This window comes from Myotis yumanensis, unplaced genomic scaffold, assembly GCF_028538775.1.
Source record: "Myotis yumanensis isolate MYYU_CA2020_CCGP unplaced genomic scaffold, mMyoYum1.0.hap1 SCAF_2, whole genome shotgun sequence".
NCBI classification, from domain to species: Eukaryota; Metazoa; Chordata; class Mammalia; order Chiroptera; family Vespertilionidae; genus Myotis; species Myotis yumanensis.
Genome location: NW_027223753.1, coordinates 171487301 through 171558698, shown reverse-complemented (window position 1 = coordinate 171558698; position 71398 = coordinate 171487301). Strand labels below are relative to the sequence as shown.

At 44.8% G+C, this 71398-nt stretch overlaps 2 protein-coding genes and 1 long non-coding RNA gene across 4 annotated transcripts; 1 reads left to right on the top strand and 2 right to left on the bottom strand.

Annotated features, from left to right (window-relative positions):
* Positions 1 to 11679: 11679 nt before the first annotated feature.
* On the bottom strand, positions 11680 to 15007 carry RTP2 (receptor transporter protein 2). Its single transcript, XM_070403776.1, has 2 exons — positions 14829 to 15007; positions 11680 to 12190 (listed from the first exon to the last, which is right to left on the bottom strand). Exons 1-2 carry the CDS (start codon positions 14990 to 14992, stop codon positions 11680 to 11682), a joined length of 675 nt encoding a protein of 224 aa, XP_070259877.1. The 5' UTR covers positions 14993 to 15007.
* A 14236-nt stretch (positions 15008 to 29243) lies between these two features.
* On the bottom strand, positions 29244 to 52753 carry BCL6 (BCL6 transcription repressor). Of its 2 annotated transcripts, none has more exons than XM_070406595.1 (10): positions 52690 to 52753; positions 42019 to 42057; positions 41028 to 41199; positions 39257 to 39478; positions 36821 to 37792; positions 36359 to 36549; positions 34504 to 34671; positions 33304 to 33434; positions 33060 to 33197; positions 29244 to 30459 (listed from the first exon to the last, which is right to left on the bottom strand). In XM_070406595.1, exons 3-10 carry the CDS (start codon positions 41186 to 41188, stop codon positions 30316 to 30318), a joined length of 2127 nt encoding a protein of 708 aa, XP_070262696.1. In that variant the 5' UTR covers positions 41189 to 41199; positions 42019 to 42057; positions 52690 to 52753; the 3' UTR covers positions 29244 to 30315. The 2 variants fall into 2 exon arrangements, with proteins under 2 accessions (XP_070262696.1, XP_070262697.1); XM_070406596.1 differs by lacking the exon at positions 52690 to 52753 and adding an exon at positions 43236 to 44298.
* Positions 52754 to 53091: 338 nt separating this feature from the next.
* LOC139004002 (uncharacterized) lies at positions 53092 to 57908 on the top strand. Its single transcript, XR_011470316.1, has 2 exons — positions 53092 to 53351; positions 57716 to 57908. It is a non-coding gene; the product is annotated as an uncharacterized lncRNA (long non-coding RNA).
* The last annotated feature ends 13490 nt before the right edge of the window (positions 57909 to 71398 follow it).

Sequence of the window (71398 nt, the reverse complement as noted above, 5' to 3'; positions counted from 1 at the left end):
GAAGCACTCAGTTGAGTCCTTCCCATATTTCTGATCCACAGCAACGATGAGAGATCATAAAGTGGTTACTCTTGTATTATGCCATGAGGTTTTTTGTTAAACAGCAATAGATAACTAAAATACTATTTTTTTAGGAAGTTTCCCCCCAAAATTTCACATATAACTTCTGTGTAATGTATCTTTTGGCCAGAACTTAGTCCTATAGCCATACCTAACAGCAAAGGGGTATGAGCTAAAACCCTATCACTATGGGAAAAGGGGAAAACAAATTTTAAGAGATAACTGGTTTGCCACCGCTAGGAAAGAAACTGCTTAAAGACTAGAGATATATGAATACAATATACTAACTTTTTAAAAAAAGACTTATTTAAAGATCACCTAATATGCATCTACATCTATATCAGGTATCCTATCTAATAAAAGAGAAACATGGTAATTAGCCATACATCCGCTACCCTTCCCATTGGCTAATCAGGGCGATATGCAAATTAACTGCCAGCCAAGATGGTGGCCGGCAGCCATGCACTGAAGCGAATAGGAGGCTTGCTTGCTCCAGTGACTGGGGACTCCAACGTTCCCCGCCTGACTTGCCGGCCTCTCAGCTGCAACTCTAAGCAACTATGTTGCAAATATAGAGGCAAAAAAAAAACCCCAGAAGCCTGCTTTACTCAGCCGGGCTTCAGCCAGCCGGACCGCAACATTGTATCAAATACAGAAGGTAAACAAAGGCCAGAAACCTGCTTTCAGCAGCCTAGGCCTCAGAGATAAAGCTGGCCCAGAATTAAAAAAAAAGAAAAGAAAAAAAGGAGCGGTTGGGAGCTTCAGTCACCCGCCAGCCTGAAAATGATCCTCAGCCCCTCAGCCAGACTGGCCAGGCACCCCAGTGGGGACCCCCACCCTGATCCAGGACACCCTTCAGGGCAAACCAGCCAGCCCCCACCCATGCACCAGGCCTCTATTCTATATAGTAAAAGGGTAATATGCCTCCCAGCACCGGGATCAGCAGAGCTGCGAGGCCTCCCGGCACCGGAATCAGCATGACAGGGGGCAGCGCACAAACCCCCTGATCGCCCTGCAGCTCTGTGTGTGACGGGGGGTGGGGCCACAACCTCCTTATCCGCCCTGCTCTGTTCGTGACAGGGGAAGGCGCCCCAAGCCCCTGATCAGCCCTGCTCTGTGCCTGATAGGGGGGAGCTCCCCGACCCCCTGATCTCCCTGCAGCTCTGTGTGTGACAGGGGGGAATGCCCCAACCCCCTGATCGGCCCTGCTCTGTGGGTGATAGAGGGTGGCGCCCCAACCCCTCCCCCGCCCACGGGCCCGGCTCTGTGTGTGACGGGGTAGAGCTATAACCTCCCCATTGGCCCTGCCCTGAGTGTGACAGTGGCGGTGCCCCAACCCCCTGATCAGCCCTGCTGTATGTGTGATAGAGGGTGGCGCCCCAACCCCCTGATCTGCCCTGCTCTGTGTGTGACAGGGGGCGGTGCCCCCAACTCCCCTATTGGCCCTACTCTATGAGTGACAGGGGGGAGCTCCCCAACACCCTGATCGGCCCTGCTCTGTGTGTGACAGGGTATGGAGCCCCAACCCACCTGATGGGCCCTGCTCTGTGCATGACAGGGGGCAATGCCCCAACCCCCTGATTGGCCCTGCTCTGTGCATGACAGGGGGTGGTGCCACAACTTCCCTATCGACCCTGCCTTGAGTGTGACAGGGGGCGGTGCCCCAACCCCACAATCGGCCGTACCCTGAGCGTGACTAGGGGTGGCATTGCAACCTCCCGATCTGCCCTGCTCTGTGCATGACAGGGGGCAGCGCCCCAACTCCCCAATCGGCCCTGCTCTGAGCCCGACCAGGGGCTGCACCTAGGGATTGGGCCTGCCCTCTGCCACCCGGGAGCAGGCCTAAGCTAGCAGGTCGTTATCTCCTGAGGGGTCCCAGACTGCGAGAGGGCACAGGATGGGCTGAGGGACCCCCTCTCCCCCCTGAGTGCACAAATTTTTGTGCACCGGGCCTCTAGTCTATAATAATAAAAAGCATAATATGCAAATCGACCAAATTGCCAAACAGCTGAACGACAATCCAGACAACCTTCTGGACGAAGCCGGGATTGCAAGGGTGGCCCAGGCAGCCAGGGCTGTGAGGGCAGCCATGAAGGCCTACTCTTGCATGAATTTCATGCATCGGGCCTCTAGTTTATTTATAATCATCTTGTTTTAGTAAAGATTCAAATTAATTTATGGGAGTTGATTTTTTTAAATGCAAGTGAGAAGTAGTAACTTTAGGTTTAAGGTGGTAAACTCAGCCCATGTACTTACTTCCCAAACCTTCCAAACTTTACAAATTCTACCATGAGCATTATCAAATGCAAAGCATCTTTCTTGCAAAGAGATTTGTATGTACTAGAAATCACAGATGCTGCATTCCTTCCGAAAGCACTAAGAAACATATGTATATGTAGTGGCAGTCATGACAAGGCTGAATGTGGACCAACCTGTGGATTGCCACAGGCAAACAGAAAGTTGACCTCAAGAGTAAGAGGAAAAGACCACTTTCCTGACCAGAGAAGAACACTAACATTCTGAAGCTTGGAGTGGAAGGGTATGGAGATGAGGGCAAGTGAAAGGACAGTCAATGGGAGCAAATCAATCCCACCTATGAAATTGTAGCAGGTCCCCAGACAGAGAGCATCTGGTCACTGCACTAACTTCCTGATTAAGTTTGCATGAAATATAAGGCAAGGGTATCCTGCCTCCTAAAGTCAACACCTAATAAGGTATTCATGTTAGTCAGTGAGAGAAATAGTACTCTTACAACCTGATCTACAACAAAACACAGCAAAGAAATTTTTTTCCTGTGCTCCCTGGGCCATGCAGGGTGGACACATCTGAGTGAGCTCACTCCCCCCCCCCCCCCCCCCCCCCGCCCCCGCAACAAGATCCCTCTTCAAGTGAAGAAAACTTTGGTAAAATAGGGATTTTCTTTCTTCCTTTGTTTGAGACCACATAATTGGAAGAGGCATGACATAATCTCTAATAGAACATTCCCCACTTACCTGGCTGTAAACAACAGCAAAAAATAGTCATTAAGCAAGTAAAAAATTATAGTTCAAACACATGAAAACAATCTAAAGAATCAGAGTAAATGCCTCCATCTCCCCTATGGATAAAATGACTATAAGAAACAATAAAACAAACAAATAAACAAAACCTTACCAACTCTAGCTTGAATTTTTTTACCAGATTTGTGAAGTATTGCACCAATAATTTATACATTAGATTAGACAATATAAAAGAAAATATACATTATTATGTTGATAGCATAATTTTCTCTATATAATTGCCTCAATAAATTCCAGAAAACATTGAAATAATGCCTATCAGCTTTTGAGAAGAAATCAAAGTAAAAGACTGTGATCAGAAAATCTAATACTCAGCCAAGTTAATTCTGGGGGGAGTGGGGGTGGTAGATGAGAACAAGAGAAAGGCATTCTGAGTCAGGCAGACCAATTGCATACCCTTTCTGAAAATATTACTCACAAAAGTACCTCACATGAGCCCTAACCAGTTTGACTCAGTGAATAGAGCATCGGCCTACAGACTCAAGGGTCCCAGGTTCGATTCCAGTCAAAGGCATGTACCTTGGTTGTGGGCACATACCCAGTAGGGAGTGTGCAGAAGGCAGCTGATCGACATTTCTCTCTCATCAATGTTTCTCGATCTCTATCCCTCTCCCTTCCTCTCTGTAAAAAATCAATAAAATATATATTTTTTAAAAAGTACCTCACATAAAAGAAAGTCAAAATAAATAACTCAAAGTGGAGTGAACTGGTTAAAGATGGTGAGAAGACATCCTATATAATAAAGGCTAATATGCAAATTGTCCGCTTTAGAGTTTGACCAACCAGTTCAACCATTTGCTATGACATGTGCTGACCACCAGGGGGCAATGTGAAACAAAGGACTGGGTGGGGGGTGGCACAGGACGAAGGAAGGCTCCAGCTAGCAGCTGGCAGCCAGCAGCAGGGAGAAGGAAGGCCCCGATCGGCCCTGATTGCTGACCAGGCCTAGGGGCCCTACCCATGCACAAATTTCATGCACTGGGCCTCTAGTAAACCTATAAAATGTAAGAGTTGATTCCTAAATTAATATTATGAAACATAATGCATATATCTAAAATAACTCTTGAAAGAGAATGTATGAGTTATAAAGTCCTTTGTTCATTTAATTATAAAATATTAGATTTTTCTAACAAAACTGGAAGTTGAAAGCTGGCAGGGAAGAAGATGTATGAAATTCCTCCCCATCTACCAAAATAATTAATAGCTTATATAATTTTCATGAAATGCATACAAGAATATGGGTAAAAATATATTTTCTAAAAATGCAAAGATAATCAATAGTGGAATAAACATTTGTTGCATAACTTTCTATGGAAAAATTATTTTTAAAAATTTAACTAGTGTAAAATAATTTTTCAAGATTAATAAACATTAAAACAGAAATAATTTTTATATGTAGTGGTTTCCTCCTTAATTTCTAAATAAACTACATATGTACATATTTTATCCTGTGATTTGGAAACACCCTTTATAAATTTCCAAAAACTTGAATTTTATTTTATTTTGGTTAACCATTTGGTTTTCACAATTAAATATCTCACATTCAAGGGAAAAAACCTTTTGGCATATTTTTGTTTTATTTTTTACATTTATTGAGACATTGAATAAGAGATATATCATTTGTCAATGCCCTGCAGCCAAAGATCACCAAAAATATGTGTTCTGTAATCAATTGGGTTTTTGACTCATTGCAATGAGTGAGGATGCACCCTGGAAGAATGAAGCACCTCAGAAGAGGATGTTAGAAAGAGCACACTGTAGCTCTGGGGCCTGTATTAGGAAGAGATTCTTATAAGTGGGCTTTGTTCTGGTTTGGGTGACATCAGAAAGTAGAGATAATTCTATGTAGATATCTTGATAATTCTTTTCTAGAAGGTGAGAAGACAAGAATAAAAAGTTATTATGGGTAAAGAAGTAGCAGTCACTAATATTGGCCAGGACAGGGGGTTGTGTAGTCATTTTTGTGGTTTGGACCATGTTCATGCTTCTATCTGTATGCTTCTATCTGGGTTATGGAGTGGTCTTACTCTTCCCTTGATCTAGCATCATCCCAGGGTAGTGTTATCTGAGGTTGGTGTTCTATGGAATTGTTTATGTTTAGCAGGAGAGCACCATGACCTCATACCTCCAGATGTTTGGGGCTGCTTTTCCCTTTCTCATCTTTTATAAAAACATTTTCATATATGAATGCACACACATACATAATAAAAAGTTAATGCATTTTAACTAGGAACATTTATTCTTGTTTAATTAATTTACTGTATATAACAGATAGTGACATAGTATATTTAAAACTTTAAGGGAGTAATTCATTCTTATTGTGGAAACAAACAACAAGGAGCAAATATACAAAAATGAAAATCATCTATATAATAACTGTTCTCAATTAAATTCAACATGCATGAACAATTGGAACCAGAAACAAATTGCCTGCTTGCACTGGTTAATAAATTGGTTAGTTGACCTAATTTTGAACATTGAATAAACAAAACTTTCTGTGTTGTTTGACTTAAGTTAGTTTTTTTGATCTGCAGCTCAAATTCTCATTGTCCACAGAACACTTGAAGAGATCCTTCACTTCTACCATATATCTAAAGTGAGAACTAAGACTATTCTTAGCTACTTGAATGTGAAAGAGAGATGGATGGGAAAAGATCAGAATGAGAAGGGAAAAACTGAGTGCTTCTCTTAATATATACATAGTGCCTATTACAATATATATAGTCATTCAGATGTTCATAGAAGGCCTGAAGGTAGTGTTTCTGTTCAGCACTACCCTTTTTAATTTTTTTTAATGATTATAAAGTCAGTGTTTATTGATATAAAGTTCATTTTCAAAATTTAGAAATGAATATTTTTGTCAATGCCTGTTTTCTTTTTTTTCCTTTTTTTCCCTTTATTGATTAAGATATTACAAATGTGTCCTTATCCCCCCAATGTCCCTGCATCCCCCCAAATTAAATTTTGTTTTTAAAGACAAGTTCTAAAAAGTGGCTATAAAATTATTATGCTCCCTCCACACTCCTTATTTGAGCCCAAAAAATGTTGTCTTCACCCACCTCCAGCCTACCTGGTTTTCCTGCCCTATTTCTAGCCAGTGCTCCCAGGTTCCTCTGGTGTTCTGTGTTCCATCCCCTGCCTCTTCCTGTACTTGTTTGCTTCCACTTCCTAAACATAAAGCATCTTCTTTTTTTCTTCATGCAGCCTGGAATGCAGTTAGGCTCTTGCCAGCCCCAGTCTTGACCTCCTGACCACTTCTGCAAAACATCTCCCTACATGATTTCTCTCCTAAGAGGCCGTTCCTAACCCCTCAGCCCCAAGGTATGATGAGGACACAGTATGAGCACTCCAAGTCAGGGACTATGTCTGATTATCTCTGTGATTGTGGAATCTAGGACAGGCCAGGAATAAAATAGAGCACCTTAGATATATGTTGACTTGTGGATGAAAATGAAGGAATATAGCTGTATAATCATAGAATCTATTCCATGCCATGTTTAGGGGTGGTATTGGGTTTATAATGACTCATTCTACTATACCACTGAACTGGTACCCAGATCTCAGGGGTCTCAGTTCAGCATTCCTTTGCATGCCTTACTGTCCCCTTCATCTGGTACTCTGCAAACAACTCCCACCAGCAATCCCTGCAAGCCACATTTGCTTTCTCAACAGTGTAAAATCAGCATAAAGATACACACAGGGTTAGAGCGCACTGCCTTCTTGTAATACCCACAACAGAGATGTGGTTACAGGACAGATACAGAAACAAAAGACTTAATAGTAAGGGACCTCTCATGACAAGTCAGGCAAGCCTCATGAGGGGTGGGGAACAAACACTCATTCCACGTGACAGCAACAAACTTTGTGAGCACATGGTTCATTTCTACCCAAATACCTACAAGAACTCTCTCCTGAACCTCTATCCACATGCTAGCAGACAATTTTTGCGCATTTTTCAGACATCTGTTTTCAGGTTTCTATATAGAAGCCCAACTTCCCTCTCTGTTTCCAGGTACTGGCCTGGAGTCCACCTGTCACCTAGATATTAGCGGGTGACTCTGCCTTCTGGGCAAAGTACTGTGTCCTTGTCCAGGATCTGACCTGAGTCTCAATATATATAATGTGTTGAGCCCAAACAGGCTTATTTATTTTATTTTATTTTCTCAAATTTACTGGGGCAACATTGGTTAATAAGATTATATAGGTTTCAAGTGTACAAGTCTGTAACACATCATCTGTATATTGCATTGCCTGCTCACCACCCAAAGTCAAGTGTCCTTTCATCACTATATATTTGACCCCCTTCACCAAATTCAACTGCTGCCCCTCCCTCTCTGGTAACCACTATGCTGTTGTTTGAGTCTATGAGGTTTTGTTTGTTTGTTTTTCCCAAACAGGGTTATTTAATTCTTCATTTCTTGGCAGGCTGGACTCCCATACCAGATCAAAACTAACCAGCTCACAAACCTTACAAACTGGACACCTCACTAAACCCCAGTTTCCCCTCAGTAAGTTTGGATAATAAGAGTACCTGTTGCATAGGTTATTACTAAAGGGAAGTTATACATCATAGCTGGCACAAAGTCAGTATTTTCTTCACTTCCATCTTGGGGATACCACAGCACATGAAATATACACAGGATGATTCTTGCTGGGGGGCAGGTGTGGTAGAGAATATGGCATACAAGACAAGAATTTAGTCAGTCAACACTTCTGGGGACAGACGATGAAAAATAACTGACAATGGTATACAGACACACATGCACACAGCGTGACAATACAATATGATAAGGGCAATAGCAGAGGTAGCCTCAAGGTGGTGCTATTCTAATGCTGCCTGGGGCTGTGAAAGAGGCTTCACATGGGACGAGTGCTCCAACTGACACTGAAGATAAAACAGTTGAAAGCCGGATGGGATATGTTGTTCCAGGAGAGTTGGCATCAGGATTAGATGAGCACGGGCTTAGCCCAAGTCGCAGGATCACGTAGTGATTGAAAACTTAAGTTCTGGAATCAGAGAAACCCTGAATTCCAGCCTCAGCACTGTGCCATAATAACTGGGTCATCATGCACCAGTTTCTAAACCTCTGTAAGTCTCAGCCATAAAATGGAGATAATATAATAATACCTGCCTCAAAGGGTGGTTTTTAGAACTAATTGAGACAATGCACAAAAAGCTCTTAGCACAGCACTTCACACACAGTAAATTATTTTAATAGCAAATGTTTATTGAGCACCTTCTCAATAAATCTTCTATATTATCATTTCTAGGAAATGAGATGTGCCTGGCTAATGAGACTTAGGTGTTACCATTAGCAGGAAAAAGCTCTGGAAGAGTTTAGGAGGGGAGTGGGCTGTTCATATCTGATTATTAGAAAACCACCCCAGGATAGTGGAAGGTGGGCTATAAGAGAGGAACCTACAGGAATGAGAACCATTAAGAAGGCTACAGAGGCAAGGCACATCAATGATGCATTTGGGCAGCAGTAAACAGGAAGGAAAGAAAGGAAACCAATCCTAGAGGTCCTTGGGAAGAACAATCAAGAGGACAGGGCAACTGATTCATCATGGTGGTATAGGGTGGGGAGAGAAGGTCAGAAAATAACTCCCAGATTTCTGAGAAGTAGGAGGAGCAAGTTTGGATGGAAAAATAATGAGAACAGCTCTGGTCATGCTGAGGGTGCTCCCAGGGGGAGGTCAATTGGTCTGGGGGCCTAAAGCTCATCAGACATGCTTAGAGGAAGTATAACAACCCAGAATTCATATGCAGTGAAAACATAAGCCATGAATGGGTATATGTTACTGAGGGAAAACCAGCAGAGTAAGAGACTCCCCGGAAACACCAGTGTATAAGGGATGGTGAGCGAAAGATTATCACAGTGGAGAAAAAACAGAAGTGGAAGAGCAAGTGTTGTCATGGCATTTTCAAGGAGATGATGCAAAATGCAGCAGCAAAACCAAGTGAGATACAGACAGAAAAGTGGCCGGCGGTTGGGCAATGAGGTAGGGGTGAGTTTCAGGGACCTGGAAGTGATACTTCCATGAATTAAGGAAAAAATAAGAGGTAGAGAGAAATGTAATCTTCTTTTGAAAAAGTTGGCTTTGAAGGAATAAAACATTACATGGCAATAGTTAGAGAGGATGTGGAGTCAGGGGAGGGTCATTTTAGTTCAATAGGTAGAGGTATGAAAAGAATGAGCTGATGAAAAAGGAGAATATGTTTATCTTCTGGACTTTTTCTTGGGCCTCATCTCATTTCACCTACTTATTGTCACTTCCATTTTCAGTGGCTCTTCATCCGTCAACTCCTAGGCCTCACCTCAGAAGCCTCAGCTTTCTGACCCACTTGATGCCTGCCCCTCCCCCTTGACACAATCTTAGCAGCCTACCCCTAGTCCCACACACAATGTCAGTACCAGATGTTGTCACTGCATCTCATTCCTGTCCCTTCATGTCCCTTTCAGACTCCCAGGGTGGACCAGAGCAGGGCGAAGACAGTCCTCTGGAGACCACTTGATCCCTGAGCTCCTGATGTTTATCTTCTCAGAAGCCACCAGGTGTCTGAAGTTGAGCAACGCCCCACAGGCACATACTCTGTACAGGCCCACCTGAGCATTTTCTGTAACTGACAGAGGGGAACACACCTCACATGCCTGCTCATTCACAAATGCTCCAGCCTGATGCTCTTCTGTATCTCTATTCCGTCCACCCAGACAAAGGTAGATTCTTCCAGATTGCCCCGCTCCCTGTAGGTCCACAGAGGATACTGGATAAGCCACCAGAAACCCCCTGCCACAACGGGGGAAGAGTAAAGCTAGGATGCACACCTAGTGGGAAAGTGTGACACAGTGCCCAGAGCATTTCATCTCTGGGAACACATCTAGCCAGACACATCAGCCTTGACTCTCATCTTCAGTTCTCAGACCCCACTTGGGGCTGAGGCTCTAACGGTGGGCTACAGAAGATGTGACTATCAGGGAACAATGTGGGGTGCGAATAAGAGAGTTTTCTTTTTCCTCTTCCAGACAATAATAAATGCCAGGTCCTATGACACCAGACCATGAGTCAAACTGCCCAAGTCACAGCCGTGCCTGAGGGAATGAGCACAGCAAATGCATTTCCCCTAATGGGGTGGTCTCATAAACTGGGCAAAGGAAAAGGGGTTGGGGACAAGTGTTGTCTTTACTGCTCATGCTTCCCCTTAGTCATCACCTCCCCTGAATGGAGACACTGTCACCTGGAAGTTCCTCATTCACAGATCTGCCCCTTCCCTCACTGTCCCCAGGATCTAGGACAGCTGTAGGATCTGCTACAAGGTATTTTCACACAGGACGGCAGAGTCACACACTATATCCTGTTTAAGCAGTGGTGCCCACAGCTCACACATTTCTGCAGAGCACAGGAATATATTCTCCAAGTCCCAAACCAAGAGCACACACACACACACACACAGTCATCATCTTGCATTGAATTTCAATTTCTCCCCAGGAAATAAGTTCAAGAAATGTTGAGACCCACAGATTCCAATCAATTATCAGCCAGAAGCACAGACATTACATACTAGTATTTATTTGTGTATCTCTACTGGACCCCACCATGGCTGTCCCTGCACCCAGAAGGCTTCATATGCACTTTTAAACCTCTGTACCTACCTCTCATTTTAGGAATCCACCTACATTTAAGTGGGAATTTAAAGTTCTAAACCAGTGCTGTCCAATAGAAATATATGTGAATATGTTCTATACCTGCACAGTACAATATGGTAACCACTGGCCACATATGGCTACTAAGCACTTGGTATGTGGCTGCTGCAACGGAGGAACTAAATTTTACATTTTATTTTATTTTAATTAATTTAAACAGTCACATATGGCTAGTGACTAACACACTGCACAGTGCAGCTCTAAATAATTCCAACCAAGCAAATGTTAGTACCAGAGTAAAAAATTAAGCCTTTGCAGGCTCTCCGGGGAGGGTTCTGGGAGAGAGGCACTGTCTTTATTGCTTCCCTGTAACCATGGCCTCCCCTGAATGAAGACACTCAGCCACACTGTCACCTGAAGATCCCTAGGCTGGGCAAAGACACACTGACTATTGATTGAAGATGCATTGGGTGGGGCCACTGACTTCTCCAAGGGGAACATGGCAAGATGGTCCGAAACAGCTGAAGACAAGCTTGAGAGTGAGGTAGGGACAAGACAGGACATAAAGGGGTCCTCATGGGGTGTGGAATATGGACATAAATTAGAAGGCAGGGTAGAAGATGGGGCTGGAGAGAGACGATCCCTCCCTGTAGGTTTAGTACTCTTCTCTCCTTTCCCCATCACTGTACATTTTAATAAAAGGACCATTAAGCATCTCCTAGACTAGAGCAAACCTCTCCTTCTGCAAACCTCCTAGCGGCAGCTTGCCATAATAAACGGAGGTCCAGAAAAGTAACTGAGATGTCCAGCGTCATATATTGAATCTGTAGCAGAATCAGGACCAGGACCGTGTCTCCCCCACTTCCCCCCACCCCCCACCCCCTGCAAGCACCATCCTCCTGCCCCAGCCAGCTTCACTAAAGGAAGACAGAGCCGTGCAAGGAGACCTGCAGGTAGACAATGAGCAGGCAGAGAGAGGCCCAGAAAAGGCACCAGCGGAGAGAGAAGAAGCTGTAGCCCGAGCCCTCCTGGAGCATGGGCTTAGAGGCACCAGAGGTGTAGGTCGCCTCCTCCTCCAGCAGCTTCTGGCTGGGCTTCCAGTGCACGATGCCCTCCTGGCAGGCCTCGCAGAACTCACTGCGGTGCGGCCCGCTGTCCGGGCGGCTGGCCACGTGGATGCGGTACTGGCCACCGTCCTCGTCGTAGCACTGCTCGCGCAGGCTGGTGATGAGGTTGTCCACCAGGCTCTCGATGTTCTCCTCCAGCATGCTGGACTCCTCCTGCCGCGCCATGCCACACTCATAGCAGAGCTGCTTGAAGACGCGCATGCGCACTGAGCCCATCCGCTGGGCGCGGTCCAGGTGCATGTGGAAGAGGATGACCACGTGGGGCGACTGCCAGGTATGCCAGCACCAGGAGCAGTGGAACCTGCCGGGGTGGGAGAGAGGGATGAAGATGGGTCTCTCTCCTGGCGGCAGCTTGCCCTGGACAAGTCCGGAAAGGAAGGGCCCTGTGTGCCTGGGCCTGTAGGTAGAAGCAGAGTGTTTACAGCCCCCTGGGTTCCTCAGTGCTCCAGGTAGGCTCCCCGGGAGACTGGAGCAGAACAGCTCCTCTGGAGTCTGGCTTCCCGCTATGCTCTCCAGCCTGCCTCCTGCGCGCCCTCTGGTGGACCCAGCTTCCCCCAAACTTGATGCACTCAGGACATGCACCTGGATGCTGCACAGTGGTTATACTCCCCTAATCTGGGCCTTATTTCTCATTTGTAAAATTCAGGTGACGGTGTCCAATAAGGAGGGTCAGACCTCCCGTGACTCTGATAGGGAGATGACCAGCACGTCTCACTCACGCAGCCTGCCTGCTCCAGGGAGAAGAGGAGACTCCTCTAACCTTGTCAAGCATAGACCACCAAGAATCCACCGGATGGATGGGTGGAGGGGTGATAGGCCAGCAGGAAGAGCACTGCAGAGTTTGGTCCCTGCTCCTTCACAAAGAACACTCTCTGTCTCTTGACAAATCACCCCTAGGTCCCACTCTGCCCTGCAGTAGAGAGTAGGAAAGTGGATCCTGCTCTGTCTCCTCCCCACATAAATGCATACATGAACACTCACCATGTTGTCTACCCTGGGCTCCCTGGAGTCCCAGCCCCAGGAAACATGAAGAGAAGTGGCCTGGGCCTCATCTAGCCGAGCCCAACTCCATCAACCCCCGCCCAATGCACTCATCACCTCCAGGAAAGTTCCTTCTACCCCTGGGATGAATCTTTACCAGGCCCCTGATCCAAAGGCTTTACAGGCAGGAAAGAGTCTATTGGGCTGAATCTTCCCTCATTATTGGCTCTCTCTGGGCCCCCTGTATGTTGGCCCTGAAGGACCTCTGATGAGGGACTCAATTCAATCCAACAGATACCACCAAGCATCACATAGCCCAGGCTGTGGAGTAGAGGTGATGCCAAGCCTGCTCCTGACCCCTTTGGCCCACGGACCACAAAGCACAGATCAGTACCTATCACCGCCCAAGCAGGATTGGCAGGGAGAGCAGCCTAAGTGGTCCTGAGCCAAAGGGCCCTTACCTCCATGCTGGCCAGAGCTATGGGACATCAGGACTCATGTGTCCCAAGGCTTAGAGATAGAGTGAGCCCATGCACAGAATAGGACAGAGCAGCAGTTCTCCAGCCCTGCCTGAGGCCAGCTGGGAGACACAGGCCACTAGCTTGGAATAGGACCAGCTGATCCCTGAGGCAAGGAGCTCAGCCCTTAAACTCCTGGGTCATAGTGTCCAAGTTTCCCGTCCTTTGTACCCCTTCCATCAGCCAGCTCAGAGGCTTCATGTTCTCAGCCTCCTCCTTCCAACTTTCTTAAATCAAGCCAATCTAGAGTTGTTTCCTCTCCCTCAAGCCAGACCTCAGATCTTAATCCCAAAATACTAGACCTAGCAGAAGGGGACCTTAAGGATCATCAGCCTTTCATTTTTTCTGAAATGAAACAGAAGCACTGAGAGAAAGAAAAACACAGTCAGGACCCAGCATATAACAGGTGTCCAATAAATGTCAAAGACAGGTTCACTCTGACATTTACAGGTCTTGAAGCAAGAATATAAATGCAAGCTCCCAACCCACAGCCTGCCTCCTGTCCCCACCCTTAGCATCATGCTGCTTCTGAGGGGCTTCATATATAAACATGTCTGAACATCCAGCCCATGTGTCCAATCCCTAGAACACAGCCACCTGTTGGCCTCCTGTCTTTGAATCGATGGACCCAAGGAAGAAGCTTGCTAAGACCCCTGAGATGAGCTTCAGGCGGCTTGGGCAGGAAATTCTGTGGTCCCAATCTCAAATCACGATATAGAAGAGGGAGAGGCATGTGGGCTTCAGATGAACATGTCTCCTTGGCCTATGGGAGAAACAGGGCTCCTATAAAGTATGCAATGCTAGGCCCTAAAAACCTAATGGAAGTCCTACCCAAAGCTAAGTCTTTTTGTGACAGACCCATAAATAATAGAGTCAGAAGGCACTTAATTGGTCATTAAGGCCAACCCCCTGCTTTTGCAAATATGAACACTGAGACCCAGATAGGGAAAGTGACCTGCCCAAGTCTACAGTTTCTAGAACATAGCAAGTGGCCAATGAGTGTTTTTGTGTTCAAATCAAATTGGATTGAGCTGACTGGACATACCTAGGACTAGAGCACAGACTCCCCATCCCTAAGCTAAGGCTTTCCCAGGTGACCTCATGGCATCGTCCCCTCAGTTCCCACCACTCTTTAAGAGATTATGAAAATAAGAAAACACTTAAAATGTCAGAGATTGCAGGGGCATTAAAGATATTACAGCTTTTCAATTACCATGAAAAACAGAGACTCAAAGACAGAACACAACCTGCAGGGCCACCTGGGAGTCAGTGGTACTGCTGGGATTAGAACCAAGACCTCTTTCACCTACCCATCATTCCTTCTCTGCCCCTTCCCTGACCTGTCACCAGGATGAGGCTCCACACATCTCTCACTGCCTCTGCCTGGAAGGTGCCCAGGGCTGTGCTCCAGGAATGCTTCCCTCCTTTCTGGCCTCTCACCTGCCTGAGGCATGCTGCTCCAGGTACTGCTTCCAGCCAGGGGCCAGCTCATTGGGCTTGAGGTTGGGGTCTATGATGAGCTCCCAGCTGTCCGCAGGCTTCGCCACCTCCATCTTCTCATAGAAGACTTTCTTCCACTCACAAGTGGTCAGGCTGGTAGACATGACCCTGTGGACAGGTCGGGAGTTTGAGCTCCACCTGAGTGAGAACACAGAAGGAGCCCAGATAGGTGCAGAGAAGTTCAGTCTCTGTGGTCTGAAAATCTGCATCACCGGGACCAGGAGGAAACAGGACCCAGCAACCTCCTTTGTCACCCTGGAGCCTGTTGCCATGGCAGCTAGGTGGGGCACCAAAAGCCAGGGCTGGGGAGGAGAGAAGTCTCAAGGGAGAGGTCCAGGGCCCTGAGCTGAGCTTGGGAAGCAGAGCTGCGTGTTGACACTAACTAACTGAAGCAAGCAGGGTGAGAGGCTCAGTCCAGACCAAACTCACCTTGGCCTCCAGGTCCCTCCAGGAGGCAGACAATTCAGTGGCCTTCCTTCATCATCCTTCCAGGCATTCTCCATATCATGTGCTATAGCAACTATGTCACCCTAGGGAGTCAAGAAGAAACAGGGATGGAGAGATGCAGAGCCTGCTGCTCCCACATCCCAGATGTGCTTGGACCATCATTTGCCATGTGCCAGGCATTAACTGCTTGACCTGTGTGCAGGACAAAGCAGGGATTAGTTCCCCTTCATCTAAATCAGGAAATTAAGGTTTACACAGCTCTGGTAGCTCAACCAACACTCAGAGCCAGGCCTTCCAAAATGAAGTTCATGTGTTCATTCATTACAGTACTGTTGAGCTCCTAATGCATAGGGGCTGAGAAAGAAGTGACAAGGTCCTTTTGCCTGGGGAGATCTCAGACCAGTTAGTGAGATGGAATCTAATTTAACCTGCTGTGAAAAGCACAGCAATAACATTTTAGATTCATAGAGTCATAGAATTATTAAAACTCATATTTGGTTCCTGGTCCCAGGCCTCACTGAGGCAGCTGCTGGAGGAACACATTTATTCTGTGTTGCAGGGTCCTGCAGCCTGTGCTGCTGCTACAAGAGGCCAGGCAATAGGAGCCCACAGCTCCCAGATGCCCAATTTAAAGACTTTAGGGACTAGGAGGGAACTTGCCCCCAAATTTGCATAATCCAAATGAAGGCAGGATCCCAAGAGGGAGGGAGGCAGTCTCAGCTGGGTAAAGGCCAGTCTATTTGGCAGCTAATTCCAAGTCTGCTCCAATATCTGTGTGGCCTTAAGATCTAGTTATTTCCCTCCATGGACTTCGTTCCTCTCACCTGCACAGGGGATGCTGTGCTACATGGCATCCAAGGCTTCCTTTACCTGTAATCATCATATGGCTCTTTAACCTGGAAATTGGTCCCCAGACATGTGGAGGCACACAGAGTGCAGGTCATGCAGAATTGAAAAGGGTTGCTGGGAAACAGAAGGGCAGTTTGCACTGTTGTATTCCAGCCGTGGCACTTGCACCCAAGTGGTTTTTGCATGGAGTGAAGTCGGGGACAAGACTATTGGATTTTTCTCTGGGAATGGAGAAATTAGGTTTGGGCTGAAGACCTCAGAAAAGACAAAACTGTGTCTTAGAGCCCTTGACTGTTAGCTCTAGAAAGGATCTTCATTTTTTTAAAAAAATCCAATTTCTTTATTGAATTCTCTACCTCTTAATCTCACTCTCCTGACATTGAATTATGACATCTGAAGTTCAGAAATGGGAAATGAATTGGCTGAGGCCTCAGGACTGGGCTGCTCAACCCTCATGGGGGCACTCTCAGCAGTCAGCTTCCAGCCCAAGTGAGATGGGGGACTCTTAATTCTGAGAAATGGAATGAACTGCAGAGCTTAGAGGCACCTGCTAGGAGTAAATCTCTGAGAAATACTGTTCCATCATTCCCAGAAAAAATATTGACAAAGAAAAAAACCCCCACAAAAACACAGAGGGTGAGAATCATCAGGGTTTATCTGTTTGTCTTTGCCCAAATGATGCAATCCCCCTTAGGCCTACTATAAGGTTTAATTTAGAATGGGAGCCCTCTAAGCAGAGACTAATATAATTCATCTTTCTGTACAACAGCCCTGTTTTCTCTAAAGAAACAAACTTGCTTGTGAAACAATCAATGAACACAGTTACTACCTCAGTTTTCTGCAAATGTCACTGGGTTGCTTCAGAAATCACAATTTAAGAGCTCACTGAGGTATAAATGTGTCCAGCTGTAGCCACATCACACTCTGGCAGGTTTGTTATATGTTGCTGCCATATTTTTAATCTGTATGACACTTTTTGAAATAAAAGAATGTTTATTCATTTGTAAAATAAAATACTATGAACTTACATTCTTCCAACAAAATTAGCAAAGGAGAGAGGGATAAAAGAGTTAAACCCCTCTTCAATTTGGAAAGTGAGTTAATAAACACTTTTGTAAAATGTCCATTACTTAAATGTTACTTATTAGAATAATACAGAGAATGTCAATGTGGAGCCAAAAATATAAAAGTAATGAAGGGTTGCAGGGGCGGGGGGAGGTGAGATGAGCAGATACCACCTAGGGGATTTTGAAAACTATATGTACCCTTACCCCAGAGATTCCAGTACATGGTCTTGAGGTGGTGTATACAGTACTACCTCAACCCACTCCAGTCCTGAGAAAAAACAGCCATTGTTACTGAAGGGAATATGTTTTCCCACAAGCATCTTGGGTCAAAAAAAAAAAAGTTAGCCTTTTCAAGTTTACCAATTGAAAGAGTTTATAAGTAGCATCACTATAGCTGCTATAGCACAATATCGATCTGTAGCCCCAGCATATAGATGCTTCTCAAAACAGTGGTTGACATGTCTAATATGTCTGAGTGAAGTAGAATTTTATTTAAAAACTAGAGGCTTGGTGCATGAAATTCGTGCACGGGGGTAGGGGGTGTTCCCTCAGCCCAGCCTGCACCCACTCCAATCAGGGACCCTCGGGGGATGTCTGACCACAGGTTTAGACCTGATTCCTGTGGATCGGACACCCCTCTCACAATCTGGGACCGCTGGCTCCTAACCACTCACCTGCCTGCCTGCCTGATTGCCCCCAACCCCTCTGCCTGCCTGCCTGATCGCCCCTAACTGCCTCTGCCTTCCTGCCTAATCACCCCTAACTGCCCTCCTCTGCAGGCCTGATATGCCCCCAACTGCCCTCCTCTGCCGGCCAATTTGGTTCTGATTGGTCAGTTTCTATGCCAGTCAGCATCAAAAGCTCTGCCTCCTAGTCTGCCATTGACTCCTTACATTCACCCAGATTTGGTTCTGATTGGCCAGTTTCTATGCTAGTCAATGTCTCTGGGCCTATCAATGGGGCCTGATCAGAAAGGCAGGGCTGATCAGCAGCCCCGGTGGAGGCCTGGAGAGAAATGGAGGCATGGCTGTTGGTCAGGCAGGGAGAGAAAGAGAGGCAAGTTCTGATCAATGGCTGCCACAGAGGCTACGGATCAGATGCTGCCTCTCTCTCTGCAGGCCTCTCTCTGGGCCTGATCCGCAGCCCCCTAGGCAGTCAGTGCTGGGTCAGGGCGCCTGCAGTGGCCCCAGTCAGTGCTGGTCGCCATGGCAACCCAGCACTGACTTCCGGTTGGTCAAGCCTTCAGTTACAACGATCCTTACGACCCTGGCTCTTTATTATATAGATTAGATATCCTCATCCAGCCTGCATGGCTCAGTGGTTGAGTGTCCACCTATGAACCAGGAGGTCACATGTCACGGTTTGATTCCTAATCAGGGCACATGCCTGGTTGCAGGCTTGATCCCCAGTAGTGGGTGTGCAGGAGGCAGCCAATCAATGATTCTCTCTCATCACTGATGTTTTTATCTCTCTCCTCCCTTCCTCTCTGAAATCAATAAAAAATTTTTTAAAACATTAGATATCCTCCTTGAGGCTAGGTTTGGGTAGATCCAGTGTTTCTCCTCTTTATGATAACAAGCAATTGTGTTAAGTTGATAGCACCAATAAGAATAGTCTTCTAGTCCTGTGACTATAAGCCTGATTCCAAGAAGCTATGAGCAGCAGGGCTCCCCTTCCATCCCACTGTGAACACATATTACATGGCTCCTGTGTTATTGGAATTCACATTTAATGTGAGTTGTAAAGAACGTACACTGAAAGCTCTATTTTGACCTAATGATGGGGGACCCATCATAAATTCACACTGATATTTTCCAATGGTGTTTAACATTGCCTCATTGCAAAACTATTTGGGGAAAATGGCCCTTAGAAGCTTTATTGACGATATAAACTTGTTAAAAACATTTAATATTTAAATTTTGAGTATCAATTGCTTACCAGGTTATAAACTATTTATTTCTCCATTTCTCATGACACTTGATTCAGTAGCTCTCAATTGGCAGTGCACAACAGAGCTTTCTATGGAGTTGTTTTGGATAGAGTAAAGGTGCTTCCCATTCCTTCTGCAGAGGGGTCTGGATATGCAAGAAGCTAGAAGTAATCAGAACCTAAGGCTAAGGCCCATTATTGATATGCAAATCTGATCAGGTTGAAGCTTGAAATAATTCAGTGATTCCACATTCCCTCTAAAATAGAGTCTTAACTCTTTGCACAACATTAAAAAACCCTTTATAATCCAGGTCCCACACATCTCTCAGGCCTCACCTGTTATTACTCTTCTCTGATGGAGGTGTACTAAATGATAGGGAGTTTAAATTGTCAATAAAGGTTCTATGGACCATTTTCGCCAATGGGGATTCATGAACTAGATCCACTCATGCTTCTAAGTCTGCACTAGTTCATCAGCATTTGTCAAATGAACAGACATCCACAGGATACCTCCATCAAAGTGCTTTAAATCTCCTAGCTGGTTTTTAAAATATAATATTCCAGGAGGACAGGAAACTCTTAACCTGAATTTATGCTAGTAGGCAGGAAAAGAAGGAGTTTGAAAACAATTTACACTAGGGAGTAAAATCTGTGATGATAAAGTAGACATGTAGGTACAAGAGGCATAAGACTTACTTAATCTGTGTCACTCCAGGCAAAGCAATTAAGCAAAGTCCAAGAGGGTGAGGAAACCTTAAGGTTAGTCCAGAATGGTTTCAATGTCCAGGGGACCTATTGATGGAAACTGGTCAGAGTACTACACCAAACTCATGGGTAACTGCAGTTTCCACATGGGAGTCCAGGTCATTCTTCCAAGAGACTTTATATGATGCAAGAAACAGCAGAAGCTGCAACCCAGTTCTTGTAGCACCAGGAATTGGGCAAAGAAACAACAAATTATTTCCTCATCTTAAAAACTTGTTGGGAAGAAAATTATAATAAACCTTAATTATAAAAGTTAATAGTGATAGATGCTTACTTTGTATCATGAGTGTTTCTAACTACATGGCATAAATTAAGTCATTTAAGCACACAAGAACTCAATGAGCTCAATACCATAACTATTCTCCCCTTTTTACATGTAAGTAAACTGAGGCACAGACAGGCAAAGTAATTTACTCAGGTTGACATAGTTAGTAAGTGACAGTTCCAGGATTTGTACCCAAACAGTCTGGCTCACCTACTACATGCAATTATCCACCAAACTCATTGTAAAACTTCAAACAAATAAAAACATATATTAACAAATAAATGAAAGTTCCACTTTCTTTTTACCCTACCTCTCTCTGACCTTCATTTTTTTTTTGGCCAAGTTATTGGTAAAATTTTAGAATTTACTTGATTATAAAATGTATTTGATAAAAAATAAATTATGATGTTTTTGAAAAATCTCTATAACTCTTTAAAATGTTACATACCATCAATATTTTTCCAGTTTGGTACGTGATGATTTATGAGACACGGAGTCTTGTTTGTGAATCTGTGTTAGCTCCTGAGCTAACCCCCCCCCCCCCCACCTCCGCTGACACCAGCATCAGCACCTCAGCAGCAGGGTCCTGCTGGGCCCACCTGCTGCACAGACACTGCCTTGTTATCATTATAACACTGCCTCTATGTGAAAATCACTACCCAAAGGAGGAAACTTTATTAAAAGTTGATAAAGTGGTTCATTTGTGATGTGAGGCCATGCTTTGGCAACTTAGGATTCTCTCTAAACGTGAATCCAGTAAAAGTCAGAGTGCCTTTGCAAATATGTCTGAGTTTTTGACTTGGGGGATTCCTGAAGTCTAGGAACTATTCTCTGGAACTGTCAAAGGTCTACTCTGTTGGCATAAAGGCCTCTGTGGAGAGCCAGACGACTTAGGTTCTTGTTTCAAACTTGTATTCACCCAGATCAATCGCTTTCATTTCCTGGGCGTTGATTTTCTATTTGCAAATTTCAAAAGTGCTGACCTTGACAGCCCTGTTCACTCTGCGGTTTTGGTGTCTGAGGGCACCGTGAAAAGGAAAGTGCTCTCACCGACCCACACAGACACCCATTTAGAAGCCTGTAACTGGCACCTAGACTGTGTCTGCTCACCTTGTCTCGGTTTTGGTTTACTTTTGCTTTCAGTGTCCCACGGCTTCTTTTGGCTTTGCTGTACTTACGGATCCAAGGGGATGGAGACGGTGGCCACTGCAGGGTCTGTTTTTTTAGTCCATTAGCAAACAGTTATTGACTCCCTGTTCCTGCGAAGAGTCGGGTGAGGCTCTGAGGCTGTTGGGATGACCAATACACCGTCCCTGCCCTCCGGGACTCAGTCTAGGGCAGCGTAGTGCTGCCATTGTTTACAGCCTTGAAACAATCACACCTTCACTGCGCGACATCCTATCCGTCAACTCTTGGCTGGTTCTCTTGCTCCAACTCCTGCCCTCTTCTTCTCTCACCCACAGTTGTCCAGAGGCAAAGTTTTCTTCAATTTACAGACAAATGGAATTTCTGTAGTTCCCTTTTTATTATTGATGTTTAACTTAATTGCGTTTTCTTGAGAGAATGTTCTTTCTTTATTAACCTTTTCTGTATTTAGTTTTTAAACATTTATATTGAATCTATTTAGAGAGATACTATACTATTATAATTAAAGCCTCAGATTCTAGAACCAGATCTAGATTTTAAGCTCAGTTGTGCCAGTTACAGGCTTCTAAATTACACTGATGAAGAACAAATTAGTGATTGCCAGGGGTTAGTGATGAAGGGAGGAGGAGAGGATGGCTATGAGGAAGTTTTGTGGGAAGGGGATAGTTGTGTATCTTGGTTGTGATAGTGGCTCTATGAATCTACAAACACACACACACATGGGTGCATGTAAAACTGGTGAAAGTTGGATAAGATTTGTGGATTATATCAACTGCAACAACTTCCTAGCTTTTTTTTTTTTTAGTATGTTTTTATTGATTTTCAGAGAGACAGAAAGGAAGAGGGATAGAGAAATAGAAACATCAATGAGAGAGAAGCATCATCGATTGGCTGCCTCCTGAACATCCCCTTCAGGGGACTAAGCCTGCAACCTGAGCATGTGCCATGACCAGTAATCGAACTGGTGACCTCTTGGTTCCTGGGTCGACACTCAACCACTGAGCCACGCCACTTCCTGGCTTTGATATTGTGTTATAATTATGTAAGATGTTACCCTTGGTGGAAACTGGGTGGGGAAGGGTACACAAGACTTCTCTGTACTATTTTTGTAATTTCCTGAGAACCTATAATTACTTAAAAATCAAGTTTTTTTAAAAAAAATATCCTGGAACATTGTGAGCATTCAATCAATGTTAGTATTATTTTGTCATAGCTCTCACATTTTCCTGCATTTAATATATATTAATTTTGAAAGTACATAAACAGCCCTACATGTTATTTAAAAAAATAACAACATTGTACCTCAACAAAGTTACTGTTAAATATATAGGAATTTTGGGCCCCTTGAGCACTGTTAGATAGGTTAGTTTTTTATAACTAGTGTCATTTTGTATGGCCCTTTTGAGTTGTGATAATATCGGAAGCAGGTATAAGGAAGCCCCAAATCCTGGGTCTGGGAATGTTGGTCACCTGGATGCAGGAAACTCTGGAAAGAGTAGATGAGAAATTGCCTCCAGCATTTGAACTCTCTGGTTTTGATGAGTGATTTCTATTCCCAGGACTCCTAGTGAGAGCAATCACCCATCCTGTCTCCCAGTTAGTTACTTAGGCAAGAAAAGCCACTGTCGCGGTTTCCAGAGGGGCCTTTGAGAGCATCCTGTGCAGCCTTTCATTTACAGTCAGAAACTGAAGGCCAGGGAGAAGAAGCTTCCTGCACAAGGCCAGTTACCTTAATCCAGGCCAGAGCTGTTTGTCCTGGATCTCACTGTGGCCAGCAGGGATTAGATGATGCCTCCCCGCAACGACTACCCAGGGTCACTGAGTATGATCAGGAGAGGAAAGCTCAGAGGGCACCCCTCCTCCCCTCAGACATGGAAGGGGAGCGGAGAGGTGCCCATGGTGCAGCCAGTCCACACCTGGTACCAGGCATCTGGAGCTCAGGGCATCACTGTGACATAGATGGCAGCTGAAGGACATGCCCTGGAGGCTTCCTCTCTACATTCAGAATTTGAGGTTTTTAAAAATATATATGTTTTTTTAATTTTGAGAGAGAGAGAGAGGAAGGGAAGGGATAGAGAGATAGCAACATCAGTGAGAGAGAAACATCATCGATTGACTGCCTCCTGCATGCCCCCTTCTGGGGATCAAGCCCTCAACCCTGGCTTGTGCCCTAACTGGGAATCTAACCAGTGACTTCTTGGTTCCTGGGTCGACACTCAACCACTGAGCCACACTAGCCGGGCAGAATTTGAGATTTTGACTGAAAGAGAATCTCAGTTCTAAAATCCTAAACTCTCTTCATAGACAATGTTGCTCGGTTAAAAAGCTGTGTCCTGGGTGCATGAATATAGGAGCACCTTTTTGTTCAGTCATCCGGGCTATTTGAGCTCCTCACTGCAAGTCATTCCCATCCCTGCCACTCACTAGCCCTGCATGCCTAGCCTCTTCTCTCTGAATCTGTTTCTTCATCCACCAAGTGAGATTTTACTTCCTTAACTGGCAAGATTGTGGTTCAGATTAGGTGAGCTCTTGGAAATGAAAGCCACTGGTGACCTGTAACGTTAGTTACACTTATTGTCGTCATCTCACAAGCTCCTGCCTCCCTCCAGGCTTCTATTCTGGATTGGCCTCCTTTGCCTGAGATATGACCCCCCTCATTTCCAAGGAGAACTGCAAACCTGAAACTCAAAGGAATAACTTTCAGAGTGGAAATTTACACACCCAAGTAGGTCTCTGAAGGAGAGGTGTTGGCTCCAGAGGGCCTCAAATCACATCCCATAAAACCACTAGCCAATTCCGTTGGATGGCTTCACCCAAGATGAAGAAGAGGGTTAGAGGAAGGGAACTGGCACAAAGGCATAGAAGGCCAACTAGAAAAAATAGCACTGACCCCATTTACACCACCTTGCTTCCCTGGAACCAGATAAAGCGGCGCCTTGGCCATCACTGCTTGGCCTACGCTGCCATCTTGTGGCTGTATTCTAGACTGCACTGGGAGAACTGTCTCCTAAAACCTAGGTGCCAGAGGAGCAATAAACACCAAGTGGAACCCTAAAGCACACACTCACTCTCTCACTGCTTCTTTCAACAAACCTGAACAGATGGTTTCCAGGGTGAGAAAATTCATGGACGGTTTATATTGAAGGACTTCCTGGCTAGGGGTGGTGGCAGAGTTGGGGAAAAAGGACATGATGAGGTGGTGGGTGTAGTGTGTACGAAGACACTGGTATGTTTGGGAAAGGATGCATTTCTTTATGTGACTTCATGTTAGGGAACACCAGGTAGAAATAGTGGCAGCAGGGACAAGGTACAAAGAAGAGGTGAGGATGGTGCCACTTTCTGAGAGTATATCACCAGCCCCCCTTCCTCAAACAATTTCTGTCATAGGTTAAATTGTACATCCTCCAAAATTCGTTTGCTAAAGTCCTAACCTTCATACCTGAGACTATGACCTGATTTGGAAATAGGGTGGTTGCAGGTATCATCGGTGAAGATGAGGTCATCAGGGCAGGCTCTACTCCAATTTGATTGGGATCCATATGGAAGGGGGAAGTCTGGACACACAGGGAGAACGCCATGTGAAGATGCAGACAGATATCAAGGTGATGCTTCTACAAGTGAAGGATTGCGAGCAAGCCACCAGAAACTAGGGGAGAAGACGGGAATAGGATTCTTCCTCACAGCCCTCAGAAGGAACCAAAAGTGGACACCTTGATCTGTCTTCTGGCCTCCAGAACTGTGAGACAATACGTTTCTGTTGTGGGAGTCACTCCACTGGTGGCAGCCCTAGCAAACCAAACCACCTGCGGAGACATGGCTTCCACTGGCCAAGTCAAGGTGGGCTGCTGTCTTGACAGAAGAAGCACTGCAGCTCCACAGAAGGGAAGGGAGACCCTTGAAAGCCCTGAGAAGGCTTCTGCCTGGTAAACCCTCAAAAAACAGCTTGCCATTCTGAGCACACCCCTCACAAGGCCCCTGAATCCTCAGGAATGCCATTTATCAGCTATAATGTTGTAACGCTTTGTGTTTCTTTGAGATTCTGCTTCCATATTTATCCTTGTTTGGTTTTCCCAACTTGACTGCCCACACCTTGAAGAATGGGACAATGTTACAAGCCAAACTGGGAGTCAGGAGACCTCTTCCAAAGAAGTTCTTGGTGTGACCTTTTAAGTGTGTCCCTTTCCCCTCTAACCTGGTTTCTTCACTTGTAGAATAGAATCATAATCACTAAGGCCCCTCCAGTTGTAATATTTGGCTCTGACCCTAAGCCTGCTTGTTGTGCAAAAGGCAGGGAGAGATCCAGGGAGCTCATCTCTGAGAAGTGCTGAGAAGTCTGTCATTGCTGTTGAATGAGTCAGACTCACTGACTAAGAGGTTAACCCTGGGCCTTAGGAAGTATTATAATAGTTCAGGCTTCCAAGATCCATGGGTCCCCTTCCTAGACTGCAAAGCCCTCCCGTCTCAATGCCTGTGTTTCTGGAATGCCGCTTCCTTAGGAATCACTGAGGCTTTCTTCTCCTTCACTGAAGGTGCATGGTCCTGTACACTGGATCATGTATGCTCACAGGGACTGGGCTCCTGTATGCCTCTTAGAAGCTTCCTGTAGTTGCTTTGGGGCTTGGAGGAACATTGTCTTTCCAAGTGGTTACAGTATTTGGAGTAGACCACTTTTTGGGTCTTACCTGGGAGGGATCACAGCATACCTCAGCCTTTACTACCAAGAGCCTAGACTCAATTTAAGAGTATATAAGGGTCTTCCCAGTGGCAGACACCTCAAAGACCTGGACACCTGAGTAAAATGTGCTCTTTGGTTCCAGAAACAGATACTCACACAGACCAGGCCAACTATGGTGTAGGAATAGAGGCAGGGACCTTATTATGAAGTGTTTATAAGATGAATTGAATCTTCTAGAAACCTAAAACCAGAGAGAATCCCTCAATCAATGACAAGCTTCCTAGAACTTGATACTGGAAGGTCACCCTTGTTCCAAGCCTCCTCCTTGGGGGACCTCATTCCAATGCCCTGCCATTAATGCGACCCCCCCCCCCACTCTCCACAGGTCAGCTTCTCTGTGCTTCTCTGCCCTAGTCTCATTCTCTTAGTGTTTTCCAAAATGCCTCCGGTAGAACACAGAACAATTTTGAAAAGGCATGTGAATGAACATTTTTATTTTGGATGCTATTTAATTTATACTTGGGGAAAATATATCTAAAATGTGAGTTGATTGAAAGAAAAATAATATATATATATATATGTGTGTGTGTATATATATATATATATATATATATGTATATTTTCAAGGTGAGATGCTATAGCAAAATCATGAAGATGGATGACAAGTGAATGAAATTTGAGAAACACTGGACTGGCTGGTGGTTCTATGTTTCAGGAAAAATTCCCAGGACCATCTTGGTGGCCCAACATATTAGCATCCTCTACTTAGGCAACACTTTACATGCCACACATAATAGACCACAGACCTGCCTGTGGTTGGTTGGCCTTGGATGCACTGTCCATCCTTAGATAAATTAGTGGTCAGGGGAGTGGTCACATGCTATGAGATATGGCTACCCAAGTTCTGACTCTAGCAGAGACTGAGACAAAGTTTCTGGTGTAGCAGCTTCTGTGGGCAGGTGCAGTGTGGTGTGTTTTTATGGGCTCCTGGTTCAATCGTAACTCTTGGGCACTGTCTCTATCCTGGAGTTTCCGAGGTGGGCATGCGGTTTCCATCCCCCCTATAAACTGCTTTGAAGGGTGACTTTGAGAATTTAATGTGATCATTGACACAAAAGTGCTTTGAAAATCATAACCACCTCACAAATGCAAGATGTTATTATCACTGCTTAACACACTTTTTGCTATGAGTGGCACAGAGGGAAGAATGGGAACCCGGATTCCAAAGATAGCTCATTTTCCTCAAGAAAAGAAAAAGATTGAAGTTTCACCAACGACCAGTTGTCTGAACTCAGACTAGTTAGCCACTACTTGGCTGGGTGACCTCGGCTGAGTCCCTGCCTCAGTTTCCTTATATCTGAAATGGGAACATTTGCATCTGTTCTTCCTTATCTCCGATTGGAGTGAGGAGCAGAAGCCCACCCTCTACTCTCTGTGCCCGGACACCGGGTGAGGACAGTGGGCAAGTTCTTGCATGTCTCCTGTCTCAGTCCTTTCATGGGTAGAGATGACAGACTTGAATTAGGTGATCCTTATGCCCCATCCTTTCCAGCTTCTAAGCTGCTCTGCTTGATTCCAACCACCCCTCTTCTCTGGGTCTACCCTCCAACCACCACCCTGGTCCTGAGAAACCTTCCCCTTAAAAATCCCACAAAACAGAGAAGGACCTCAGGCGCCGCTGTTTTGAAAGTTATGTGTTTGTGAAATGTTGCATTCATGTCAGGCTTTTGAAATAAAAATTCTCTATTCCCTTTACCCTAGCTTATCTGTTTAGAGATGTTTGCTTTTTACTTGTTATTGATCGTCAATTGGCTACAGTTACTCTTTGATCTTCTCTTTTGTTTGAACTTGAAGCCACCCACACTGTCTGCCTGGGCCCCCTAGTCTCTTTATTAAACAGTAATGATATATAAACAAACTCCTAGCCCCTCAGGGAACCAAGGGGCTCTAGGGCCAGCCTCCCTCGGGCCTGTGAATTGTCATTCCTGAAGCTGTCTGTTTTTTAAGTTCTTTTGCCAAGTTTCTATGGGAGCAGAGGGATCACTTTCTCCCTTTTCAAAGAGCAGGGTGAGCTGAGGCCTCGAGCTGGCAAGTCCTTTAAAGTCACTTTCAAAGGAAACCTGAGCTGGAAGGCCATGTGCCTGGCAGAGAGGAGTGTGACTTTCAGAGGCTCTCTCTCAGGCTTTGGGTGGTCAGCTCCCGGGAGCTTCCCAGCACGTGCTCAGGGCCTGCTGCAAAGGCGCTGCCAGGACACACCATCCTGCCACCAGCCACACAAGGACTCAGGAAAGGCTCTGGTTCATGTCCCTGCCCCGCGGTCAGGGGGGTGTACAGGCATTCTCCTCTGGGCCAGGGGCCAGGACCACGCTTGTCCTCCCTGTTCTTTGGCCTTGTCAATCAAACTTGGCATTTTTTTTTGAGGTAAATTAAAACTAGGTGCCAAATAAGCTAGGATGAATTTATGTCTGAATCGACATCATAAGTGATCTAGATAATCCAATCCCCTCATGGGCAGGCTGGAAGGGGGACCCAGAGGACAATGATTGTCCCCCACACATGGGAGGAGATGGCTGACCTCCACCACAGAGTTCTTCGGACAAGGACCACTCCTGCAGTGATGGCGGTTTGCTTGGCTAGCAGCCATTCATAAAGGTTCCAAGTCTATAGATGTTTGCCCACCGCTTGGCAGATACCAGAAAGACACCGATGCTGAGAGATGTATGACTGGGGCCAGAGGCCTTCATACCATCCTCTGGTCTAGACCCAAGCAGAGTTGTTTATGAAGCCAGGAGGCAAGATGAACCCTCTTGCATCCCAGAATGGGCAAATTCTCCAAAGCCCAGAGGAGGAATCAACTCACATACACTTGTGTCAAAAGGACTAGAACTAAAGTCATCAAAGCTCAGCCTAGAACACTGAGTGAAAAACAAACAACAAAAAAAACACAGAGGAGGGAACCAGCCAGAAAAAGAGGTGAGAGATCCATCCAAAATCCCCCACCGAAGCTCACAACCAGGATCTGGAGTCTGTGATCCTTCCTGGGCTGGGAGATAGAGCCCCAGCTTTGATTCCTACACTGCCGGCCGCCCGCCCCCCCCCCCCCCCCCCCCCCCCCAGTGGCTGTGATCACTCCCCACTATGTAAGAGCAGAGGAAACCAGACCCATTTAAGTCCCTATTCCAACACAAAGAAAGACCCCTGAACAAGGTGACTCAACTTTTCAACATTTTATTCTTGTATTTGTACAGCTATATGTTACATCGCGGTAATGCAGTTTAGACACAGCCAAACCCTGTCTCCGGAGCAGTTCTAACACAAGCACGACGCAGAATGTGATGGATGAGACAAACATTCCCAAAGAGGCTGTTAGTGACAACTTCCAGTCCCTGTGTCTGCCTACACTTCAGAAAGGGATGGAGCGCTCGCCCATCCATCGTTGAAAACTTCCATGAAAAAGGCACCGTAGGACACGTTGTATAGGTATATACAAACCGGTAACTAGAACAAAAGTACACATTTTTCCTTCCGCAGCTTTTTTTGTTCTTTTTGTTTTTTTAATACACACTTGTAAATTGTAAACCTTCACTTGCAAAAAAATACAAATACACTGAGGCATTTTAGACAAAATATTTTCTTACTTAAACAGATGCAATACTTAAAATATTCTCTTAAGTGCTCTTTCTCAATAAAGATTCTCAGATCCGTGTCTGCCTGCAGATACAAAATCGAGCCTTTAACACAATGTCATATTTTTAATATATCTTTTTTAGGTTTATATATATATATATTTATTTTATATATATATTTATATATTTACAACTCTGCCATATATTCCTTCACCTTTGGTTAAAAAAATTAAAGCCCTCTGTTTGATAACATACCGAAGTCTCTTCTTTTAAAAGAAAGCACATTTACATACAAAAGAAACATCTGTTCCCACAAAACATATACATTCCTCATTTTGCAGACTAAGTCAAGTCAGAGCTTTTGCATACTCTCCCACTTTGATGTACAAAATGATTCTGCTTTTTGCTGACATGGTTCGCCTTGCACATAGGAGAAGAAGCAATATTATTTTCTTAATGTTGGATGGCAGTGGGGGAAGGGGAGCTGCCTTGGCTCCCGGTCCCCACGCCCCTCCCCCCACCCCCCATACCCAGCTATGATTTGCACTAGTTGATGAAAGAGGCACTACATCATGGGATGAATGCTGTAAAGTGTTACAGTATCCTTTGGGTAGATTCTGAGAAGGGGCTCGAGTGAAAAGCGTCAACACTCCATGCTTCAGCAGGCCTTGGGCAGCTCCGGGGGCAGGTCGGTGGCGGACACGCGGTATTGCACCTTGGTGTTGGTGATGGCGCCATGCTTCTGGCGCAAGTGAAGACGCAGCTGGCTTTTGTGACGGAAATGCAGGTTACACTTCTCGCACTGAAGGAAAACCAGAGGTAAACTGTTAGCTGTCATCAGCCCAGGAAACATGTCATCGTTCAAAGACCCAGAAAAGGAACTTCGCCCTGTCTCTCCCTGTGAGCCACCCAGCAGCTGTTTCCTCTTAGGGGCCAGGTTGCAAGCCCACCTGAATCTGGGATCATGCTAAGGGACCAGTACCGCTTTGTGCAAATGTCCCTTCCCTGCTTTCCAAAACGTTGCCCAGACTTCTCTCCTGCTTAAGCTGTATTTCCCTGACTTAACTCCACAAGTTCAAGTCTTACCCAAAAAATGCAGCTCAGGTGAAAACTCCCCTAATTATTAAGGAGTCTCTGAATCTCTCCAGAATGAAAAGAATCCCTCTTCCCATTGAACCTCTGTAAGATTTCTAGCCTTGTCTTATTAGGTGGGGAATGCTTCGAGGGCAGTGACCACTCCTTACTAAACTTTATAATCTTCTTAGTATCTAGCAGAATATACTTCTTAGGCAATTATACATGAAATCTGAACACATTTGGACAAATGGACTGACTCATGAAAATTGATGAGTCTAAGGATATGCCTTAAAAATGCAGTTAGACTCCTTCTTCGTGTGTATACTTTAGGTACGCTAACAAGGCATTACCAGGTAGAGCTGTTTCTTGCTTTGATTCAATGAATGGATGCTAATGGTTTTAGTGGAAGAGTTACTTAAAAGTAAAATGAATGACTCTACGGAGTAACCTGAACATAATCCTTGAGAGAAAAAGGGCAATTTAGGTAAAAAGAAAATCCAAATAAAGCATGGACTTTAGTTTGCAATAACATATCAGTATGGGTTCATTAGTTGTGACAAAGGTATCATACTGACGTAAGACGTTAACAACAGGGGAAACTAGGTGCACATAGGAGCTCTCTGCACCTCCTTTGCAACTTTTCTATAAATGTGAAACCATTCTAAATAAAAGTGTAATAAAATGTGTTCATACAGAGAATATGTTTTAAAGTAAAAATGGAAATACATTTACAGAAATAAACAAATCAAATGGGCAGGACAATGAGTAGAAAGAGCCCTGGTCTCGGGAGAAATGGGGCCCATCCATGCCACCCTCCGCTGTGCGCCCTGTGTGCGTCATTTCTCTCTCTGGGCCTTGGCTGTCCCTCTGTATGGAACTGAATCAATACACTCTGCAGGTCACTCCTAACTCAGACATCCTGTGTGTCTAAACTTCTAGAGGATAATTATAATAGCAAAGATCTATTTTCCTCTTACTACATGTTAACTGCTCTGCCCATTTTAGCAAATTCATTTACTTAATACAACAACTCTATGCGGTAGGTCCTCTTATGGGCTCAATTTGTAGGTGATAAAATTAAGGTACTAAGAGAATAACTAATACACCCAAGAATAAATAGCAAGTAAAACGATATTCACTCAAGGATTAATAAACAAGACAATGAAAATAACCCCATTTTGCTGCTAACGTTTGTGACATGGGTTAACCATTCTTCGGTTCGTTCTTGTGCTCATCACTAAGTAGAGTGATGCCATATTCTCTTTTCAGATTAGATGGAAACTAGAAAGATAAAAGAGGCTGCGGTCTCAGTATTGCCCTTCGGGGCCGAAGAACCTCAGTGACTGAAAGAGAACAATTTGAAAACTGCTCTTCTATAGCATCCTCATCATTTCACAGAAAAAGAAAACTGTGGCCCAGGGAGAGGGGCAGGGCTTGCCCAAGGCCATGATAAGAACCAAGATATCTCAGCTGCCTGTCCAGTATCTTCCCCTCTATAGCAGAGATCTGCAAACTATTTTTCTATGGAGCCAGACAGTAAATATTTTAGGTTTTGTGGGATATTTTACATTCTCTGACACAACCACTCAGTTCTGCTGCTGTGTTGTTAAAAGTAGCCACAGACAATCCATAAATAAGTAAGCAAGGCTGTGTTCCAATAAAACTTTGCTTATGGACTGAAATTTAAATTTTATAAAATTTGCACATATCACAAAATATTGTTTGTTTTTTACACACTTGAGTGTATAAAAACCACTCTTAGCTCATGGAAGGTTTAAAAATTAGCCTATAAGCCATTAATTTGCAGAGTCCCTGCCTTGGAACACCATGATTCTGATGGGCCGATCATGGCTGCTGGCTGCTGGCCACCTGTTCCTTTCCTTCTTGAAGTGTCCTTTTCTCTGTTTTATTTTATGTCACCACTTTCTTCTACTCCTAATGCTATTGTTGGCTGCTCCTTCTCAAACTCCTGAGCTCGTCTTCAGTAGACATCAAGCCCAGCACCGAGGCATGCTGTAAGCACTCAATAAGCATGTTGGAATGAATGAATGAGTGACTCCACCATTTATGTATTCATAGTCCAGACCTCTTTCCTAAGGCCCAGATCACTAAACCCATTACCCCCCTTTAAAGATGAGCAAACTGAGACCCAGGCCAAGGTCAAGCAGGGTGTCTTTGAAAATCAGGCCCAAATCCATGTCTCTGATCCCAAGTCCAGGGACCATCCCACTGTGCACTTGAGACAGGAGCAAACAGTTCTGCTGCCCTGCCCCTCCATGTCGCTGTCCCTCCCAGGTCAACCAGTAGCCACAAAGGCTCCCTTACATGGTAAGGTTTCTCTCCCGTGTGGATTCGCAGGTGGCTCTTTAGAGTCTGAAGATGCCGGAAACGGGTGCCACAGATTTCACACGGATAGGGCTTCTCGCCAGTATGGATAAGCACGTGGGCACGGAGGTGGGCCACCTGGGCAGAAGAGCAAAGCGTGAGAGGCTCTGTCGGGGTGAGCTGCACACCCCTGGGCAGCCGCATGCACAGGCCGAGGGGTCCTTTCCCCAGGCCCCCAGCTCACCTGTACAAATCTGGCTCCACAGGTTTCACATTTGTAGGGCTTCTCTCCAGAGTGAATTCGAGTGTGGGTTTTCAGGTTCGCCGGTCGGTTGAACTGGGCCCCACAGATGTTACAGCGATAGGGTTTCTCACCTATTACCGAGGGAAAAGGAAAAAGGATAGCTATGTTCAATGGAGTTCACCATAGTCTCTGGCTCCTGGATTTCAAAGCAAGCTGCCTTGCCCAGGGCTGTTTTGACTTACTGTCCCTTGGAAGGTGTCAAAGGAGGATTCAGGGGCCTGCCTCCCCTCCCCACATACACACAACAGCACCCCCTTGATCACAGTTTAAAAGCATGTAGGGGTAGAAACAATGCTGGGTGTGGAACAGGGAGAGAATGAGGTTCCAGGAAGCCTTGGAACCAGCATTGTCATCAGGATCATTTAACAGTGGGACTCGGAAAAGTCACTCTCCTTCTCTGGGCCTCAGTTTCCCTCTCTGGAACCTGAGGGGTGAACGTTGACGGCTTGGAAAGGCTCTTCTAGCTCTTCGCTTGGATAAGACTGACTCACTAGTCAACCCACTCTGCAGGGAGATACCATCAGGCTGCTCTAGTTTCTTTCAGAACAAACATGCTTTTCCGCTTGTGGCAACTACAGCTGGATTCCATTGGCAAAGGAGGTGGGGCCTGAGTTGGATTAGGTGTTCAGACAGAGGAAACCAATAGAGGGCTGTGCCTTCCTTCATGGAAAGTTTCTGGGATAAAGGAGCCATTTAAAATACCAAGAGAGAGTCAACTTTGGACAACAATCAGGTTATTAGAAGCTACCTGGTAAAGGAATGTGAGTTGATAAGGAATAGGCCCTTAGAGGAAATCAAGAGGCCTTTTTTTGTGTGTTTTTTTTTCTGGCTTTGCAAATACCAAATCTACTTTGTGTCTCTCAGCCTTAGTTTCTCCTTCTCAACAGTGGGATCAACACTTCTGACTCTAGCAAAAGAAGAGAAGCAGAACAGAGCAGCTCAGAGGAAAGACGAAGGGTACATGGAGTGGACCAGCCACTAAGCAAAGATGTGACAAGGCTAGAGCCCTCATTCAGGCCAGGACGGGGCCTGCTCTCTGCCTCACTCCACTGGTACCAAGCCCCAGACTGCTTTCTCTGGAACCCTCTCCCTTTCCTGACCCCAGGAAAATCAGCAAGCTCAGGTGGGGCAGGGCCATACCCGTATGGACGGTCTTGTGGCTGGCGAGGTTGCCCTTGTAGCGGAAGGAGGCCTGGCAGCGGTCACACTTGTAGGGTTTGTCACTGTGGGTCTGCAGCGTGTGCCTCTTGAGCGAGGCTTCCTCAGAGAAGCGGCAGTCACACTCATTGCAGAAGAAGGCCCCATTCTCTGTCAAAGGGTGGGAGGGGACACGAACATCAGCGAGAGCAAGAGAGATGGGGCTCCAAGGCCCCTCACCTCCACAGCCACCCCAGGGCCCCTGCCCACCCAACATACAGGGGAGCCCAGAGCAAAGGGCCTGTGGAGATTTTCTTTTTCTTAACATTTATTTATTTATTTATTTATTTATTTATTTATTTTTAAATATATTTTATTGATTTTTCACAGAGAGGAAGGGAAAGGGATAGAGAGTTAGAAACATCGATGAGAGAGAAACATCGATCAGCTGCCTCCTGCACACCCCCAACTGGGGATGTGACCGCAACCAAGGTACATGCCCTTGACCGGAATAGAACCTGGGACCTTTCAGTCCGCAGGCCAACGCTCTATCCACTGAGCCAAACTGGTTAGGGCTTTCTTAGCATTTAGAAGGAGAAAGGAGACATTTGAATACTAAGGTACCAGCAGGTACCCATATGGCCCACAGCAGCTTGAGGAAGGCACCGCGGGGCTCTCCCTTTTCTGGAGAGCGCTGAGAACTGGCTGCTCTTATCAGTTCATAGTTTTATTTGTATTCATTCACAGATGCCCTTGGCAAGGCCCTTCAGGTCCCTGAGCCTCTGTCTGTGTCTCTATCTCCAAAATCAGGATAATTAGCCCCTGTCCTACCTGCTTCATAGGAGCACCTGACATAACAAAAGCAGCATAGGAATGTAAGATTAAATCAAATGCAATGATACTTTGAAGTCTTTGGGAAGATGAATGACAAACACGGTCACCCTTGCACCGATCTGCATTTCATGTCTCCCAAAGATCTGTGAGACTGGGAGACTACAGGTGATGGTGGGAGTAGAAAGAGAGGCCCAGAGAGAAGGAGCTCGAGTGCAGAACAAAAGCAAATGGCCAGAGGGACAGACGGGGACATTACAGCTGGGAGTTACAGCCTCTGCTCTCTTAACTATAGGTCCACAACCCTGTGCCAAATCTCTCAATGTAAATAATTTATTTTTCCTTTGGTTATAACAATTTGAAAATGACACCTCATGGTGGCTCAGCCCTGATTCGATATTTCTGCACTATATTATGGGAGCCAGAGCTGCAGGAAGACAGACTTTTTCATCTGGTAAAAACTGGGGATGTCAAACACAGACTATTCAGAAATAATAATTTAATAATTCTGGAATCCTCTCCATTTCCTGACCCCAATTTAATAATTCTGTTCAACTAATCTAGTTCAGCTAACATTTACTGAGTACCCACTCTGTTCTAGAGACTCCCTAAGGACCTATGGGAGATGCAGGAGTGAATCAGTTCATATGCTTCCCCTCCGGAACGGACAACCCAGCAGGTGCACTAACAGGCCCATAGATCCTGCACTTGCAGTTTAGGCCCAGAGGGGCTGAGAAAGCGCTGGGAGTTACAGCCCCACAAGCTTCTTTTTCTGGAATGAAGCTACGAAGTCTGTTTGATCATTCTCTGTTACCCAGGATTAACTCTAACACCCCATCTCCTGCTTTGGTCAGCCTAGTACCCTTCAAGGTCAAGAGTGGAGCGATCAGCTGGTGCCAATGGACTTCATCAGGAATTTCTCCCAACCGATGACAACAGCATAAATACAATGGAAGACAAACCCCCACAAAGCAGAGGCAGGGGCAGGCCTTCTCCCTGGTCGGAGAGGTTGGAGGGTGGGACTCACCACAGCTGGAATCCGAGTACTCAGAGTGGGTCTCTCCCATCTCCTCGGGGAACGTGGGGCCGGTGGTGTGGAGGCACATCTCCGCGTGCTGTGGGGACTGAGAGCCACAGGACGTGCACTTCGGGGGGTGCAGGTAGAGGGGCGAGTGGCTCTCACTGCTGCTGCTGCTGCGAGGGGAGCCTGCGAGAGACCTGCGAGGAAGAACAGAGCCTCAGCGCTGAAGCAGAGGCGAGCCCTTCACCGGTCCCCACTCGCGGACCCAGTTTCTTTCCCACAGAACAGAGGCGGGAATTCCCTGGCTGGCTATGGACAAATCTCCATCCTTACTTAGGTGAAGTCAATCATTAGGCACTTATCCCACTCCTCTGATAGGCTCCGATAGCCCCTGCATCCCTCAGAAGTGACCCCTGGAACCCTGCCAGGTAACCCCTGAGCCCAGGCCTGGACTGCCTCTTCAATCACCTGTTGACAATGTTATTGAGCCGGCTGGCCTGAGGGATGGTGGAGTCCTCCCCATTGGCGCTGAGCTTAGCTGGGGACTGGAGGTCAAGGTTCTCCGGCTCCATGGGCGGCTGGCAGGCTGGTGGGGCAGGGTAGGCTCGAGGGGAAAGGCGGCCCAGCTCGGCCTGCTCGGGCTCCTCCGGTTTGGCATTCTGGTTGAGGCTGTTGAGCACAATAAACTTGTATTTCTTCCAGTTGCAGGCTTTGGGGTCGGTGGGGCTCTTGGCTGGAGGGGAGCCAGAGGTCTGAAGGATGCAGGCATTCTTGCTGCTGCAGGACTCTGTGGGCGAGTTGGGCTGGCAGTCGGACTTCTGGGGACTCTGGGGACTAACCAGACCCTTCCGGTTTAGGGGTGCATTGGGGGGCTCGAAGTGCAGGGCAATTTCATCCTCTGAAGAGGGTCTCTCTTCCTCCTTGCCGGCCTTGTCACAGGGGAAGTATGGGACATTCCGGGCCGAGGGGGCAGCTGGCTTGGGGCCCTCGGCCACACTGTAGTGCATGTCACTCCGTGCCTCCTCTGGGGCCGTCTCCTTGGGTGAGTAGATGTTGCTGTGGCACACACTGTGGGGTATCTCCATGGCCAGCCGGCTGTACTCCCCAGGGATTGGCCTGGCACTATCGCAGGGGAGGGCTCGCTCCTTGGGGAAGGGGTTGGCCACAGGCATCCGGGCATCCCGCAGCTCCTCATCGGAGAAGAGGAAGCTGCTGACAGGGAGGTGGCTGTACACGGGATAAGAGGCTGGCGGTGTGGACAGGCCACTGTACAGGCTGGGGGCAAAGGCTCTGCTCTCACACCCCGGGGGGTTCCTCAGCGGCAGGTTGTTCTCCACCACCTCACGGCCCCGATAGGCCATGATGTCTTGGGGCATCAGCATCCGGCTGTTCAGATAATCTTCACGGGGAGGCTTGATGGCAGGAACCATCTCTGCTTCACTGCAGGAGAAAACAAGAGAAGACACCGGCCTCCAAATTAGAACTACTACATAGACGACCTCCAAAGTGCCACTGTCTATGCAACCACAGTTGTGCTTGGGCCAGCGAGACATAGGAAATATGGCTTTGGAGTAGGGAAACACTTGCAATTACAAGGCACTAATGCTTGAAATCTAGCAATCTAGCCCACAGTTGTGTAAATAGGCCCAGTGAAGAGAGTTACCCACACAATCTGAGCCTGTTTAAGTCACATACATAAGCAGGAATGTGACTCTGTAATTCTTTGGATTACTATGGAATGTAAAGCTTTCAGAGCCCTTATCTCAGTTCACCCAGGCAAAATCCTGCAAGGAAGGGAAGGCAGGTATTACTGTCTCCATTTTATACATATGGGAACTGAGGCTCAGGGAGGGAAGAATTCATACAGTCCTGGTGCCACATGTGCAGAGGGCCATAGGCAAACTGGTGCCCTGGGGAGAAAAGGACTCGAGTCATAGGTAAGTGGACTTTGGAAAATAGGCAGCCTTGCTTGTGCAGGAAGCCCTGACTCTGAAACAGCCAGACCTGGCTTCCAGTCCCAGCTGAGCCACTTAGCAGCTGTGTGACCTGGAGCAAGTTACTTAACCGCTCCAAGCATAGGGCCTGACCTAGAGAAAGCACTCAGAAATGATGGTTCTGATGATCTTGCCACCATTATCACCCACAGAAAACAAAGAGTTCTACCTGCATATACTGGAAGGGACACTATGTGGGCGAAAAATAGGCCAACTCAAACATGATCAAAGTTAACAGAGCTAGAACCAATGAGTGAATATTAGGGGAGCCATTTCAACTCGCCATAAAGAAGAGCTTTCTGACTGTCCAAGGTAGACTGCATGGCTCTGGGAACGCTGCGTTCCCAGCTCCTGGTGGGGTTCAAACAGAGACTAGAAACCCTTCTGTTTGACAAGGGTTACGATCACCCCAGAGCAGTGAATCAAATGGTTCTAAACAAAGCTCCTCCCTTCTTTGGCTCTCAGACTCCTCACCTTTACATAATGGTATGTCTTCCCAGCCCTTGGATAGGGAGTAGCTAAAATAGAAGAAAAATCTAAAGGATAAGCAAAGGCTTTGGAACAGAAAGGAAGAGCAGAAGAAAGAGCTGAGTGATAATCATAAAAACATCCACAGAGGAGCTGGCATCCAAGCATGGCCTTACAGGGTAGGTGGGAGGAAAGGGCATGTCAAGTGAATGGGAGAGAGCCAGAGGTGAGGATGCACGAGGTGTATCTGGATAGCAGTAAGGAGTCAAGTTGGCTGGATCACAGGATTTCATAAGGGCAGAAGTGTGCAAAAATAGTGGAAATGTAGGTTGTGGCACATTACAGAGGATATATTTTTTTTTCTGTATGCATGCAATGTCCAGGGTTTCTCATCCCTTCTGATCCCTCTCATCTCCCAGGCTTCTACCTGGTGGCAGCTCACCTGGCCTTGATAAACTTCCGGCAAGTGTCCACGACATGCTCCATCTGCAGGTACATAGCTGTGGCCATCACGGCCATAATGTTGCCCTCCCTCAGGTTGAGCCGAGATGTGTACATGAAGTCCAGGAGGATGCAGAACCCCTCGGGGTTGATCTCAGGATCCAGATTGATCACACTCAGGTTGCATTTCAACTGGTCTGTGAAGATGCTGTAGAACAGGCCACTGTAAAACAAACACATGTCTCATTATAGCAGGCATATAGACTCTCATCAATTACAGTCAGCATCACGTGCAGCCCCTCTCCCCAGGCCCTACCTCCAAAACTTCCACAGCAATTAATAATAGTGCCATTTACGGAGTGCTTATCAAATGCCAGTGAGTCATTAAGCACTTTTTATATTTATTCTTCACAACCTTGCCAGGTAGATACTATCATTCTCCCTCTTTTCAAATGAAGAAACGAAGATCAAAGATGTTAAGTGATTCTCTCAAAGTCCCAGAACTTGTTTTCCTTTTAGTGTTATAACTGCACAGATGACCAGAGTTAAATTTAACACTCATTTGCAGTAACTATTTTTCATCCCTATCTTTGAGATAAGCCTTTTCCTTGTTCCATCTCTTTTTCTTATTTTACAACTCATTGTATTTTTTAAAAACTAAGTTGAAAAATGATGATAAATCACTAAAATGATGCCTTCATCTACATTCTACTGATTTTTTTCTAAAATCCCATAGACTATTACAAGTTCAGTATTCCTAGAAGGTCCAAGTCAAGCCTCCAGGTACCATGCTGTCTGGCTGAGGAAAGAGCACTCAGAAGCCAAAATTTAGGGCTGCCACCTCAAGTGTACTCTTCCTGAGTGTGTTGCAGAAGTGAGCCCCACTTCCACCAGTAAGAAGGAATGCAACCTTGGGTAAGATACTTCTCTATACCTTAGTTTCCTTATCTGCAAAGCAAAAACAATAGTATCTACCTTATAGGGTTGAGGCAAGAATGAACATGTAAAGCAGTGGTTCTCAACCTTGGCTGCACATTAGAATCACCTGGGAATCTTCTTAAAATCCTGATTTCTGGGCCTCATCCTCCGGAAATTCTGTTTCTTTGTTACTAATGCTGTGGCCCCACCCCATAACAAAGAAACAGAATTTCTGGAGGACGAGGCCCAGAAATCAGGATTTTAAAAAGATTCCCAGGTGATTCTAATGTGCAGCCAAGGTTGAGAACCACTGATCTACATAATGGAGGCAATCATGCCATCCATGACACAGGCCACTATGAAGATCCAGGGAGATGATGTAATATAAAATTGCTGTGAACACTTGAAATCCTTGACAAATATGAAGAAATAGCTGGCTCACTTTCACTAACTTACCCATGGAAATACAGCCACGGTATAAAAGAAATACAATTATGGAATAAAAGTGCAAAATATTTCAAATTAGCTTGCTTAACATATTTTAAAAATCTCTTTCACTTTTCATTTTTTTTTACATGTAAACTGAAGTTATTCTCCATGTTTGCTCCAAACACATCCTTTCTTGAGACAGTATGTGATTTCTTCTCCCTCTATTCCCACAGAATAGAAATGCTTTCTTCTTGAAAGGTGTGGACATTCATTCCCTTTCTGGGAGGCTACCCAGCCAGGCTGGACATCTGGACACAAATCAGATGTGATCCCAAACACAGCAAGAGGCCCACATGTTCCACCTCGTTCGCTGCCAGCACCATACTCCCCTTATATTCATTTAAATTTCCTTTCCAGACCCTCACCTGCAGGCCATGAGGACTGTCTTATGGGCTCTAAACTGCTCACGGCTCACCACTATGACAACATCAGTCAAGATGTCCCGGCTCCGGAGGCGATTAAGGTTGAGAAGAACATCACTGGCATGGCGGGTGAACTGGATACAGCTATCAGCCGGCGAGGCCATTTTGTCTTCACCTGCAAAAAGGGGTCAAAATCCTATTCGTTAACCAGAACCTGTTTCTTGCTTACCAGGAGCATGAGAGCAGGTCGTTCAGCCTGCTAGCATGGAATGCAAACTGAGGCCCCTTGTGTTTGGTCTTTAAATAATTCATGGCCCATCTCTGGATATTACTGTTCACATCTGTAAAATGGGGAGAATAATTTTTATCCAACAAATTGGAATAGAAAGCCCTTTACAGAAAAGGGGAAGGGAATGAATATTGTTGAGTGTTTTTCCCCACATATCAAATACTCTACCAGCATTGAGAAGCAGTGAGTGTGTGACAGGGGAGAGAACCAGGCTTTGAAGGTTAGCATACTAGCTTGACCTTTTTTGAGCTGTGTGACTTGGAGCTGGTTGCTCAATGTTTCTGGGCTTTGGTTTCCCAAAATGAGAGTAGTAATACCTATGTAGTTGCAAAATGAGAGGTATGTGCCTGGTCCATAGCCTAGGTTCTGAAAAATTGTCACTATTCTCATCAGTATCTCATTTCTCCTCTATTAGGCTTTAGAATCATCTCAATGTTCCGACGAGCACCTAGCACATTGCTAGTGCACAGTAGGTGGCTACATTAGTTTGAACTAAAATAATTCGGGGAATGACTGATCACACAAGTGTTAAGATAGTCTAACGCAGGGGTACAGGATGAGGGCTGGGAGTGATAGAGAAGGAGTCAGCAATCCTTCACCTCATCTAATGAAAAGTGGCAAAGTTCACAGAAACATATGCATTGGCAAATTCAAAAGAAACAGTTTCCCCACAAAATCTTAAGGCATATAATTCAATTTACTTACCCAATGCCTTGACTCACAGTCCAAAATTTTGCTTAAAACCTGCAGGGAAGAGAAAAAACAAACAAGCAGAAATTGATTTAATGAATGTAAGATTGTCCACTATGGTCTTATTTTAGAACACACGTGTTTAGTTTTACTTTGATAGCTGCAGCCTGCCAGCTGGTGCGGTTTTACTATAAGCTAGGAAACATTTTTCCAGCTCTGCTCTTATGAAAACAACAGGCACCCAAAGCCCTGCGATAATGTTTATACCCTGAGTACTGGGGATACAGTACATACATTAATTACATATACATATACACATATGTTTCCTTTCTCAGTGGAAACAATGTTCACTACCCCAAAGCCAGTGCATTTATGGGAAAGAAAACATTTAAAGAAAGAAAAAAAAAATCAGTATTAATAAGGATGATCATTCAGGGGCCTAAAAACTTTGGACGCTTTTCGAAACCTGCTAAAATGTTATTTTTTCAAGTCTTAAAATGATTCCACAAGGCCAACAAGGTCAATATCTTTACCCTAATTTCACTGGTGACAAAACTGAGACTCGGGTTCAAGTGGCTTTCCCAGGACAAAACAGCCAGGCAGTACTTCCTGACTGTCTGAAAGTACTGAAGTACTGAATACAGAATCTGCAGAATACAACCTGCAATGGCCTAGCTATGCTTTTCTTAAGGATCTTTGCCTTCTGTTTAAAAGTTTCCTCTCCCTTCCCTCCTGGGTCTAAGACAAGATATACTACCACAATCTTGCAAGTTTGTGCTTCCCCCTGCTGGTGAAAAGATTTAATTGTCTGATTTAGCTGAGAACTGGCCAGGGAGCACTAATGAAATATGTACCTTCTCCAAATTGGTTTCTTTAAAACAAAATAATTTAAAAGCACAGGTGGAAGACTCTCATTTATGACAGTATATGGGCTGCAGAGCAACACCAACAAAAAAACTATCTTAGCCCTCTTCCCCACCCCCTTTAAAAAAAAGCCTAGGCCTTAGTTATTTTCCAGGTAAAGGGGCCCGAGGCCAGGGAGGTCTTGTTAGACCACATAGATGGTGAATAGCCCGGCCCTAGGTCTTCTGGCTCAAATTCCTGACCCTTTGCAAATCAGCCTACGTGCTGTAGAACATGCAAGACAGCACCCTGACGTGGGTGAATCTCATTTTTAAGTTCCTTCCCCCCACACAAACACTTTGCCCCCATTCCAGGCTGCTGAGTCTTACCAAATGAGCACTAAAATGAGAGGTTTCCTTGAGTCTGTAACCAAAAACTCTGACAATTCTCTGTGGTCCCAAGTGCCAGTCACTCAATCTCATCGGCTTCAAGGTTAGGTGTGTATGTGAGTGAGTGGGGTTAGGGGGGAGAAAATGGGGGAAGGGAGAGGACAGAAAAAGACAAAAGAACCTATTTCCTCCTCTCCCCATTCTAACTCAAAATGGGCAAAGAGAGATACACTAAATTGATCCTAACAATAGTTCAATGATTGGTCTCCTTTGAAAAAGAATGTTGAAGGCACATGTGAGGTTTATTTATAAACCCGCTCCTCTTCCCTCATGGAAGAGATCCTTAAACCCTTCTGTAATACCGAAGGCTGTCCTCCAGCCAGCTGCAAGCACCAGCTCTCCTGTGGATTTCCAGTCACACACCTTTGGACCACAGGAAGCCCAGATTTGCCATTTCACCTTGACACTTGTCAATGATTCACTCCAGATTCGGATTGAAACAAACAAAACAATTCCCCTGGGTCTACTATCAGCCATGCTCCGGGCTGGGCCCTTTTCACCCTAAACCTCTGCCTGGGTTGTCCCAAAATAAATGCACACACACTGAGGTCCATGTCCTTATTGAGTCCACTCCTTCCTACATAGCTCTGTCTCAGGAGGTTCCACAATTAGTGAATATGTGGGTTAATGGTGGGTGTGGGTGACGGACTTCCCTCTAGATGCTGCAGGTGTGGAGGGACCACTAGCATTTGGTTTGTTTTTTACAGCCCACTCAGCTCCTTCCAGTCCATTATTGTATCTGATCCTCATAACAGCCCTGATTTAGTGGGGAGGACACTGAGGCTCCAGGGGGATAAGCCTTGCCCAACATCTCAAAACTAATCACCAGCAAGCCCTGGGCAAACCTGTCTGCTAGCTTCAGAAACGCACCAGACACACACAAGATTCATTCCACAAAAACAACCAAGAGATCAGAGCTGTCCAGGAGAAAGTGACAACTGCAAGGGCCCAGACCTGGACTCCTCTGAATCCAGCCCACCCCGCCCCAGCCACAGTAACTACCAAGTGAGAGTTAAAAAACCACGAAATGAGAGTTAAAGATTGTCTTCTCCTCCCCCCCGCCCCCACCCAGCAAACACACACACACACACACACACACACACACACACACACACACTCTTTCCTTTGTGCTTTAAACTTAGGCACCCTCAGGAGAAAGGCAGGTCCTTTAAAAGATTTGAAGAAGAAAAAAGAGGGTCCTCCCCCTAAAAAAAGAAAAGAAAGAAAAAAAAAGAAAAGAAAAGAAAAAAAGAAAGAAAGAGGAGAGAGAGAGAGAGAGAGAGAGAGAGAGAAAGAGAAGAGAGAGAGAGAGAGCAGAAATGACAGACCAAACAGGAGATGAGAGGAAGGCTATGTTCTGGAGACAGCGAGCCAATACAAAGACCCATCCTCTTCCTCCTCCCTACACTCGGTGGGCACTGGGCAGCCCCATTCTCTCGCTCACACACACCCAAGCTCTGCGCGCAGGAGCAAGCCCACCCCTTCTATACGGTACCTGGCTGCCAGGGACTGCCCACCCGGGGGCGTTGTGCCACCACCGCTGCCCATCTGTCTCCGAGTCCCCGTGGGCTCGGTGGAGGCCCCGCGGGACTACCGTGGCAGCCCTGAATTTGCTTGTATTCAGATAAAACTTTTCGTGCACCTCGGGAACTAACATTGTGTGTGCCTCTTTCTTTTCCTGTTACGCCGTCAAGGCAGGGGGCAGTGAGGGGAATGGCTCAGCCCTCTCATTCCCGGAACGTAGTCGATCTCCGCTCAGCGGAGTTCACAGAACACTCTCTGCCTATCGCCGGCTCCAACGAGAAGTAACTTTCCAGGAAGCCGCTGGCCCCCAACGGCCGCCGGGATCGCCGCCTGCGCCGCGCGGGCTGCCGGGGATTCACCGGGAAGGGAGCGGGGTGGGGGCGCCCCGGAGGCTGGCGGGGAGTACGGACACTTTCCCCGAAATCGGTCGGCCACGCGCATCCAGGCACTCACAGCTCGAGTCCTACCCTTCCCCGCAACAGTTTTATAAACGGGGACGGTCAGGCGAGTTAGTAGCAGAGCCGGTCTAGACCTCAGGATTTCGGGTCCATTTCATGACTTCAGGTTGCCCAAGTCTGGCGTTTATTTGCCTGGGGCGTCATTTTTTTTTTTCTTTTCTCTTTTCGCTTGGCCCCGAAATCCTTTTAAAGAGGATAGTTAGGCGAGGCGTCAAGGCCTAAAGGTAGAGGGTCTCTATGCTCAGGGTCTCTATGCAGCGTACCCCAGCCGAGTTGGAGAAAAACTAAACCGAAAGCCCCTTCCGCCTACGTTGGCAAGTAGGGGAACACAGCTCCGCTGGGTTTCCGCCCCAAGTCTTTAGAATAAGAGCTGCCAGGCCGAATCTGGCCAGGTTTCGGTTTTTCTGAATTCTATTTCTCCGAAACCCCGTAGAAACACGGTTAGGATCCAGGAGAGGCCCCGACGCCGACCCCGCGCGCGCGCGCGCTCCAAGGTTGCCGCGCCTTCCCGTAGCCTTCCTTGGAATTATATTTATCTCCTATTTATCTCAGCAGCGGGCTCTAAGAGGGACTTTGGGGGGCTGGGGCTGGGGTACCGGGGATGCAAAAGACGCAGCCTTTCAAGCCACTGCTGGGTCTTAAAACTGGCGTTGGCGACACCCAGCGCCGCGCCACCCGTCAGCGACGGAGGCGGTGTTAAGGTCCGTTGTTCAAGACTGGGCCTCTGCAGCCTCATACTTTGAGGCTTTCTCATTCCTTCGCCCGGTGGAATACTGGTGGAAGCGAAGGCTGAAATTTAATATGGGATGGGGTGTGAATCCGGAAAAAGAGGTTAAAATTAAGTAAATGCACTTATTGGAAATTAGGAGTCCCGTAATCATGTTTCACCGCTACTGAACACTAGAGGGAGCCCTCCCACCAGGGCTTGATACCAACAATCCCTCGTCGCCCCGCCCCTTCTTCCTTCCCATTGACCTAGTTTCGACAGTCTCGGGAGTTGGAGAACTCGGTCCTTCACCCCACCCCCTATCCCCACCCCCCGCCCAATCCCGGCCGGCCGTTGGGTTATTGGTAATCTAATAACTCCAATAACTCGTTGACAAATCCAAAGGAGAATGTGGAAGTGTAAAGCACTGTTTAGGGGCAGGGACGAGGAATTTTAATAAGGGTGCAGCTGAGCAGTGAAACCCGCATCGTGGTTCCTGCAGGCGGAGCGCTCCCTTTCTACGCAGCATCTCTACTAAGGAACAGCTCGGGTCCAGCCTCAGTGGTCCCGCAGTAGGGGATGGGGTTAAACTGCGGAGTTGTTTCTGTTCAGTGCGGGGACTCTCTTCGAGCTTTTTCGCTGGGGGACGGGAGGGTGGGGAGTCGACAGTAGATGAAAGCCAATTTGATAATGCGGTGGCCTCGGCGGTCGTTTTGGGTGACCGAGGTCCGAGGTGTTCAGGAACATTATGTCCTAACTTTCATTTCTATCACGTTTCTGACAAAAGCGCTCTTTTAAGCCTGCAAGCTTCTAGGAAATGCCATAAAACAGAGGGATGTGTTTTATCAGCAAGATCTGAAGAGGAGCTGCAGAAGGGACGCTCCCCATGCTCCCAGCTTGCGACAGCCTTCCAGAAAGGTCCGGCAGACAATGCCAGCAAACCACGTCCCCGAGCAAAAGATATCTCGGCCATCCTGGTTGGACCCGCTCGGCTTCTGCAAAAAGGCCTGCGGGGGAGGGAAGCGGCATGATCTTCCCAAGCAAACAATGCCTTTAAAAATCCGATCTGGACAGAAGTCAGCCAAGGTCTTTATTCACGTTAATGAAGATGGAAGGCACTAACTGTCCTTGGAAAGCGATGAGTCAAACTTGACCGCTCTTCAAACACGTCCCCAGATTCATTTCCAACCCGAACAGAGGCGCGTTTCTCCGACGCGGCCTCCAACAACTCCCCCAGTGAGAGAGGCTAAACTCGGTTCCGGCGGACCTGGGCGGTGGAGACGACCGCGTCTCCTGAGGCTGTGCGTGCGGCCGTCGCTAGGGGCCGCCAGGACACCGACGCACGTTTGCCATCTTAAGTTTTTAACTCCCAGAAAGAAAAGTTTGCTATGAAGCGGTTGTGGAACAAATTCTATGAGGATTACACTCTGCCGGTCTATACGACCCACCCACACAACTGATTTCTCTCCAAGCCACTTAGAAAAGTTTAGAAAGAAGAGGATAGAGAGGAATTTCAGGATCTAAATGTGAGCCTCAGGTGCTGCAAGATGCATCTCCCCATGTCCAGGGACTGGGCCTTAATCACTCCCTAACACACGCCTCCCTCCCCCTCAAGGTATGAGACCCCCACACACACTCCTCAGCACAACTGTAGGCGTTTCATGTTAGTTACTGAAAATCTTAGGCCATACTTTATAAACCAATTCCTCCAAGACAGCTGGAGAACTATTTCCAACTACAGTGACCTAAGAGGTTGGAATTAAGGCTCTCTGACTGCTGTTCCTTCTCTTGGTGGAGGTAAGCTTACCTTTGACTTTCAGTCACTAACCTGGAAATTCAGAAACTTAAAATCTGACCTGGACTAAGTCAGTGTCTCACCATTACAGGTCCCCTCATCAGGCCTGTTTCCTCAACTATAAAGAGTTGTATGTCCTAAGAGCCCCCATGGCATCCCTCCACTACCAACATCCCCCAACCCCCCTCAGTCCCAGCCCCTCACCCGGAGAAGTAACCGCGATCTGGAGGTAGTGTAATCAAAACGAGTTCTTTTGAGTTCTTTTATGGTTCTCTTCTTGGAGGCAGATCCCATCACTACGCAATCTTGGATCGGGTAAGCATCCCGAGGCTTTATAATTTTCATCCATCTTACCCAAACTTTGGATGTCGGGTGACATCCTCACTGGAGGCTGTCCTCCCTGCCAGACCTAGTACCAGGTTGGGAGACTTGGAGACCAGAAGTGGCCTGGTCCACCCACCGCCCAAAGCTGGAATCTCGGCAAGACCTATCACTAGGTGGCAGACTCGGTCCATCTGAAAATCACCGGCGGCCACAACCTTCCACACCCGACTACCCCCAACCTCCCCCCCACCCTTTTTGTCTGTTAGAGGGAGGGAGCTGCCATCATAGGCAAAGCTGGAAAACATTTAATTTACTAGATGTAATTCTTTTCTTCGTGATGCTCACGCCTCTCCCAACCACCACACATTATCTGGAACTGAGTCCATGGAGTAGACTGTGATTTTTTTTTAGCCGGAAAGGCTGAATATATTGAAAAGGGAAAGCAAGGGTGCACTTGTCTTCAAAAAGAAGAACAGAATGGCACTCCATGCATTTAGCAGAGCTCCCTGTCAAACACTGGTCGGCCAGCAAGGAAAGTCTATAATAAACCCCTGATCCCCACTAAGAAAGCGATCCCTGGAGCTCAGCTGCAGGGTTCCACCCAGGCTTACAGCGCTCCAAAAATCCGGGAGAGTGGGAAAGAGGGGACGAATTTGGTCTTTTGCTGGGGCCACTGATCTGAGGCCGGGAGTCGAAGAGGATTGGGAGAAGCCTCTCCTGGCTTCCAGGGGGGTGAAGAGAAGCCGGCCCTCTTTGCCACAACACAGCACCCTCGCTGGGATCACTGCTGCAGCGTTCCCACTTGTTGCGCAGTGCAGGGCACCAGCATGCGCCACGCTAACTTCGACTCCAGCTGGGCTCCAAACCAAGTTACAGACCAGACAACCATCGCTCCCAGCAATCCCCTAACCTCACTCCCGGATCTCTTCCCCCTCCCCCACGCATACACCACCATCACCGCCAGCAAAACTACAGGGCTTCCAGTCATTATGGATCTTAACACTACTAATAAAGCATTCCTTCTTATCTCAATGTCAGACAGGTAACAGAATTCAGGTGCTCTGAGAAGTCAAGTCGAAAGGGAAGGGAAGGGGGGCTACCTCCTCCAGGAGAACTCCCTTGCTTAAAGCCAACTAGGCAACCTTTCTCTCTCTCTGGTTTTCTCTCTCTCTCTCTCTCTCTCTCTCTCTCTCGCTCTCTCTCTCTCTTACTTATTGGAACTACTTTGCTGATTATACGACACCATCCTAGCTGAAAATCAACTTTTCCTCTTCCCATTTGAGAGATCAACTGCAAAGTCCCTTTTTAAAAAGTTAATTTTATATCCGCTTGTTAAAGGCAAAAAAAAAATAAAAAATAAATTCCTCATAAGGTCATTTCACAATATTTTTCAAATTCTTTGACTTGTGCACACAGAGTCTCACCCACCGAGGGGTGGCGCTGCCACACCACCTCCTCTGAATCTTAAGTTTTTCATAACGAAGTGGCTTGTGAGTGTGGCTACCGGGCAGGAGAGAGAGGGAAGGAAGGATTTTGACATCGAGTCATGGCTAACATTTACTCAACCAATAACTGGAACTCTTCAGGGCTCAGGAAAGGACAGCTTAAGAGTTTAGAGTCCCACCCCTGTCCACCAAGCCCAGAAAGAATTGGAAAGTCTTTTCAAGAAAGCATGGGATAAAAACTCTTCCAAACTGAGGAAAGAGGAAACGCCAATTGGAGAATTCCCCCTTCCTCTGGCTGCCTTCTCCTTCAGGTTGCCTAGTTTTCACAAACAGCTTCTGGCCTCATTGTCACAATCAACAGACCCTTAAAATCAGCCAATGCGCTTGAGCCTGCAGTATTAGAAAGTCTTCCAAATAGTATGATATTGGAAACTTCTATTTATAAATGGGGGGAGGGGAAATATTTCTCATCTACAGGTTTCTATTTTGGCCTGAAGACTCAACAGCAGTCATTTGAGCAAGGGAATGCCCATTTCCTGGTGCCCTCTTTCCATTTCTTCCTCCCCCAGAGACATATCTTTTCTCTCTCTCTTTTTTTTTAAAGTATATATTTTAAAGCAAGAAAGTGATTTCACCTCATTCCTTTGAGCTCATGTTTGCTACCTCCAGGAATAGCGTGTGGACTAGGGCCAGATGAACTTCAACTTGGGCTGCAGATTTACGAGGTTCTGTTCCAGTGCCAAAGGCTCTTGGTAGTAAATCGTGAGCAAAACAGATACCTGTCTCCCTGACGGATCTTGCCCCCCTCTTATATTTTTAAAGTTATTTATTAAAACCACACACACACCTTGCAAAGAAAAAGGGAAACTGGCAGTCTCTGTAGAGGAAGCCGGTGGCATCGCTCAGAGCCACAAACTGTATTTCTAAACAGCCCTTTCCCTGGTTCCCTCTCTCCTGCCCCACTTTTTTCTTTCTGGACAGTAATAAAAAAAATGCATCTACTGGTATTCACTTTACTTATTAAAAAAAACATTACAAAATTTTTCTTCTGGAAACTATAAACTAACTAGAAAAAAAACCCCATAAAGGATTAAATTATTTTGGGGTTTGGGGGTGGGGTAGGTGGCTAGCTCTCTCAGAAGGGACACAGTAAACAGCTCTGGACTTTCAGCACACTGTTTAGGGTCACTCCCCCTGCTCAGCTGTCAGGACCCCCACCACCAAGTCTTACCTACTGGGAGAAGGGATACAACAGTAAAGGGGTCTTTTTCACTCTTTTAAAAATCTGTTGTGTTGTGTTCTTGTTTTTTCATGGGGGAGCTTTAAAACTCATGATTGCAACACCAGTTCCATTTTTCAGCAGAGTTCCAAAAATACAGCATCATACAGGCAACGCAATCCACAGCTCTCAAGAAATTTACCATGATCAGGTCACTACAGCCGGCAGCGGGCTGGCCCCTCGCTCCAGCTGTCGCCGGGAGCAGCCGACTTCCGAGGCTCCAACTCCCAACCAGCTCCCGCCCCGGGCCGCCGCCGCCGCCGCCTTCTCCCATTCCTACTCCCTCGAGAAGAGCCACAGGTTGCAAATCCAACCAACCGCACATTCCGATTTTGCAAAATCACTCACAAAGATCTCCCTTTCGCGCCCGCGCCCCCTCCTCCCGCGCCGGGTCGCCCGGCGCGGTCCACAAAGTGTTCTCTCCTCCCGGGTCTTGCACGTTGGAACGCGGGCTGGGGCTGTTTTGTTTTCCCCTGCCCAGTGCAAGGACCTCGGTAATGTAAAGCCTAATGTTGGCCACTTTCCGGCCCGCCGTTGTCATTTTACAAAGACTGCACCATAGGAAAAATAAAATAAAATTTAGGAACCAGGGGAACAGCCATTGGGAATTAACACCAAGTCACGCAGTACCCAAAATACAAACACCGCGACCGCCAAGAAATCCCGCCACCTTCCTACTCTGCTACGCTGTCTGGTGAAGGTTCCCGGAGTCCCCACACACTGAACAGCACCGCAGGTGCAAACGCGTACCCCTTGACCACCTCCCACCCCCAAATCCCCGTCCCGCCATCAGCTTCTCTCCTTAGGATGGGAGAAGGAGCGCGTGGTGTTTCCGACTCCCTTGTCTGCAACCAAGAAAGAATAATTTCCAAAAGTATTCAACATCCCCGCCCCCAGGCAAGCTAAACCTCCCCCAAAACACAGGGAAAGGGGACACCAAAACACTCGCATCTCCTTAGGAAGATCACGGCTCTGAACGGAAAAAGTAGAAACTATACTTCATCCGGATTTTAAGGGGATTAAAAAAAAAAAAAAGCCACCGAGGAGTTCGATTGCATTTTTCCCTTCAAAATCTCGGCTCGGAGGCAGTGAATCTAGAGGACCGAGGCCGGTGGAAGAGAGCCAGCGGGACGAGCGAGCGGGCGGTCTCCCTCCTCGCCTCCCGGAGTTACTAAGAAGGACGGGAAGGGGATGGCAGAAGAGGCCAGGGCAAGGTGGAGGGAGGGAGGGAAGCCGAGGCAGGAGCGAGGTTAGCAAGGAAGGCAGTTTGCAAGCTAGAAAAGAGGGGAAAAACACAGCCGCACAAATCCAGCGAGATCACAAGCCGTACGCAAGCAGGCAGCAGAAAGAGCGAGAGCGAGGGCGAGAGCGCGAGCGCGCGTCCTCTCCGCGGTCTAGGGCCAGACAGCCCCCAGACTTGCCCCAAACACCCCCCAAACACTGTCTCGTCCTCTCTGCTCAGGCCGCCCCCTAACTATCCTCCTTCCTCTTCTCCACCTCCTTTTAAAAAACCAAAACAACACAAGGGAGGGTGGCAAAAGCCTCCCCAAACCGGCCGATTCACTCAGACAACAAGAATCAAATAACAAATACATAAAAATCTATATCCTAGAGTGGGAGAGACATGGGACTAATCTTCGGCATTTATTTTAACACCTGACAGCTAGAATAAATAAATATATACATTTATATCAATAGATACACATAGGAAACTTGGAGCCAAAGCATTTGGCAAGAGCGGAAAAAAAAGAATTAAAAGGTAAAATAATGATCATGAGCAGCGGCGGCGGCAGCGGCACCAGCGGCAACAGCGGCGGCGGCGGCGGCAGCAGCAGCAGCGGCGGCAGCAACAGCAATAATCACCTGGTGTCCGGCCTTTCCTAGAAACTTCTTGCATCACCACTTCTAAGAACCCCAGTTCTAAGAATCAACAGAGCTCAATTCTCGGAATTTGAGCTTCGGACTTTACCACTGCTACATGGCAGGGGAGGACTCTATGTCAGCTCCGCGGGACTTTTGCCTCCCCTCGCCGGTACAAAGCATTCAAAGCATAATATTTTTCCACCTATCGGCATATTTAGAGGTTCTACTGGGCTGGGCGTCTCGGATTTGGAGGTTCTGGTTCGAGGCTAGAGGGGGCGGACAGTGGACCTCCCTCCCGGGACTCAGGACGATGGTACAGCCTGCTCCGCCAGCGTCACGTGGGCAGCCCCTCTGTGACGTCGACGTCTTCGCTGTAGCAAAGCTCGGCCTCTGGAATTCTGAGAACTAATTTGCTATTCGGTGACATAAGAGGGGGAGTGCGCTTTGCTTTCCTGGGGTCTGGGGCTAATTCCTCCTCTCTTACCCATAAACTCAGCTCCTGGAGCTAAATTACACGAAAGGGAGCGAGAGATTCGAACCATTGGGAAAAGTCTGTTATATATACTAGGTTTAGAAGCGAGTCAGAGAAAAAACAAACACCACAGCTCTTTGCAGCTAGAATAGTAGGCACCACGAGAAAAATATTTGCCAAGCAGTTTTCGGTGGGTTCATTTGCTTTATTTTTATTTGGGACAGTTTTTGTTTTCCTTGTCAATGTGATGGGTTGGGATTTTTGGTGGTTGTATTTTGATGGTTTTCGGATTTTTGCTTCTGATGTTTGCCTTTTGCAAGTTTGTGGTGTTACGTAAATCGTAGGATCCCGCAAAGGTTGGATTTGGGTGTCGTGTGTGTGTGTGTGTGTGTGTGTGTGTGTGTGTGTGTGTGTGTGTTTCCCTAATCTCTCAAGCTTTTTAAAGAAGATGTGCTATTTTAATACTGATGCTATTACTGAAAGAAGCTGAAATTTTTGGACGTATGTAAGCTACCCAACCCCCGCTTTTTTTGGGGGGGGGGGGCGGTGCAGCAATTTTGTTTTTCCCCTTGGACTTTTACTGAGAGGAGGCTCTCCTGCACTTAAGTGGCTGTTCAGAGGATTTGTTTTGTTTGGGTTTGTTTCTTTCCAGGACAGCAAGTGGTGGGTTTACTCTTTCTGTTATTGTAGACTTAGGAAATTTCTTGCTGCAGAAACGTGTGTGTATTTAGGTATGTGTACGCATGTGTTCTACAAAATTCTGTGAGCCAAAAATACCTGTTTGTGTTTTGCTTTTTCCTAAAGTCTTGATTCCTCCCCACCCCCAACCCCACTCCTGTCTCCTTTCAAGGTCGTTGTCAAAAATCTCTTCTGTCTCTGTTCTAAGACATCAGCCGGAGGGAATTCTAAAGGCCTGCCATGCCAGAATCACAGATACTGCGTGTATTTAGAACAGACTGTGCTACAACCATAATGCGCTGCACGCAGCACAGTTCTCAGCTTTCAAGCTGAGTTGGGAGGAGGAGGAGAAAGGGGAAATCTTTCTTTCTTCCTTCCTTTCTTTTTTTAAAGGCAAATGCAGTGCAGAATCATTTCACTGTGGGCCTTGGTTTGTTTATTCAGAACTGCCAGTTTCCCTATTTAAATGTTGGTTGGGGTTTTTTCCCCTCCTACTCATCCCTGAATGAGGGAGACTCTTGTTTCTTTAATGTCTCTCTCTTAAAAAAAAGGGTGTGAGGGGAAAATAATATTTCAGATTCCTCAAGAATTAACCCAAAATGTTTGGACCAGAAGCAGATTTCAAAGGTCAGGCTGTTCTAAGCTTTGGCTATGAGAGTCCTTCCGGCGACTCATTAAATTACAGATGAGTTCTTAAAGGTTTCACAAAATTTCTGCACATGTTAATTTCCAATAACAATATCATCCAAAATAATGTACCTCTCCATCCCTCAAATTTGGGTTTATAATGGAGACGTGAGCAGAGCTATGAAAGATTGCTGGCTGTTTCCTGGGATATTTGGGATCTCTTTCCCAAAAGAAGTCTATAAGAAGTTCATATCTATTGCTGACAATGCTGTGGTTGATGCAGCCCCCTTTTTAAAAGGCTGTGTTGGGGGTTTTAGAACCAAGAGAGGTCCAAAGGAGATGATTATTTTCTACACGGCCTGGAGCTTAGGAAATACGTAGGTCCGTCCCTGGGAAATTTGAATAGTTTAATACTTATTTACAGCCACTCAGAAAAGCATGTCATGTGACAATTTTTTTGAAAAATATACATAGGTCTAATCCTGTCACTGTTGTTGAAATGAACATTTTACCCTTAAAGACACATGATATTGTCAAGTCGCAGATTCATTCTGCCAGAGGCTTATGGTTTTTTTGTTTGTTTGTTTGTTTTTTAATCATCTCATTTCCCCTCATATTCAAAGAGTTTTAAATGAATCCCACTGGATTCAAAATGACAACTCGACTTTACTGAAGTGAGTTTCTTTGTGTATTTATATGTGTGATATTTTTTTTCTTTTATGAACAATAAGAACTTTAGGGTCTCGGGAGTATTTATATGGTTTGGAATGTGAATTGTATGAATCTGCCCTATTATTGGTGGTACAATGAGGTTTTATGATTTTTGGATATTTTTCTTGTAAAAGTTGCCCTCTAGCCTCATTGGTCCCTCCCCCAACCCCACCTTAACACACTCAGCTTGTCCCTTCTGCATTCTCTTTGCTACTTCAATTTTAGCCCCATGGGGGCGCTGAAGAGCAAAGGGAAATCTGTTCCCTCTGGCAATAGAATTAACCCGAGTGGGGGCTGGGAAGGAATTCACCCTTCTTGTACCTCAGTCCTCTTTAATTCTCTGCAGGGAGCACTAGGAGGGAGAACCCACCAGGCTTGATTTTGAGATGATTAACCCCATCACCAGGGACCTCAAACCTTCTCAGCATATTATTTCTGGGACCAAGTTCCAGAGTCCTACCTTTCCTTTTCTTTCCTTTTCTTTTCTTTTCTTTTCTTTTCTTTTCTTTTCTTTTCTTTTCTTTTCTTTTCTTTTCTTTTCTTTTCTTTTCTCTTCTCTTCTTTTCTCTTCTCTTCTCTTCTTTTCTTTCCTTTCCTTTCCTTTCCTTTCCTTTCCTTTTTTCTTTTCTTTCTTTCTTTCTTTTTTCTTTCTTTTTCTTCTTCAATTTTTTTTTGCCAAATCAAACTGTTTACATTGAAAGAAATTCATTAACACAGACCATTACAAGAAAAAAAAATTATTGAAAATATTCCAAAGGTAGAGATTTACTTTTAGGTAGGCCCCTTCCTCTCTATTGAATGAGTGTCAAGGGAAATTGTGCACCCACCTCTCAATCTCTTTTCAATTCCTGGGAATAAACTTTATCAAATTTTATACCAATTCAATCTCTTCCAGCATATTCTTCCTTCTCTCATTTTAATCACTCTCCATTAGTAACCAGTTAGCATCGCTATGTAAGTCTCCCTCACTACAGCAGTGCTACCATTATAGGATTAAAGATAAGATTGACTTGAATATATTCAAATTCTTTTAAATCATCCTGAAGAAACTCTAAAGAGAAATTCCGTGTCTGGAGTCTTATGTGTGATTCTTGGAGATATGGATGGGCTGTGTATCAACCAGTCCTGTGATTTAATGACTCTACTGGCTATTAATACTCAGAATAGCGGACCAGCCCAGCCTTTGCTCGGTGGACTGGGCATAGTAATAGGTTCCTAATTGCAACTGCTGGGTAAATATAAGCTTTGTTATAAAATAAAATATCCTGGTCCTAATGTTACAACTATTTAAGGAAAGGAACACATTTTGCATCCAGTTCCACTCACGAAATCTTCCTCACAATTCAGTCATAGCTGAAAAGGAAACTATTGTTGGAATAAACACTGTCTGGTCTCATTCTAAGGGGGCTCCAAACAGGAAATTGTTTTCCCCTGTCAGGAACTTCTGCTACCTGGGCAGATCTATAAACTATCACATTACAGAATTACAGACTTTCAAGCTGAAAGGAACCTTGACCATCAGTAACACAACTCCCCCAGGTTTCCTTCTACCAGGAGAAGCTGGCCCTCAACTGTAGACATGCGTGACCCCAGGAACACAGCTGAAAGGGGGTCTTTGTGGATTGATGGTTCTGTGTCATTTTAGAAAATCAGGGTGATATGACTATCTGGGTTTGGAGGAGGTTACCTTGTTTTCTGGCAGAATTGAGGGAAGCAAGGCTGCTTTGGGCTCTGTGTAAACTATAAACTGGTTCTCAGAACAAACTCCAAGTCATGGTAAGTATTGACTTTTGATGGTCGTTTGAATTTGGTTATGCTTGTCACCTGTGCTGTTGTGACACTATTTTTGATAGATATGGGAGATGTTATCTACCTGACATGAAAAAATTTACCTATTCATTTTATTTCAATTCCTTCATTTAGAGCTATTGCAAGCAAGCTCAGTTTATTATCATTGGAGAAAAAAAAGGAGTTTTCTCGGTATTTTTCAGAGATATGGAGCAGAAAGTTTTGAGACATTAAAAAAAAGATGATTTCTAGCCACTACTTTCTGAAAAAGTGTCGATGTTTAATTTTGATCCATATGCTTCCTGCTTTCAGCCTGTATTATTCTAAGACTTGTTTTTTCTTTTCAGCCTAGCTCAGAATTTTCCCCCCAAACACTGATTTTTCCACTTTCCCCACTTATATGAAATGGAAATAAATATCGGGAGCTTAAAATAGAGAAGTAATTGGGGGGAGGGGGACATGTAATCATTTGTTTATTGCATTCGATCACTGATTTTGAATAGCAGGGTTTTCACTTCCTATGAAACCTTCGCATGAAGGAAAGCAGCAGCTGGACTCTGAGAGGGATGAGAGGAGGAAAGCACTTGAGTGTTTGTAAACTCAGGGTGGAGGCCCACCCTTCTGCCCGCTGCTGTACTTAGCTGTCTTTACTACTTAAGGCTAGAAGTGGAAAAACTTGATTTACATGTTGTGCCTGAATTTTTTTTTTCTTTCTTCTCCACACCGCCCTCTGTACACCTGACCATGCAGAAGCCTATCTGAAGCCGGCTTGATGGCAGGGAGAGCTGGAGAGCGGAAGAATGTGCAGAGGGAGGGAGTGCTTGGTACTTTTCCATTCACATCTCCACAGTGGCTTTTCTTGTTTATTTCAGCCTCCACCCACAGGAACCTTTCTGCTGCTTGAAATTCGAGTCATTAAACTGTTCCCTGTGGTCAGACTACAGATGTTTGGTGCATGTTTCCTACATGTCGGTGTCTATGTATCATATGTACCTATAGAAACACATATACACAAACGTGTAACTCCACAGGGGCATAGTGTGAGGTTGGGGCAGGGGGCGGGGGGGGGGGCGGGGGGGGCGGGGGGGGGGGGGGGAGAGACACTGGATAGGTTGCCAAAAAAGCCTTTGTTTCTAATTACAGTTCTGCCTGGAAGTCCTTATGGGACCTGGAGCAAAACCACTTGTCAAGACTCCGTTTCCTTGACTATGTGAAGGAATAACCCAGATGATATGCATGATGTCTATTTGTTCAAAATTCTATACCCATGTATCTAAATGCATATTTACATAACTTTAAGGTGGGGAGGGAGAGATGGAAAGGAGCTTTGTGTACCTGGGATGGGGGAAAGGGTTAAAATTTAAACTTCTAAGTAAAGAAGGCAATCCCAGAATTCTCACCTCTATCAATTTTTAACCAATTGTAGACCAAAGTCTGGGATTATGCTGAGTTGGGTCCAAAAGCCAACTGAAGATTTTAAATGTTAGGAGTTGGAAGAGGCAGTTTCTAAGACCTTGTACTTTTGATCTCCAGCATTCAGAATCAAATGTGACAATTCCCAAGTGTCTTTTCTGCTCTAGAATTCTTCTGTAGTTTTGTTTGTTTTTGGAAACTGTCCCAGTTAATGATAGAAAGGAGATGACACTTGTAAACTGGGCAGTCTTTAAGCCACAGAGCCCCATGTGGGTGTGAAAAATATGTCATAATGTGGAGAGAGAGAGAGAGAGAGAGAAGAGAGAAGAGAGAAGAGAGAGAAGGGGGGAGAGAGAGAGAAAAAGAAAGAAAAACCTAGAGAGAGAGATTCCTAGTAAGAAATTTAGAGGTAACCCAGCCATCACTGCATTGAAAGTAATTATTTGAAGTCAGAGGAAATTACAGATGAGGAGTTTGCCTTTACAAAAAAAAAAAAAAAAAAAAAAAAGCCTTGGTCTACCAGAAGAAACTTGAAGTTAATGAAAGAGATATTTTCCATCAAATTAATATTTCCTATATTTTAAAAAAATATTTCCTATAATTTTCAAATCTTCATTCTTGAAAAAGAAAAGTCTAAAATTTTTCAAATCTGATTGTCTAGATAAAATAAGGTCTTTAACAGCAGTGACCGCCGTACTACCACCATCTCTCCACTGGCTTAGACCTTCTGGAATATTATTGGTACCCCATGGACAAGGAGAGGTGGAGCCAATTACATAATATACTAGAACTGGGAGGGTCCTTAGCAATTATCCAATCCAACACTACTGATTTTGTATAATTGGAAATTGAGGCCCAGGCAGAATGTTTTTGCCACACACACTGAATCACTGACAGAGCTGGATCCAGAATTTGGATGCTCTGGTTTAAATCTGGGCTATAGCTTTTCCATGGCTTATCATGGAAAGAGGATTTGGAGTGGGTAACCCTGAAAAATAGCCATTTTCTGTGGCCTTACATTCACAGAAGGCCTCACATTTGGGCTTTTGACATGATCTCCCCAGAGTTTCTCCATCAGTCTTTCCATACATAGACAGATGGAAAGAAGATCATTTTACACGTGTTTTGTGTTGGGTCCCAGCATAGGACTCAGTATATGATCCCTCACAGGCTCCTAAGGTACTGTGATTTAATATAGTTAATAAATCTATAGTTGTTTTATGAATGGTGCAATTGTATCATAGTTGGGTGCATGTTGAAGATAATAATTTTACATTTAAAATATCATTTGGCCTGAAAACAATGATGCTGCAGTAGCAGTGAGCACACCAAGCAGATCGTGACCTGATACATTCTCCAGTATTGGGAGGCAAGGCTTTTGAACAAATGGCTAATTCTAGTTCTAGGACTGGAGCAGGAAATACACAAAATTAGGATGGAACATCTTGTAGCACCATAGAGTAAGGAATTGTTAAAAACAAAAATTGTATCAATGAGGGATATTTCAAAGAGATCCTAAAGCCACCTGAAGAGCTCCAGTGGCCAAATCTGGAAAATTTTGAGCAACAAAATAGAGTAATGTTGAATTACAACCCAAAGTATGAAATGAATATCCACACAGATATAAATAAATTTCAAATATATGAATAAATGGGAGAAAAGATATAAATCTCCCTTGCAGAAGAATTTCAAATAATGTATGAAGATACACTGCCCTCAAGGAGAGGAAGTATAACTCCCTACTTTTAAGTGTGAGCTGTGCATGGTGCCTTTCTTCCAAAGAGGACAGTATGGGAGGGAGGATGAGGGTGAGAGGAATTTTGTGTAGACAAACCTGCCAAACAGAGTACATCAAACAGGTCATCAAGGTCAACATCAATAGTGATAAACCGCCGAAACCGGTTTGGCTCGGTGGATAGAGCATCGGCCTGCGGACTGAAAGGTCCCAGGTTCAATTCCGGTCAAGGGCATGTACCTGGGTTGCGGGCACATCCCCAGTAGGAGATGTGCAGGAGGCAGCTGATCGATGTTTCTCTCTCATCAATGTTTCCAACTCTCTATCTCTCTCCCTTCCTCTCTGTAAAAAATCAATAAAAAAAATATTAAAAAAAAATAGTGATAAACCATGGTGATTGTATCTACCTTTGGTATGAGGTGATGAAAATGGTTCTCTACCTACATGACTCCGCAAAAGCGTCAAGGTCATAAAAAAGCAAGGAAAGTTTGAAGTAGTCAAGAATAGCCTGAGGAAATATGACAACTTAATGTAATATAGTAATCCAGATGGGAGCATGGAATAGAAAAAGACATAAGGTAAACCTAAGCAAACCTGAATAAATGACGGACTTAAGTTAATATGGTGTCAATATTGTTTTGTTAATTGATACAAATGTTCCATCGTATTGTAAAATGTTAATAATAGGGAAAACTGGGCACATAGTTGTTCTCTGTACTATCTTCTCAATTTATATATATAGTTGGAGAGGGGAGTGGGGAATAGGGGCATATCTTTATTTTCCTTTTCAATACCAGAAATCTCCAAAAAGTGAGCCAGGCCTCTCTCAACATCTGAGAGGGCTTGCTTCCCATCCAACCATGCCGCCAAAATAGAATCAGGGAAATAAGGAAGCCTGCATTTATTCTTTTAGTTTACTAAATTGAAAGCGATTTAACTAATTTCTGTATAAAGAACTAAGAGGAGAACAGTAGGGAAGCACCAAAGGCCAAATGTTGTCATGATGGTAGATGACTTGAGCCACCTTATAAATCCACTTATTCCAGGTTTCTTTGTGGAAACCTTCCATGGAAGCAAGGCCTAGAAAAATCTTTCCATCAGTCCATATAGGACAATAGAACTTGGGGATTCATCACTGAGGTTGGGGGAGCCTCAAGAGCTTCATAGATTATCTGCTCTTTCATTGTACAACTCCAATAGAACTTTGGATCTCACCAGAGTTGAATAGCAGAGTTGTAACCCTGGGGTATCTAAAGAACTGCTGACTGGACCCCAAAACTCTAGAAATTTTTATTCATTTTCTAGATAACATCCCATAATCTAAACTGGGAAGGTCAAGAGAGGATAATGGTTTGCAAAGATCACCCAGCAGATGTTGAGAGAGGCCTGGCTCACTTTTTGGAGATTTCTGGTATTGAAAAGGAAAATAAAGATATGCCCCTATTCCCCACTCCCCTCTCCAACTATATATATTAATTGAGAAGATAGTACAGAGAACAACTATGTGCCCAGTTTTCCCTATTATTAACATTTTTTTTATAAGATCTTTGAATCAACCCTTATATTTATTGTGGAGGCTAATTCTTGGTGAAATGCAGTGAGACTGAATCCTCTCATACACCATTTCAGTTAGCATGACTCAGTAATCTATTTGGTCATGTATCTCAAGAGTCATAAATATAGTAATGCCCATTGACCCAGTAATTTTACTTCTAGGAATCTATCTTCAAGGCACAGTTCAACATACAGGGAAAAGTATCTTTGAATGAATATATATGCATTCAAGCATTCTATCTAACAACAAAAATTTTCAACAACCTATATGTCCAATCATGATTCATTTGGGGGAAAGATATTGGGTGGAAAATAGTTAAATAAATTATAATACAACTAATTTTTAAAAATTGGAATTGGAAAATACTTATGGTAACAGGTGAAGTGAAAAGAAGTAGGATATATATATATATATATATATATATATATATAGTGGACATATATGTAAGTAGTGTATTCATAACTGTTTAACAATACTCTTCATAGAAATTAGACTGGATGTACATACACGAGAGTACACAATTAACAAAAAATATTTACAATGGCTATTTTAGGGTTGTAGGATTATTAATGAATATTTTTCTCCTTTATTTTTTCTTTATATTCCAAATTGTATAAAGTTTATATATTAATTTGATATGTTAGTATATCTCACAAGCTCACCCTCAATAGATGGAAGAGCCCTCGGTGAAAGCTTTTACATGCAAACAATTAGTTCTCTAATTTAGAGTTTTGGATGTTTGACCTAAAGTCAAAGCTTCCCACATCTTTAGGGCATAGAGCAAAAGTGAGAACTGCCCACTCACTCTTGGAGAAGACCTTTCACTCTGGGAGACACTTGTCTCCACTCCAACAAAACATCACCCTTTTTGAGCATATTGACCATAATGAGATTAAACAAATCTTGTAAATCTTTGATCTGTTTCCACCTCCTCGTTGGTTTTAGTATGCTTATCTTGTTTGTTGGTGTTTCACAGCATTTACAAATGTCAAAGGTTTTCCTGGTTACTTCACTGTCTCTGTGAACCCACCCAGTAGCTCTCCTGGTAGATAGACCTTCATTGGCTCCTTCTGGGGCTCCAGGAGATTTGTTTTCTATTCTTATAACACATTTGACTAAATGAATGCTAAGGAAAACAATGTAAAAATAAACTATATCAATGTTTACTTCTTCAGAGACTCATAAGACTGTTAGGAACTTTGGGGGATTATACATTATTTGAATCACTATTCCTCAACAAAGGGCATGAGAGTAGACATCAAAATCTAGGGGGTGAGGGTAAGGACCATGGTTTGGATAAGCCCCTCTTCCCTTAAGCCACTGACTATTTCTTCATGCTCAGCTTTCTCTATTCACTCACTCATTCATCATTCAACACATGGTTCATTGGCAGTTTTTGTGTGGGATAAACACTGTGCTAGATGTTGCCGAAACAAACAAATATAGTAGGGGATCCTGACTCCTGGGGGCACACAGTTTACTGAGGAAACAAAGGGCCCAGAAAGGTGCTGCAACTTGTTTGGGGTGAGTACTGAGCCAGGAGTGGGCCCCAAATATCCTGATTCTGAGCCAAATAATATACTACAGCTTCTTCTCACATGCAGTGTCCTACATCCCACTCCAATATCAGTGTGAGGCACTGATTTCCTCCCTGAGCAGGCTCAACCTCAGAGTTTTTCATCCAGTATTAATTAGAACAGGTTATATATAACACAGCCATCTTGATGTACCATCCAGTAACACCCAATACATGATGCAGGAAGATCCACAAGAGCCTGGAGCACAGTTAGAGCCTCAGTTCTCCCACCACCACCATCACTAGTTTGGTTCAACCTGCAGGCCAGGGCTTTGTCTGGACTCTGATTTTTATATCTTCTAGCAAGTTCTACCAGTAGCAGACAGATCACCCAGTCTCATTTTTTTCCACAGCCCACAGCATAGACTCCAGAACACAACACAATCCCTAACATGAACTAGACACTTAATAGCTCCTGATGCCTATCCAACTAAGCTTAAGTTCATCCCAACCCTCTTGGTATTCCAGACTTTGGGGTAACACACTGACAGATGATATCTCCAGGTTCCAGCCCTGCATTCAGAGCAGTTTTCACAGTGCGCTAGTCACCAAGGCCCAACCTGCCTCAGGGTTGAACTTATGTACTAGGAGTTGTGACCATTTCCTTTTTATGGCCAGGCAAGGATGAGTTACATATAATGGCACATGCATAAAACTTCCAGATAAGATTTCAGCAATCTACAATTGTCTGGCAGCTTTTAATGTCTAAATATCAAGTTGCTATGAACAACGCTACCCTTTGGAAGCACTGGCACTAAAATGCCAGCAAAATGCTGAAAAGAAAATGGGACAGAAAAAGATTAATAATGACATTAATAAAGGCCATCATTTGGGAAGGTATATTGAGAAGTCTTGATGATGGTGAATCAATAAATCAAGTACTTTAGGCCCTCAAACTTCTTTCCAGTCTCATCTCCTACCATAATTTTCTACACCAGACTCTCAGCATTCTCCAAGGAAGGAACCCTGTACTTACCTCCAATCTACATCCCTGCCTTGATCTCTGCTTTTCTTTGATAGACTAGAAGCTCCTCAAGGACAAGAATATTTGATTTTTGTTTTCTTTGACTTCTATCCAACACATGGTACACACTTAGAAAATGTTGATTAAAGTAGGTAGAACTGAAAGAGAATTTGATGTAAAATCTGATGATCTGGGTTCCAGTTTAAGTTCCACAACTGACTAACTTCTGTGGTTCTCAGTTTCTTGTTCTCCAAAATAATAATTTCTGTTAAGGGACTCTATCACAGGATTCTCATAAGAATCAAGTGCAATGGAGGGGAAAACACTTTGCAATTTATAATGCACAGTTCAAAGTGGCTGCTGAATGTTGAATGAATGGATAAACTAGTGAGCAAACTATCACAGTTAAGTAAAGCCATCAGGTTGTTCCAGAACAGATTACAGATTCTGTGACTCAGATTCTATATGGGGAACAATGTATTTGAAATGCCCTGTCCTGACTTTGTAACCATCCTTAAATATGGTTATTTCACTTCCCAAAATATCTTAACCCTTTAACTATAGGAGGACATAAATTACTGCTAAGGATTCATACTGATCCAAAGAAAATGAAAAAGATAATCAGAAAGTCTTTTTGTTCTTGAAATGCAGAATTGGAAATGAACCATTTCCCAGTAGTGGGAACTGAAATCCAGTATTAGATCCTCCTTTTTGATACCTCTTCCTCTTTTTCCTCTTTCTACCTTAGGCCTTCCACACCCTTCCTCTGTACCCAAATGGGAAAAAAAAATCATTTGTTTTGAGCTAACTTGAGTCTTAGCAAAAGGTGTAGACGGTGTCCCAATTTATTAGAGCCATTTTCTAGGATCAAGAAGGTAGATTTCTATAGTTACTAAAATAAGGAAATAGGATAACTTTCTAACCAAGGTCTGAATGATAGGAAGCCCTGGGCTAACTTCAACTTGCTAAGAGAATCCCTGAATCTATGCTTCCTGTCTCTGCCACAAATGCTGAGTGGATCCCCAAATGTTGAGATATACATAGAAAGAGATTGGGAGCAAGTTGCAGGAATTTAGAGTTTATTCTAAGTGTATAGAGAGGTCAGTTAAGGTTTTTAGGCAGGGTGATGACATGATCTGGTTTATATTTTAAGAAAAGAACCCCAGCTATTGTATGGGAGATGAATTAGAAAGAGTTAGAAGTAGGAGTCCTGGTGAGAGATGTAAGTAATTTGGACTAGGGAGGTGGCAGGGCAAGTGGTGACGTATGGAGAGATTCGAGACATTTGAAGGTGGAGTCAACAAGATTGAAAGCCATATTGGAATGAGCAGGAGGGGGTGGTGAAGGGAAATGGGTATTAAGAATAAATCCCACATTTCTGGTTTGAGCAACGAGGTGGATGTGCTTCTATTTACTGAATTAGAAACACTGTTGGGGAAAAGCTTCCAGGGGGCAGTTGATGGAAAGTAAGAACTCAGTTTTGAACTTGATGTGTTTGAGATAGATGAAGGCAGTTGGATATTCAAGATCTGAACTTGCAAGAGAAGTCGGGTTTAGAGACAAATTTGATTCCTCAAACTACAGGTAGTATTTGAAGCTAGGAGAAATAGAATTTTAAAAAACAGTAAAGGTGGAATTGTCCTCAGAAATACTCCAGTCAAAACTAATTTCTCAATAGATAGCAAAATTGGGAGCTAAAGAAGTAAAGACATTGGCAGATGTAGAGTTGGTGAGAAACTAGTCAGCTTTCTGTACCAGCACAAAGGTCTAAATTCCTGCATGGTCTAGCTTCCAACCCCCCACCCCCAATTTCATCTTCTACACTGTCTCTGCATGTGCCACAGTGGCTTCCTTCAAGTCCCTGAATATGTCTTGATTTTACTTCTTTATGGTTATTTCACCTCTGCTCCCTCTGCCTGGCTTACTTTCCACCCCACTCTTGCCCTTGTTTACTCATCTGTGGATTTCCTTGTATAATACTTGTCTCCTCAACTACACTAGGAACATTATACTTTTCTCAACTCTGAAACCTGAAGGTTCAGTAAGAAAATGGAGGAGTATTGTAAGATTCTAGGGGTTAGGAATTGAAAAGGTTGGAGAAACAATATATTCAACTATATTTCCTTATTTTGTCACCCATTTGGTTGGGTGTTTTACATGGAATAAAACAATATATTTATCTTTTCAGTTCTTACCAATATGTAGCTACAAAAGTTATAAATAGAGCACCTACTATGTGCCTGGATCTGGACTAGACTTTCCATATACATTCTTTATTATGTTTCTCATGGTGACTCTGTGAAGTATGCCATGATTATTGTTCCAATTCGAAAGATAGGAAATTGGAACCCAGATTAGGGCTACTTAACTGCAAAGTGAGGTTCAAAACCTGGTTGTTCAACTTCACACAAGTGCCTTTCCCCAGGCTGTAGTATTAACACCTGCATACACTCATTGCTCTCTATTCTGAACAAGGCCCTGTGCTAGCCTATTCATGTATGTTCAATTGCATCACCACAGTACTTAGAGAGGTAGGTGTTGTTGCATTGCAAAGAAGAAACAGTTCAATTCTTCCACTACTTAATTTTTTTTTTTTTGGTTTGAGAACATTAATGATTCCCTAGGAGGCATATGGGTTTTCAGTCTCATGCTTTGTCCACTCTTTGGTCCCTAGGAACCCCTGGAGACAGAGTATTACCTATGCATTAGCTCATGCAGCATCTCTGAGAATGGAAAATCCCAATGAATCTTTTTGCCAAAATCCTCCAGTCATTCCTGCATTTGGTCAACCTTTCCCATGTGGTTGAAGTCAACATTTGAATATGAAACCTGGCTTCAGTTTCCAAAAATTTAATTGCATTATAAGGAGTTTGCCAAAACTGGGCTTTGTGAATCTATGAGAGAAAGGGTGGGAATAGGGCTGACCAAATCTTTAAGGGTGCTCAGCAATTTGGTGCAATTGCTGAAATATTTGATGCAGTCAGGGGCTGCACTTGTTGGCGATGCCATCTCTAGCTCAGTGAGTGCCTGCTGTGTAGGGCATAGTTCTAGGCCCTTTGGGGGGATATAAATCAGTGGCTAGAAAAAGAGGTTCGCTCTACCATAAATCCAGTGACAATTATGTCAAATGGGGAAGAAAGATAATCAGGCAAGAGCTGGTAAAAATTCATAGGGAACCCCATGGCCTCAGGCAGCAGGGGCATCAGCTTTGTTTGAGCATGAGCTTTGTTTGTGCATGTCTAGTCTGGGAACCAGGTACGGAAGACTCTGTTCAGTCCTGTGCCTTCCAGATTTGATTAAGGCTCTTAGGAGAGGCATAACCTCAGCCTGAAATGGGAACATTCAAAAGAGACAACCAAAAAGATGACTAAAGCTTTTAGTGCAAGAAGAGGGAGAATGGATGGAGTGAAAATGGGGAAGTTTTCCACTTGATTTTCAAGGCCAAGGGTATAATGAAGGGTCTCATTTTTTTTTAATGCTCTTGTTAAGCCTTTCAAAAGAGTCTTCCCTGCAAGATGAATGCCAAACCAGAGGTCTAGGATGATTCCTCTCTGTGCCTCTTGCCTTGGTTTGCTCAGGGGAAAACAACCATCACCTTCAGTTGAATTTTCTGAGGATTAAATGCAGTAAGACACAGTAAATAGCTCATTAACATAAAGTGTAGAAAGTAGACTTTGATATATTGTCCTGCTACCCCAGCCATTTGATAAGAAATAGGACTAGATAGTTAGACTCATGTAACAAAACCATAGAGATCATATAATCCACTTGCTGAATGTGATGGCTGAGAAGAGAAGAGGCAGTAAGTGCTTTGCCCAAGGATGCCAGTGCAGAGGAAGTTAGAGGCTCAGGAGGTGTTTGAGGGTTGGGTGAGGAATAAAAGACTGAGAGCCACTGTGAGCCTGATGCTCTGCTTGAGCCCCTTACAAACCAATCTTATTTTTATTTTATTTTTTATTAAATCTATTGTGCATGTTCAGTCACAATGATTATTAACCATCACAAAATCATGTCCTTTCTGATACCACTGCTGCTTCTTCTTTTTTTTTGGGGGGGGGGTGCTTTTTTTAAAAAAAAAAACAAAACCCACTGCTTTTAAAATACTTCGATGCGTAAAAAGACCAGCAGGCACTGGTTAAATATATATATATATATTCCAGGTGTACAACTTTATAATGTGATATCTGTACACTCTTTTGTGTGCTCACCACCCAAAGTGAATAGAAATAGTCTCCCTGTGATCAAAGAACTAAGAAGCAGATATGGGGGAGTCAAACCCAAAGCCCATGCTCTTGAACTCCATTTTCAGGGTTCCCTAGCAGTGGTAACTAGAGAGGGGGTTGTTTTTATTTTTTCAAAGCCTATCTATGCATCTCTGTGTAATCCTGCTTTACACAGCTGAACTTTGCAGTCTAAAATGGCCCTAGCTGGTTTGACTCAGTAGATAGAGAGTCGGCCTGCTGACAGAAGGGTCCCAAGTTCGATCCCAGTCAAGGGCACATGCCCAGGTTGTGGGCTCAATCCTCAGTGGGGGCCATGCAGGAGGCAGCTGATCAATAATTCTCTCTCATCATTGATGTTTCTATCTCTCTCTCTCCTCCTCTCCTTTACTTTCTAAAATCAATAAAAATAAATAAATAAATAAATAATAAAAATAAAATGGCTCAGTGCACCCAGACCGCTTTCTCTCCAAACACTGTGTAATTGGTGCTTTGCATCAAAGGGAAAATGTTCCTCCCTCCTTTGTCTCCAGGTATGAGTAGTTCTTACCTATAAAAATCACTAACTTAAAATCATCTATAAATGTTTCTTATGGTTACCTTAGGCCAATGTAAAGAAATGTGCCTCCCATCTCCTTCCACCAGCCCCTAGTATAGTGATGGCGAACCTTTTGAGCTCGGCGTGTCAGCATTTTGAAAAACCCTAACTTAACTGGTGCCATGTCACATATAGAAATTTTTTGATATTTTCAACCATAGTAAAACAAAGACATATTTTTGATATTTATTTTATATATTTAAATGCCATTTAACAAAGAAAAATCAACCAAAAAATGAGTTTGCATGTCACCTCTGACATGTGTGTCATAGGTTCGCCATCACTGCGCCTAGTAGGTGCTCAATAAACTTTCTTGTGCATAGTTTTTTAAAGCAAGTATTCTTTCAGTCTCCTGTTACAGGCTTTTTAAAAATTTGTTTGCATTTCTCCAATCTATGGGTTCAGATCCATCCACCTATACCTCTATCCTTTATCCAAATGAATTTACATCGATTATTACCATACACCAGTGATGGCGAACCTATGACACGCGTGTCAGAGGTGACACGTGAACTCATTTTTTTGGTTGATTTTTCTTTGTTAAATGGCATTTAAATATATAAAATAAATATCAAAAATATAAGTCTTTGTTTTACTATGCTTGCAAATATCAAAAAAATTCTATATGTGACACGGCACCAGTTAAGTTAGGGTTTTTTAAAATGCTGACATGCTGAACTCAAAAGATTCGCCATCACTGCCATACACCAAACCCATTACTCTATATGTTGTACATATGGTACATATAGCGATACATACATACATTCAGTGAACACTGACTAAGCCCTTTAGTGTGGCAGACAACAGGTGAGTTGCTACACATGTCACCTGTTAAAATCTAGACTGGGATTGCTAATCTTCCAAAAGTCAGATCGTTTCTTATACCACTGCTTTTAAACGTTTTTTTTTTTTTCTGATGCTTAGAAAGACCAGTGGGCATTGCTTACAGCTATATTATTCTTAGGCTCGTATGAAATATTTAGCTCAAAATCCAGGGTTCTTCTAAATTTTTGTTGTGTACTGCCATGAGAAACCATTCATAGCTCGGGCCAGTGGTCTAGAAAAGGGTTTGGATTCACAGGTGGCACACACCTTCCATTTTACTTTTAGAATTATGTTTAATAGTTCAGAGTCTGTTATCTGCCCGGGCCTCTGATGGCAGATGTGTGTATTATTCACTGTCAGCTGTGGAATTAATTGCATAAGTCACTGAAAAGGAAGCCTATGGAAAGAGCACAGACTCTTAAAACAAAGCTGGTTTCTTTTGACTCTGACACCAAATACCTGTGTGACTCTGGGCAACTTACTTAATCTCTCTGAGCCTCAGTTTTCTTATCTCTAAAGAAAGAGATAATAATAACCAACTGACAAATGTCAGTAGGGATGAAAGGAGAAGAAGTAATCCCCAGAACCTGGTGCACAGGGAATAAACAGCACCTTATTTGGACACTAGCCACATCCTCAGGAAAGTACATCTTCCAATCTCTCCTCCTGTGTCCCTCCCATACTAAAAAGCCTAGATGAAAGATTTCCGAGTTAGTCACCAATTTGGAACACCCGCTTCCCCTTTCATTGGCAGTGAGGTAGGTAACCTACATGTGAGTCAGAGTGATTATTGCAGCAACACTCTCCTGCACTTCGCTAATCCCCACTACGATTGCCCAGCTTTTGGAATGTGAGGCACTTTCCCATCTGTTACTCATCTGATCTTCACCACAGCCCATGAGAACACAAGCCAGTATTGTTATCCATCTTTGACAGATGAGCAAGCAGAGGTTAGAGGTTAAGTGGCTAGTCCAGGAATACACTGCTAGATTCAGGTCTTTGACTCTGAATTCCATCCATGAGCTTTCTAATATCTAAGCAGCCTTGGGATTTTTGCTATATACTAAAAGGCAGACAATGGGTATTCTGGAAGAAATAAAATAGGAAGGTAAAAGTGGATGGAGATCATGAGTCAGTTATTCTGGCCCTCCCTGTCTCCACTGGACCCCACTCAGCCTTGGCTCAGTGGTCCTCTCTCCTGAGCACTCCTTTCCCTGCCTCTGGTCTCTCAGGTCCTCTGGTTCAGAGCATAGCTGCAACAGGCTCCTGGGCAAACCCGTCCCCTCCCCAATTTCTTCAACTAACATTTACTGAATGCTAGGCCCTGTGCTTCCCTGCTCTTTGGAGTTTCCTTCTAGCAGGGAAAAGCAGAAAATACACTGGAAAGTAAATGCATACAGTAGTTTTTATTATAATAAATGCTAAAAAGGGAAAAAGCAGGGCAGAGAGGATACGTGAGGGGGAAGGATGCAATGTAAGATAGGATGCCAGGGAAGGTGTCACTGAGGTTACATTACAGACTGAGAAGAGGTGGAGGAGAGAAACAT

Coding starts and splice junctions, on each gene's coding strand:
- RTP2 (XM_070403776.1), bottom strand. CDS start 14,992: ATGTCTACCAGCCTGACCACTTGTGAGTGGAAGAAAGTCTTCTATGAG. Junction 12,191..14,828: donor GAGCAGCATGCCTCAGGCAG/GTGAGAGGCCAG, acceptor CCACCCCGGCAG/GTTCCACTGCTCCTGGTGCT.
- BCL6 (XM_070406595.1), bottom strand. CDS start 41,188: ATGGCCTCGCCGGCTGATAGCTGTATCCAGTTCACCCGCCATGCCAGT. Junction 36,550..36,820: donor CTCAATAACATTGTCAACAG/GTGATTGAAGAG, acceptor TCTTCCTCGCAG/GTCTCTCGCAGGCTCCCCTC. Junction 33,435..34,503: donor CCACAAGACCGTCCATACGG/GTATGGCCCTGC, acceptor CCTCGGTAATAG/GTGAGAAACCCTATCGCTGT.